The sequence below is a fragment of the Pyrgilauda ruficollis genome, unplaced genomic scaffold, assembly GCF_017590135.1.
Source record: "Pyrgilauda ruficollis isolate IOZ18807 unplaced genomic scaffold, ASM1759013v1 scaffold11, whole genome shotgun sequence".
Lineage (NCBI taxonomy): Eukaryota > Metazoa > Chordata > Aves > Passeriformes > Passeridae > Pyrgilauda > Pyrgilauda ruficollis.
This window is the reverse complement of record NW_024509210.1, coordinates 1,766,883-1,838,971: the sequence shown is the minus strand read 5'-3', so window position 1 is coordinate 1,838,971 and position 72,089 is coordinate 1,766,883. Positions and strand designations below refer to the sequence as shown.

General features: G+C 43.0%; 1 long non-coding RNA gene across 1 annotated transcript; it reads left to right on the top strand.

Moving 5' to 3' along the window:
* The first annotated feature begins 38,878 nt into the window (after nt 1–38,878).
* LOC121356618 lies at nt 38,879–56,323 on the top strand. The gene is made up of 4 exons (XR_005955601.1): nt 38,879–38,931; nt 40,110–40,236; nt 54,132–54,239; nt 56,300–56,323. It is a non-coding gene; the product is annotated as an uncharacterized LOC121356618 (long non-coding RNA).
* The last annotated feature ends 15,766 nt before the right edge of the window (nt 56,324–72,089 follow it).

Sequence of the window (72,089 nt, the reverse complement as noted above, 5' to 3'; positions counted from 1 at the left end):
TTGAAGAAAATTGGTAAAGTGACTAATCTGCAATTGTGGATTTGAGATAACAGTGTCAGCTACCATTGAATCTATATTCATAAATTAGATACCACTTCTTTGAACTTGTCCTATTCAAATTATTCAAGCAAAACTGTGGTTCTATACCTGATAATATTTTCCAAATTCTTGCAAATGTCTCTGTATAATTTACATAAACAAATGGATTTTCATTTTTTTTCCTCTATGCTTTTTTATAAAATACATAAGAGAAAGAATTTTCTTGGTAAACACTGTACTTGAGCAAGTAAGTAAAGGTTACACTTTAAATTCATATATCCTATGAAAAGAAAGGGAAGATATGTTTTTCTTACATGTCAAAACCCCCAAATACAAAGGAATAGTCCTGCTTTAATTTAGTCTAAATGAAATGGCAGCAAAAAAGTTACAGTGGGGAGAAAAGAAAAATTGTGCTACTAATGGATTGTGATTTGTGAAATGGAATTGGAGATGACAGGGGAATATCAGAGATCAAAAAAAAACTCTTAAAGACACCTCAGTAATGGCTGGCAAACCCAAGGTGGGAAGTTCTGGAGCCAGCTCCAAACAATCTGTGGGAGGGGGATGTGTTTCCATGGTGGCCTTGGGGTACCAGAGAACTGGAATAGAAACTGAAATTATATTTGTAATCCAGGTGAAAGAAGCAAGGGAATAGAAATAATTGTAAAATTTTTCTCTGGAGTGACATGTTTGTAGAAGGAATTGTTTGTAGAGGCAAGGGTCACACTGGAATTTTTCCCTACAGGAATTAAGGTCTCCAAGGTCTGTTCTGATGCCCATGGCAATCAGCAGAAGGATGCTTGCCATGAAACAGCAGAAGGAATCTCTGGAGGAGATTCCCACAACACCTAGGCTCACTTAAGTTGTCCTGCTCGTGTCAGGTTGACCTTATTTTGCTTGAAACAGAAGATGGGGAGTGTTGGACATGAAGGATGAGGAGTGTTGGACACTGAGGATGGGGAGTGTTGGACATGAAGGATGAGGAGTGATGGACAGGGAGGATGAGGAGTGATGGACGCTGGGGATGAGGGGTGATGGGCATTGGGAACAAGCCAGCCAACACTCAGCAGGGAGCTCAGGCTCTCAGGATGGCTGTGAAAGCCCTTGGCAGGAATGGAAAATGGGATTTATTTTTCTAACACACATCAAACATGTGCAAAATGAGTGATTCACTGGCTTACATTTGAAGTGAACAGGATCTGAGCATTTTGGGAAGCAACTTTCCCATCCTGCAGTTTTGTGATTGGGTTCTACAGAGTCCTCCATGCTTTTGTGATCCTGGGAAGTCCTGATGATAACACTAGAGAGAGATAGAATTTATACACTAGAGCAGGCTGCCCCATCCAGACAGTAATAAAATCCTGTGTTTGAAAACATACTCTTTGCTTAAATGGATGTATTTTCTACAGTGGACCCTCTCCTTATTCTGCCTTTAGAAATTTACACTGGGGAATCAGGACAAAATCCAGCTCCATCTTTCTCTTTCGAGTGGTTGTTAATGAGGATGTGGCAAACTCCTCTTTCAGAGCATCACATGCACATTTCATCTGTAATGTGGGAATGGCCGCATTTCCAGTTTGATTGAAAGGAATTTTGTCCATCCTCCCAGAAAATGGTCAAATACATTCCTTCCTTAAGCAGGTGAACAATTCATCTTCACACCTTGGGTGTTTGCAAAGTCCAACCTAAAAACTGCAAACACTTTTGTCTCATGTATGTTCTCCTCACATCCACAAGAATGAAGAGTTTTGAACTCTTAATGTTGACTTATTTTCATACACTGTTCTTGGCTTTTGAAGGGTGTCTGTAACAGATCACAGCTTTCTTTGCAAAGAGTATTTGGTCCAATGTCTGGCTTTGAAGAATTAATATACCAACATTATTTCAAAGCATCACTGTTGATTGATGTGAAAGGATTGTTGCTCATTGTTGAACTGTTGTATTTTTCTCTGTGTACACAGCATTGGGGTGATCAGCTTGTTGTTGAATGCACAACTGAAATGTGCCTTCTGTAGACAACTCAAAGAGTGAGTTTTTATAGTTGCAAGAAAAAAGTAAGGAGTTGAATTATGCACAGAAACAAAATGTTTCCCTGACTTCTTCCTGTCATTCATAATTGACTTTCTTTAATCTTCTGTGGTCATTTTACAAGCTTCATGATCTCTGTTTTTCTGAGTGCTATCAAAGTTCTGTATTCTTAGTTTAGGGACCAAAAGGTCTCTCACTTGCCTGTGATTTGCCTGGATCCCGCAGGAATGTAACTGCATTAAAGGTGTCAGTCTCTCTGGCAAATCTAATGGAAAGTCATCAGTGTGTTAGGAAATTAGTGTGGGAAAAGCAGGCTGAGAAGCTCTTCCACAGCTCCCAGAGTCTGTGTGTCTGCAGGGAGACAGCTGGGAGCTGGAGGGCACCAGGGCAGGTGATGCTTTTCCACTGAGGGTCTGTGCCCTGCAGTGACAGCAACATTGGTTCAGCTGCACTGAGGGACATCCCAGCCCCAAGAACCCGTGTCTGTCACAGCTGGGCATCTCTGGGAGCTCAGAGCCCCTGCCAGGGCCTAAAGGGGCTCCAGGAGAGCTGGGGAGGTACTTGGGACAAGGGATGGAGGGACAGGACACAGGGAATGGCTTCCACTGCCAGAGGGCAGGATAGATGGATGGGATATTGGGAAGGAATTGTTTCCTGGCAGGGTGGGCAGGCCCTGGCACAGGGTGCCCAGAGCAGCTGTGGCTGCCCCTGGATCCCTGGCAGTGCCCAGGGCCAGGCTGGACATTGGGGCTTGGAGCAGCCTGGGACAGTGGAAGGTGTCCCTGCCCATGGCAGGGGGGGCACTGGATGGGCTTTAAGGTCCCTTCAACCCAAAACCATTCCGTGTTTCTATGATTGCTCTTTCAGTTGCAGATGACAAGGAGCTCATGGCTTTTTTCTCTCTCTCTGTCTCTGTAATATTGTTGTGCCAGGAAATTTAGACTGCCTCAGGCTACGGACATCAGTGTGATCTGATTGTACTTGCAGGAGAAGGCACATTAAAATGAGCAGTTACATGAAATCAAAACAAACTTGGAAGAGCTAAAGGGTTTCACTTTTCAGACAACTTCCTGAGGAAGGTAAGGCAGAGCTGTGAGCAGCACTCAGCAATGTTTCCAATCTGGGCCTCAGTTCTTAGTAAACCCCTTTTCTGAGTGCTCCAGAACGTGAACTAAAGCCCAGAGAACATTAATTTCCTTACAGGTCTAGGCTCTAATTAAGGGCTTATGGAGAAGTAAAGAAAAGAGAGTTCAGGGGCTGTATCAGGACTGTCCTTTGAACGTGAGGGAAAGGTGATTTCCTGAGTAGCACCATCCCTACAGTGCTGGAATCCCCACTGGACGTGGCCCCAGCTGGGGCTCAGAGCTCCCCTGGAGGAATGGCCCAGGAGATGGCTTTGAGCCCAAGGTTTTGGTTTGCAGCCACATTTTTTATCTCCCTGATCTTCCTTCTTGGAGAGAATCTAGAGCTCCCAGGTTTTAATCCTGGCTATTTTGGCTGTGAACAAGGGTAGGTGTGGCTTTTGGAAGCCCAGTTTGACAATTTCTGCACTGCCCTGTGTGGCTGTCAGGGAAATTTTCCTTGAGCAAACCACAAGTGGTGCTGAGGAAGGAGGAAAAGCAAAGCCAGGGCTCCCCACCCTGCACAGACACCCCTCCCTGCCTCAGGAAAAGGGGAATCACACAAAGCTGTCTGCCTGTGCCAGATTCCATTTGTAAAAACCCGGCTCTGAGCAGTGACTTCAAGCTTGCACTGGATTCTTCTGACTCTCAGTCACTTTGACTGTGTTTTCAATAACACTCCAGCTTCCAGAGTTTGCTATCTGTCAGTCAGACCTGGGAAGGCTCTGATATCAGATGGGAACAAAGAATGCAGGGGAAATTAGGGTAAGAAGATTGTATCTGCTAATTATTTCAAAATTCAAAAATTATCCCTGGGCATCTTTAGAGAACTGGAGCTGCTAGAGATCTTGCCTGGTACTAAGCCTGAATTGGAGGAAGGCTTGCGAGTCACTGTGAAAATTAGCCAATTTTTAATTGAGAATCCTTTAATTGAATTAATTTACTTCAGTTCTCAAGGCTGATTTTGACAAAGCATTGCTAAGAAAACAAATAGTGTAGAAAATGATTTGGGGTTAATTACTTACGGGTTTCTAAAACCCCAAGTATTTTAGTGTATTAGGAAAGCACCAGATAACCTGAATGCCTTGGTATGAACTCTGCAATATTTTGTACTCAAATCTGGCTTTTACTTAAGTACAAAATAGGTAAAATTTTGACTGTATTGTTCTTCCATGTGTAGCCAAAATATTTTTTCTCCTGGTGGTGGCAGTGCTGGGTGAAAAATTCAGACTGAAAAGCAAGATCAGGAAAAACTTTCTAATTTATTTTGTAATTGTAACTGACCTCTCCATCAAATGGACACATTTTGTGTCCAAAACAGGGATCAGTTTTTCATAACACACATTGGGGAGATGCTACAAAATAAGAAATAAAATTAAGAATAAGTTTAGGACAAATGCATTTCTTCCAGGAACTCTGTTCTTTAGGCCTTTTGCCTGCAATAGAGTTCATATTCTACTTGATTTTCACCATATTGTGTAAAGGGAGCTTAGTAACATGTTTTTGTCAATGTCATTTGCACAGTTTTAAGCTTTTTGAAGTATTGAGAAATAGGTCACTTCCCCCGAATTCAGCAGTCAGTTTTCATGTTTAGTGGAGCTGAAGGTTAGGAAAAGTTTCAAAGCCTCTTTTGTTTTTCTTTTTTAAGCCATTATTCAACCTTGAAATGAAAACTCAGTCACTAAACTATGCTAAATAGCTCATTTCCCTCGTTTGCTGATGGAGCTAAATGGCCTTTTGGAGATATTTATGGAGATGACTTACCTTTTTCTTATGCACAACAGTCGCACTTTCTCATCCGTGTAATGGAAACAAGAGAGACTCAGGCTGAGGACTTTGCCTCTCTGAAATGGTTTTGCTGTTTTCCCAATAAATTTACACTCTGAATACAAGACTTCTACATTTTAGAATGAATCATGAGATAAACTTTTTTTTTTTTTTTCCCCTAAGGATTTGACTATGAAAATATTGAACTTCCTTGGAAAACTTTGGATTCCTGCGAGCAGAAGGATGTCAGCTGTGCTGGATGTGTCAGGATGGGGGTGAGGAAAGGCTCTGATTCCATGGGATTCTGCGTGCCCACTGGGCTGGGGGGCAGGGAGTGGAGAGGAGCCTGCTGGGCCATGCCGAGGGTGCTGTTTCTGGAAGCTCTGTTAACAGGAACTCGCCGAGATGGACAGATGGGGAGGTTCTGCACAGAGACAACTCGGTGATGTGCACCTTGCTCAGCCTTTCCCACCCCTGGAGGAGCAGGGAAGCGGGAGGGGAAGGGACACAAGTGGCATTGTGGCTGAGCTCCTGCCGAGCACAGGGACAGGGAATGGCCGGCAGTGCATCCTGCACACCTGGTGCTACCCTGGTGTTCCCTTGGTGTTCCCCTTGTTGTCTTCTTCTGTTCTCCTGCTGTTTCCCTGATATTCCCCTGCTGTTCTCCTGGTGTTCTCCTGGTTGTCTCCTGGTATTCCCCGGGCTGTCCCCTGCTGTTCCCCTGGTGTTCCCCTGGCTGTCCCCTGCCGTTCCCCTGGCTGTCTCCTGGTGTTCCCCTGGTGTTCCCCTGGCTGTCCCCTGCTGTTCTCCTGGTGTTCCCCTGGTTGTCTCCTGGTGTTCCCCTGGCTGTCTCCTGGTGTTCCCCTGGCTGTCCCCTGCTGTTCTCCTGGTGTTCCCCTGGTTGTCCCCTGCCGTTCCCCTGGCTGTCTCCTGGTGTTCCCCTGGTTGTCCCGCTGCCGTTCCCCTGGCGCTGCCATCGCGGCCGCGGGCGCACCTGGCCTGCGGCCGCGGGGCACCAGGGGGCGCTCCCGCACCGCCTCCGCGCCCGGCGGGGACGGGAGTGGGAATGGGGCAGGGAAAGGGATGGGGATGGGAGGGGAATAGGGGCGAGGAAAGGAGTGGGAATTGGAATGGGAGGAGTAATGGGAATGGGGAGGGGAATGAGAGTGGGAAGATGGAAAGGGATGCGGATGGGAATGGAGAAGGGTACAGGGATGGCGATGGGAATGAGGATGGGAACAGGGAGTGGATGCAGAAGGGAATGGGGAGGGTGATGGGCGTGGGAATGGAAAAGGGGACGGGCATGGGAATAGGGATGGAGCCGGGATGCACCACAAAGGGCCTTTCCAGCCTCTGCCTTAGATCCCGTTAAAGCACCTGCAAACGAGCCAGGAGTTTGCAAGGAAACCTGGCAAGCCCTGCAAAATCAGGGCTGTGTGCTCCGGGTGTTCCCGTCTGTGTGACTTTTATCCAATGCCACAGCTTGGGGATCTCCCTTACTCACAGAGATAAGCTAAATGCATCTTAAACTTACCAAAAGTTTAACATCCAGATGAGATATTCTATTTCTATAGAAATTCCTATAGAAAATGAGTGGGGGAAATGGCTTTTTCCTTTTTTTTTTTTTTTTTTTTTTTTCCCCTGAAGAAAATAGCTGCCTAATTCTGCCCCATGCACAAACATAATTTTAGTTATGAACAAAGCATTTGGAAACCTTCCTTTAGTTTTGAGACAATGCCTTAACCCATTTGCACATAATTTCTCTAAATCTGGAAACATTTCCAATCTCATGCCAAACTTTGGCTTATTCTATTCAAAGGTACTGTTCAGCAATAAAGCTTTAATTGGACTTTATTTACTAATTCACATACAGAGTGGGTAAACAAAACAAAGTCCATTTGGACTTTGAAGGGTGAAGGGTGAAATTGAAGGGTGTTTTAAGGAATTGCAAAATATGTGTTAATCTTTTATGTACAAATGCAAAAAAAGTGGTTTGCTGTTTCCAGAAGTCCTTTGGAAAATGGTTTGCTGGCACTTAGAACAAAAAGGAAGTTTATGTCTGACATGTATATAATGTGTTTAAATTATAATGTTTCTTCAGCTGTGGGAGGATAGAAAATTCTTTTGCTGAAATCTTTGTGATTTTGCTGGCTTTAGCAGCACTTGTAAACACTAAGGTGGCAAAGACTGGGGCTGTCTTTTGGGAATGTGCATCTTTTCCTTACACCTAAACCTGCCTCTCTCCATCTTCACAGCTGTGTTAACAAAGGAAAAAAAAAAAACAAAAGAAGATTTCTTGAAGAAAACTAATAAAAAGTAGCCTTGAGCAAAAATCTGGAGGAGGAAATCTTCCTTGGAGGCTTGGGGTGGATTTGGCAGGAGCGGCTCAGAGTCGCAGATGGCAATTATCCAGCAGAACCTTCCTTGCAGTCCTCAGGACTGACAAATGTCTGGCTGCACAGCCCAGAACAACACTCAGGAATGTTCTACCAACATCTGCTCCTGCTTCTGTGGCTGTGACAGGAGGCAGGGAAACAGAACGTGTGCCAGGGAGCCAGCGAATCTGACTGGGAGCTCCCTCACGTACGCAGGGCAAGAGGAGGGAAGGAAACCCAAGATGGAAACCAATTTCTGAAATCCAACTTAAAATGCAAATGATGACTAAAAATGTCTGAAATGTCCTTCCTCAACTCATGCTGTGGCTGGGCAGGAGGTCACTTTGTCCAGGAATGCTCCTTTTTCAGAACCATTGGCCACTTGAGGAGGAGCAGAGGCTGAGTTTCCAAGCTGACATTGCAACTGGTGACAGGAGTGAGCTCCAGGTATCAGAGACTTCCCAGCCAGCGGAATAAACCAGAGACAAAGCCTAACACCAAACATAACCATGCAATCTACTTCTGAGGAAAAATAATTAATAATTAAAGGCATCTTTTCATTATTTGAAGGGAAAAATACGCAAAATATAAATTCTTCCTAACGAGTAAATGAGTAATTTTGATCAAGGAAGTACAGACTGCATCTTTTAAAGGTAAGAAAAATGCTTTGAAGACATAATGTCAGTAAAAGAATATCTTTGGGAATCTTTTCAGGCTGCCATCATGTTTACACACCACTTGGCAGATTGTCACTTCCTTCTATTTATTTTCAGCTCCATCCTCTCCCATGTGTGGAATAATTGTTGACTCCAATTTGAAGAACACGCCTGTGCTGCACTCTCAGCTCAGCCATGGAGATGCCATCCCTTGCATACCAAGCTCAGCATTGTTTATTCTCTGGCTTTTAATGAGAACAATTCTGGGTGAAAGCATTTTGCTGATGATGAAGTGGTAAGAGTGAGCAATTGGGATATTTGGTTCCAGCTCTGCCTCTTTTTAATTTAGGTTTCACGCCTGTCACAGAGGAGCTGAAGGAACAGTCTGGGTGCTGAGCTGTGCTGGTACATGAGACACGAAGCAGTTCCCACGTGTGTGTGCCAAACAAGGTGTTCAGAGCTCCCAGTTCTGACATTTGGGTGCAGAGCCCAGTGCCCAGGGTGTCCTAGAAAGGGCTTTGCAAACCAGACAACTGGTTTGAAATGCTGAGACCAAACTCAGTATTCTGTGCTCCAGGTCTGAGCTGCAGTGCTCCAAAGGTCAGGTCTCATCTCACTGAGTTTTCCCTGCAATGACCCCACAGAGCTTCCCAGACCTTCAGGGCTTTGAAGGAGAGAAGAAGGAGCAGTGTGTGTGCAGCTCCCAAACCTTTGCATTTCTTCCCAGCTGGGAAGAAATTCCCTGTTCCCATGCAACAGGGAATTTTGATGTTAAGTTCATGAATCAAATCTCTTTCTCTTGTATGCCAATAATGGCAGTGTTGGAACACAGAGCAGGTCTGAAAAGCATTTTGTAGCTTCAGCTCTTTATGTTCAGTTCTCTCACATTCTGGTTTGAGTTTGCTGAAGTCTGGGCCAGGGTTTGGGTAGGAAAGCAAACCTTTTTCCCCTTACTGTAATTACCATAATCATGGAACGGTTTGGGTTGGAAGGGGTCTTAAACCTGTCCCATTCCACAGGGACATCTTCCACTGTCCCAGGCTGCTCCAAGCCCCGTCCAACCTGGCCTTGGACACTGCCAGGGATCCAGGGGCAGCCACAGCTGCTCTGGGCACCCTGTGGTGCCTCCCAGGGAACAATTCCTTCCCAATATCCCATCTAAATTTCCCCTCTGTCAGTCTGAAGCTGTTCCCCCTCTCCATGTACCCTGTCAACTCCTTCAGGCACTGGAATGCCACAATTGGGTCACGCCAAAGCTTCTCCTCTCCAGTCTGAACCATCCCAGCTCTCCCAACCTTTTCTCATGGGAGAGGTGCTCCATCCCTCCAAAGGCTTGACAGAATTCCAGACAAATGTCACCCATAGCTCTTCCCTTGTTGAGTGATGGAGTCACTGCATCAGAGAAGGCCACAGGGAGGATTGTCCCTTGGTGAGGCCGTGCTGGCTGTCCCAAATCACCTCTGTGTGTCCCAGTGCCTGTCCCAGGCTCCTCCCAGCACAGAGGGTAGGCTGTCAGGGCTGCAGACAGCTGAGATTTCCATACAGTGTTTCCAGTAAATGAGGAGGTGGTACAGGATATTCTTCCTGGCATCTCAGCTTGAGCTGGATCAGCTTGGTCAGAGCTGCTATTTGAACAAGTCAGGGACTTCCAAGGCCTGCTGGCTGTGAAAGGAATGGGGCTGTTTCTCTGGGATCATTCCTGCACCAGAGGCATCCTTTGAAAGGCAGCACTTACCTCAGTGCTCCCAGGGAAGCAGATGTAGCTCCAGAGCTGGCTATGGGCTCCTCCTCCGTGTGTGGACCTTTCCTGACAGGTTCTGCACCCCAAAGTTGGGAAGACTGAGCAACAGAGTGTTTGTAGGTTTTTTCCTGGATTTTCAGGTTTTATTTTCTGTTGGGTGCAAGCCTTGCAAAATTCCTGAGGGGAGGTTCCCAAAGCCAGCACAACCTTTAGCATTATGATAACCAGGAAGATTTTGGAAGCATTCTGGTTTTTTATCCATTTTTATAGGAGGAGCAGCAATATGGAATCAGATAAATGCCTGATTAAAATTTCTGGTGTTTTCCTCAGCTTTATTTCTGGAATAATTTTCATATTTGATGATTTTCTATGTGGTAACGTCAGTGTTGATCCTTGCAGGGGAGAGTGCTGTGGTCTGAGATTGGATTGAAGAAAGTTTTGGGTGGCAGAATAAGTCCAGGATGAAGAGGTTTCTGTGAAACACCTGGGAATGTATCATTTCTAATAATGAAGGGAGGGTGGGCAGGCCCTGGCACAGGGTGCCCAGAGCAGCTGTGGCTGCCCCTGGATCCCTGGCAGTGCCCAAGGCCAGGCTGGACAGGGCTTGGAGCAGCCTGGGATAGTGGAAGGTGTCCCTGCCATGGCAGGGGTGGGATGAGATCATCTTCAAAGTCCTTTCCAACCCAAACCATTCTGTGATGCTGTGATGACTCTTCTCTTTTTGTCTCATCTATTCTGATAATATTACCAGAAAACCTGTAATTTCTTCTAATTTTCCAAGGCTTTTGGAAGGCAGCTTGCCAGTTAGTATTTAGGAAAATTTGTCTTATAAGCAGAATATTTTTGTGTGGTTTCTGAACTCTGGGCTGCAATAGGATGGGACAGAGTCTCAGAGACAACTGTTCCAGTGCTGAGTGGTGTCTGGCTCTGCTGCTAAATTTGCCAAAAAGTTCATTGTGGGTCCCTTCCAACTTGAGATAGCCTATGATTATATGAAAACATTCTGATGTTTCAGCATGTTTTTTCACTTAAATTAGCCAAAAAGAAGCATTAAGAAAAAAAGGAAATACTTAGAAAAATTAAAGCAAATGAGAAGAGCTGATGGGTTGAAAGGCTGATAGATAAAATATCAGATGCTGACTGATAGAAGCTTCTGCTTTTGGGAGGAAAAATCAATTGAGGTGATTTTTTTTTTTTTTTTTGAGCATGTTGGCTGTGGGTTTATGCTGTGTTCTGGATTTAAGCTCTGCTTAAGAGGCAGTCAAGCACAGAAGACTCTGAAGATCTGAGGGGTTCTAACTGCAGAGAAGTGACATGATCTGCAGCAGAATGAATTTCCTGGTTTTACTTTGGGCCTGACCAGAAAGCCTTTTCATTTCATGAGGATGATGACTTCTATTGATTGGCAGGTGGGTAATATCTTGTTATCTTCTTAATTCATATCTATAATGCTGGTTAACATGGCACTGGTCTGTATGAACATGCAGGATGAACTCCCAAGCCACACATGGATTTGAACACTGATCTCAAGCCCCACTCCCCTCCAGAATATTGTTTTAAGGAAAGAAACGTGTGAAAATGTGGGTAAATAAAAGGCTTTCTGGAACATATGAAAAAAAGAGGGATCAGAAATCTAAATGACAGGCCTGGTATGTGCCTTTCTCAAATATCTTTATCTGGGTAAATCCAGGGTTATTTGTATTTTATGGCTGCCACTGAGGCTGTCTGCTTTGCTTTTTTTATGTTCCAGCCAGCAGTGCTGTTCCTCAGAATTTGTTGCTGTTGTCTTCTTGGACTGTTTAAGCCTCCTCAGCTTAGAAATGCATTATTTAGTCTGGTGGTTTGAGAGTGACAGTGTTCTCAGGAGGAGAGAGCATTAAGAGAAAGCAGGTATTCATCTTGATATTGCCAGTTGAGTAAAAATGCTTACGAGAACAAAGTGCTGAATCTGAAGGTACATCCTTGGCTGGAATTCATTCTTTTCTTGTGGCTTTCTCAATGTCTTGATTGTGGCCTTTTTTTTTTTTTTTTTTTAAATCTGAGATTTACTGTGTTTCTGAAAAGTGTGCAGACAGGATACACAGTTAGCCTGAAATGCCTTGGAACTTAGAAATAGAAGCATCTGGTTTCAGGCTGCTTGGTAGAGGAAGAATTATCAGCAAAATAAGAAATACAGTCAGGAAAAATCAAGACAGATAAGAATTACTTTGTTGAATGGATGGTCTGTGATGGAGTGAAATCAGATTTCTCTGTATTAAATAAAAGTAATGCTCTCCAAAAGTACTTCAGAGACAGCTCTGTCTCAAGAATTTCCTCCACTTCTATTTTTCACTGTCCTTTTTTTGTTGTTGTTGTTCTTTTGCATTCACTTTCCCCCTGTGAATGATTTCACTCAACAAGCAGGAAAAAAGTTTATCAAACAGGAGAAAGGCAGTTTTTGCTTGATGTAGTATCACTAGTTCTTCTTTATTTCTAAGACAAAAGTATGAAGTACTTTGCCCTCTGGTAAAATTTCAATCTCAGTTTCTGGAGCTCCTTGAAGACACCAAATCTTTATGTTTTTGATGGAAGAAGTTGAATTTCTCCATGACAGTCAGTGCCTTTCTCATCTTCCATTTCTTCAGCTCATGTCCTTTCTCATGCCTTAGCAACAATTTTCCTTGGAGAAATAGGACAAGGTTGTAATGCACACAAGCAGACCTGAGTCACAAACAATCTCTGGTGACCTTAATGTATCAAAATAAACAGATGTGGGGAGGGAAAAGGCAGCTCAGTGACAGAAACACCAGTGCAAGACATAATAGAAAAATATTTCATTGTCATTAAATTGTGCTGGGCACTGTGGAGGTGAAAGGAAAACCAGCACTGGATTCAGGGCAGACGGGGGGACTAGAGATGAGAAGATACCCAGCTGATTACCAGAACATTTTGTCTTTGGAGAATCCTCCCAGGTAGTATTCTTGGAAGAAATATTGGTTTTGAGGAGAAAAAAAGCAGATTTATGGCATGTCAACATTTAATAATATTTGTTTTTTGTTGTATTTGCTGAATTGTTCATACCAGAAGAATAAGAGACCTGTAAACCATGATGCTACATTTTAATACTGTGAATTGAGCTACCTTTTGAGCTCATTTTTCACTTAAAATGTTTTTAGCTTTCACTTTATGAAACCACGAACAACAAGATTAAAAGCTCAATATTCAAGTTTTCACTGCTGCCAGGAAGTCCAAACCTGAGCTCCTCCTGCACAGGACCACAACTGCCTGGGCAGCTCAGCAGCAGCCCCTCACCGAGCACACACCTTCTCCTTGCTGGCAGTTCTTTACACAACAATCACAGATTGGCAAGTCTTTTCCAGTTAAGGAGCTTAAGAAAAAGAAGAAAAAAAAAAGAAAAAGGAGTTGACATTATGGCTATTATGACCTCTGCAAATATTTTTCATTGGCTTTGGGGATTTGTGTTATTTCTCCCACCTGCCACATGCCTCCTGTTGAAAGATCATCTGGAGAATCCAGGCTAGCCAGGGTGCAATTTGAGATGCTGAGATTCTTTATGGCTTCAGCTACTGCTGTACAAATATCAAAACAAATAATCAAATCCATCCAACCTTTCAAAGCAGGTGGTGGAACTTCCACTAAATCCCTGAGACAAGGATTTGGGTCAGGGCAGGAGCTAAGCTAGAAGCTGGAGACAATTATTTTTCTTGTGTGAGAGCAGAGAAAAATCCATGGGATGGGCTACCCTGAAGGTAAAAGCTTGAAGAATTCCCTGAGCTCTTTGAAGCCCTGCATCTGGCTGGGATTCTGGGGGTGGTTCTGTGCTAAGGGGTCTCTTTTAGCTGATGCCAGCCTTTGCCAGCCGCCAGCCCTGAGGGGAGAGCCTGGAGCAGGGTCAGGGAACAAAGCTCAGCAGCACGGTGCCACCAGGTGACATTTCCTTGGCATGCTGGAGCGTGCCAGCTGTGCTGGGAATGCCAGGACTGCTGTGGGGAACAGCTCAGTCCTGCCTTTGGCAGTGCCCAGCAGGATGGGGTAAGAACAGAGCAAACATTTGGGGACATTTCCCTGGAATAGTCCCCTTATGACTGTTTGTGCCCCTGGGATTTTCCTGGGACATTGCCCACCCCACTTGTCCATTTATTTTGTCCAGTCCCCCTTTCACTGAGCTCACTTCTGTGGCTCAGCCACACATTGTGTGAGGAACCCACCTTTGATTTTTCTGAGCCTGTTATTTGCAGCTTTGCTGGATGCCACCTGCTTCTAGCATTGGAAGGTGCAGTAAAAAAGCCTAAAGCAAAATGAAAAAAAGCCCACCCTATTCCCCCTTTCCATTCCCATTCCTTTCATAACAGTACAGGTCTTGGTTGTCTGTCCCTGACATCTCTCACATCTTTCCATCCCTCTCTCACCTTTCTGATTTTTTAGCCATTGTTTGCACAGGAGCTGTTGCAGAATGTGATGATCTTTTTCAGTCTCCAGGTAAAAAACCTGAAAGTTTTGGTTCCCAGTCAGTTTCATCTGTCTTTCCTTATCCATGAAGGACTTCTGTGTAATATTCCAGAGATTCCAGCTGGGACTTCTGCATGTCCTGTCCATTGTTTCTTTGGGAATTAAGTTCTCATTACTTTTTAAAACTCGTTATTTTAAGCTTCACTGGATAGTATATTGAGCATATATCAAATATGCCCAATCTTCTTTCTTTTTTAATGTTTATGACAGGAATTTACTGAGACTATTCCATGGATTCATGACACTGGAAATAGAGTTAAGGCATGTCTTTCTTGCTGTCTCCTGTACACTACTTTAGAATGAATCACCCTGTGCCACAATAGCATATGACAGCTGTAAAGAATCACAGATCTTGCTCTGAGCCAGAATTTTTTTGGAAAAAAAAAAAAAAAAAGCCAAAACAAGACAGCACAATGTTATTTCAAGAGTTTCCTTTGCTGGCCTTTCTTTTCTGTACCCCTATAGACTTAGAAATGCCCACACTGGTTTATGATTTATCTGTATGTCTGCCCTGGCTCTGCACATTTTGTCCTGGGCAAGGCTTATTTAAAATGGAGGTATTTGGGGCTATAAAACCAAACAATTCATCTTAGGTATGTGATTGTCTCTTAATCTCAGTGGAAGTTGTTTCTGAAGCCAAAGGTAAAACACCAGACAGCCTCATTTCTCCTGCACTCAGCCCAGCAGAGGGAATGGAGAGCCTGATGTTGCCCAAAAAAGATAAAAAGTGGCAGAAGAGAGTCTGGAAGCACTGGGTGATCAAGATCACACAACAGTGAGATTTCTGCTGCTTTTTAAAGGCTCTCAGATATAAACTGTGAACTGTGTTGCTGTTACACACTGCCACCCACCCAAACAATGAGATATAAGGTACATAAATAGCACAGACTCATTCTAAGGGTTAATTCTCTTGGCTTTTTGCCTTCCATGCCTGAAAGCCTCTCTTGACATTTGGAAATGGTTGCAAATTCCCCAAATGTGATTCTGGTCCCAAAGAGCCAATTCTTCAGCCTTTGTTTACTGTGTTTTACAAGTTTCAGAAATTTAATCCCTCTTGAGGGATGGGATGGAAAGAGGAAATAATTAGAGATTCTTATGGGTTAGAGAGTTGGAGAATTTTAAGGTCTTCAAGTGTTACTGGCTGGAAACAAATACTGCCCAACATTTGCAACTCTGTTAGATCCACTTAGTATAAATTAGTAATTTGGTCAGAGAATATGTAAAAACACAGAGGAAATTGCTGGTGCCCTCCAACAGCACACAATCGTTTTGGGGGTGTGGTGGACACTTTTGGTCAGCTCTGCCCAAGTCACCAGCAGTTAAATTTTCATACACAATTTTTTTGAGAAAGAAAAAGAGCTCTTGCAATAGTTGTGCTTTCAGGTTGTACCTTTGAAAAGCACTAAGACCCTCAGTAAATAGTCACCATCCCTGGAAGGTGTTGTTCAGTCTTTGAAGATAACATTCCTCCAGAGGATCAGCCCAAAACAAAATCCACATCTGTTCAAACTGGTTGTGTTGAGTACCTGAAAATATCCAAAATCACCCACAGTAAAAGTGTGTGCGGCTTCTGGGCACCAGGAAGGGAAACTCCTCTTGTTTGTGTCTGTGTTTGTTTGAGTGTTTGCTCTTAATCAGCACTTGAAAGAAGAGATTGATTTACAAAATAGAATTTCAGATGTGGTAATTAAACAAACAAAAAGCTGAAATAAGGGTAAACAAAAGCAGTGGATCCTTTAAGGTACCAGTAGGATGAACAGGAAAATGAAAGAATACGATTAGGAGTAACAGAGAAGTGTTTTTAGGATCAGCAAATATCTAAGAGGCACTTCATTAAAGCTAAAATCTGTTGATCTGTTTCTCTGGGATCACTGTACAAAGAATGAACAGCAGTGTTTATGAGTTAAACTTAATTTCATTACCTTGAAATATTTCTTGCCATAGTGGTAAGATACATGCCCCAAATAAAAGTTGTTTTCTTCGGAAGGACTGAGGTCTATTTCCTTTCTTGGAAATTAAGTGATCCTGTGTCTTTTCAGGAGACACCTGAAACACTGTGAAATAGTTTAGGAATTTCCTGGAAAGGAAAAAAGAGTCTTCAGTGAAATTTAAATTTCTTCATGATATCAATCTGCCAAGAGATATCTGGGAAATACTCATCGGTATTTTTTAAAAGACTAAAATTTGTAAAGACCACAAGGATGTTTTACAACTTTTTATCAGTGATTTCTTCATGAAAATCAAGAAAGATATTTGATCTAGCAACAAATACTGAGTAATACTGATAGAGTGTATTTGCTCTTGGAAGTATAATCCTGTTTATTCACTCTTGTGCTGAGCCCTACAGCCTGTACAAAGTGGCACTGGATGGTTTCTCTTTCAAGATACATTTCCAGGCCAAGATTAGAAAAATCTTTGCTGTCCTCTGTTTGCATAAATCTGTAGTTCTTTTAAAATATCCTTTGCTGGGTCAGGTTAAATTGGTGTTTCAGGAGAGGAAGGCAATGTCAGCTCATCCTCTGCACTGCCCTGCAAGGACTGAGCACACTGATGTCCATCTTAGAGACCCATTTCTGTCACACTGCCTCCAGTGAGCTGCAGTAGCTCACACCCTGCTTCTGCTCCCCTTCCCCTCACCCATATCTCATTCTCCACTGCTTTCACATTTTGGAGTATCTTGAAAAGGCTTCTGGAAGGAAAGTGGGACAGAGCATGAGCATGAGAATCAAAGGAAAGGATTTGGGTTTGACTGGTTCCCAAACAGGTGTCAAAGAGTCAGTAATGGCAGGAGCCCACTCAGTGCAGTAAATATGTTTCAACTGAACTCTTCTACTCAGCAGGTTTAAGAATATTCTATAGTGAAATCAATAGTTCATAAAAGAGACAAGTCTGAGCTGAGGCAACCACTAAATTATTACTCACAGTCTTTTTCTGCTAAATTCACTTGCATAGTTTGGTTGTAAGATCTGGGAGTGCATTGGGGTTTTTTCCATCTGGATATAAGGAAAAGCCTTTCCCCAATCAGATCTTTAATCAGTGGAACAGGTTGCTAAGAAGGGTAGTGTGAACTGAACCTCATGCATGACCCTGCCATGAGCAGGAGGCTGGAGCTGAAACCTTCTGAAGTCCTTTCTGAGCTAAATAATCCTATGCTACTACTATGACTCCTCTTGAGCTTATCCACTGAGAGGGTTTTTTTCTTCCCTCTGATTATACAGAGATAAAATACACAACCTTCACTCCCCCCACCCCAGGTTTGTCAAAATGTGTTATTGCAGTCGTGTGTGCTCTGGTTACCAAACTGACACACTGCAACACACATTTCAGTGTGCTCCACATCAGGAGAGGCATATAGGATGAAATCATTGCTGTGAAGTGTTTGAGAACACAAAGAACAGGACTGGAGGGGCTCACCTGTCCCTACAAGGTTCCTCTCACGCCAGTTTACCCATCTGTCCTTTGCCAGCACTGTGCTTGGACTTCTTTTGCCTCCCCTCTGTGTACATTGAGCACAGCTGCAGTTGTTAGCAGCTGGCATTTTTGCTGGGCTAAACAAGAAATTCTTTTAGCCTGTTTTTATCTCTTCTTAGGGGAGAGCCTCTAATCACCCTCCTGCCTGCTCTGGTTCTGGTGCTCGCTGAGGTCTGGGGCACAGCTTTGCAGCTGTGTCATTTCCAGGTGCCTCCTGCTAGAATTTCACACCAGTTCCTGTAGTTAAGCAATAAATGCCTGGCTTCACATTTTACATCATTCTCTCTCTTTTTCCCTCTTTTCTCTTACATATTTTACAGGTTTGCCTCATGTCCCTATTACTGGCTGTAGTGGCACCAGGCACTCACCAAAGTCTGTCTCTCACTCCCCTCCACAGCTGGACATGGGAGGGAAAATGTAAGGAAGGGTTCATGGGTTGACATAAAGGCTGGGAGAGCTCACCCATCAAATATCATCAAGTCCAAAACAGGCTGGAATTAGAGATATTAATTGAATTTATTACTTACAAAATCAGAACAGGATCATGAGAAGTAAAATAAACCCTTAAAGCTACCTTCTCCCCATTCCCCCCTCCTTCCCAGCTCTGCCTCCTCCCACAGCAGAGCAGGGAGATGGGAATGGGGGTTCTGGGCAGTTCAGCCCCCTGTGGCTTCTCCTGCTGCACCCTGGGGTCCCTCTCACAGCAGAGTTCTCCAGGACCTTGTCCAACACAAGTCCATCCCACGGGCAGCAGCTCTGCTCCCACTGCTGCAGTCACTCTGCCGTGGGCTCAGTCCTTCAAGGACAGGCTGCTCCAGGGGGGCCCTCTGGCCATGGTCTCCATGGGGTCACAGCCTCTCCTCAGGCTCCCCCTGCTCCAGTGGGGGCGGCTCTGGGGGGGTCTCTGCATCCCCATGGATCTCCAGGGGCTGTGGGTGGATCTCTGCATCCCTGTGGATCCCCATGGGCTGGGGGTGGATCTCTGCATCCCTGTGGATCCCCATGGGCTGTTGTGGATCTCTGCATCCCTGTGGATCCCCGTGGGCTGCAGGGGCACAGCTGCTTCACCATGGTCTCACCACAGGCTGTAGAGGAATGTTGATCCCAGTGCCTGGAGCACCTCCTGCTCCTCCTCCTGCCTTGACCTGGGTGTGTGCAGGGCTGTTCCTCTCTTGTGTTCTCACCCTGCTCTCCTCTGCCTGCAATTACATCTGTGCAACAATTTTTTTCCCCTTTTCCTTCAATCTGTTATCCCAGAGGCAGCTCCACCATTTCTAAGTGACTCAGCCTTGGCTAGCCACACCTTTGGAGCTCCAGGGACTGGCTCTGCTGAACATAGAAAAAGCTTCTGGCAGGACCCCTGTGACCCCCTGGTACCAACCATGCAAACCCACACCCAGGCTATGTTTTGCTCTGGTGGTGGGCTGGTGGGCTGTGCCAGGATTCCTCTGCCATCCCAGCCCTGTGTCCCTGCTCTGTTGCCTCCAGGGTTTCCATTGCTCTTTTCCCACAGAACGTGTTTGTTGAGTTTGCAGGGGTCCCCAGGACGAGGTGAGAGATGACTGAATCTGACTCCATGTTCCTAGAAGGCTGATATATTATATTAATATTATGATACAGACAGAAGGCTTAACAAGAATGATAATAAAAGCTCGTGACTCCTCAGAGCCATGATTGCTTATATATACACACACATATATATATTTACTTTTTTTTACATATTTACATATATATACATAAATATGCATATATATATGTAAATATATATGTGTGTATGTATATATACACACACACATATATATTTCACAGTGTATATATATATGTGTGTTTGTAAATATATATATATATATATACTGTGAAATCCCTATTTTGTTGTCTAAACCTGGGGGGCCCTACCAGCAGCCCAGGAAATAACCAGACCCTGCTGATGTCACAGACTTTATTTTCTTTTTCCAGGATAAATCAGGAAAGCTTCTGCCTTGTCCTGCAGTGCCAGAGCCAGGTGCCAGCGTTCACACATTTCTGATTTCACAGGTAATTATGTACTGAGAAACAAGGGCTGGGGAAGGGGCTGGAGCCCCAGGAGGGGCTGAGGGAGCTGGAAAGGGGCTCAGCCTGGAGAAAAGGAGGCTCAGGGGGGACCTTGTGGCTCTGCACAACTCCCTGCCAGGAGGGGACAGCCAGGGGGGGTCGGGCTGTGCTGCCAGGGAACAGGGACAGGACAAGGGGAAAGGGCCTCAGGCTGGGCCAGGGGAGGCTCAGCTTGGACAGCAGCAGGAATTTCTGCATGGAAAGGCTGCTCAGGCCTTGGCAGGGGCTGCCCAGGGAGCTTTGCAGTGCCCATCCCTGGAGGTGTCCCAGGAAGGGCTGGAGGTGGCACTCAGTGCTCTGGGCTGGGGACAAGGTGGGCATTGGCACAGCTGGGACTTGGTGATCCTGGAGGGATTTTCCAGCCTCAGTGATTCTGGGATTCTGAAATGTTACAGCTCAGCATCTCCTGTATTTCTGCTCTTTCCCCCTGCCCTTGCATCCCCAGTATGATATCCATTGTTTTCCTGCTATCTCTTTCCACAGCCTATCCATTGTTTGTAGTTCTCTGTTCTGTTCTTGCAGTGCACTGTGTCGCTTTACAAAAATTATATATTTCTCTAGCCTTTTCTAATGCACTAAAGAAATCAAATCTAGCCTCCAGAGTTATTTCATCATCCATCCCCCTTTTACTTTGGTGTCTATGAATGATTTCTCTCTCTTTTCCCTCAACCTTTGGTGTTCATATTCTGCATATTCTTGCATCATGTGGGTTTTTCTTCCTTTAAAAAGAATTTTCTAAATATCACCCACATTATTATTGCCCTGCTTTTCCACTCTGCCTGCTTGGATTCCAGAGGGATGAGAGACTGGCTGCTGTTCAGAGCCTGCTAGCCAGCATCCTTTTCCCTTCCTGCACATCTGGGAAGGTTCCAGCAGGAACATCTCAGAGCTATCTGTTGACCTGTGATAGCTTGAAATCAGCTTGTCCCTCTCAAGGGACTTCAACAGTTTCACTGAAAGTCATCTGAATCCTTTTTCAGCCCATAAGATCATGTTTGCCCTTCAGTTTTCCTTGGTCAAAAGGTGTTTTTCATTCTTGAAGTGCTTGCTGTCCTCCACGCTCTTTTATAGCCGGTGTGTTTTGCCTTGAGCTGCATGTGAACTCCTCTGATCCTTTCTTCTGAGAGCCCTGTCAGGCAGCATCTCACACAGGAAAATGTGTGCACCTGCCTTCCCTCTCAGGAAAACACTGCTTGGTGGGACAGCATTCACAAAGCTGTGTAATATTAGTCTGTGTGTTTATGTGAAGGAGTTTTATCTACGTTTCTCCGTATTGCCCAGTGAAATGTGAGACCATGAAAGCAATGAAAGGGCATCAAGCACTCAAAAAAGTAACAACCCCTTCCAGTAGCTGTTTTCAGCTGTTTGTAAGTGTTGATGTTTTTTTACAGCTAAGTCCTAAAGCAGGATTTCACACGAGAGGTGTTTCTTTCCACTCTGACTTAGTTTGATACCTTATGCCACTTCAGATATGATTCAGCAAAATGTTTCATATTCTACCCTTAAATGTTCTGCATGTGCTCAAATTCTTTGTGGTGCTGAGTCCCTGAGGGACAGCTTCTACTCTTAGCCCAGGTCCAGAACTTATTCTTGTGGAGAATATTTTCACACTGCAGGACATTGTGGCTTCCCAAGGAGGAGCAGGATCAGGCTGGGAGATTCAGATTTCACTATGCAAAACTCCTTTTATGGTTCCCCTTTACCTCATCAAGTACCAGAAACCTGACATCTTGGCATGCACTGAATTTTCAAGGATCTGAAGAACAACAGCAATGTCTCTCTGGCACTTGGTGAGTTTGTTCCCATCTTTGTTCCCATAAGATGAATAAGAAGAGGATCTGATCCCCCAGGTTCCAGTGGGATTGCTGTGCACCCAGAAGGTTTGAGGAGGGAGGTGAAGGTGATCAGAGGTCAGGGCAGTTTCCAGACAAGAGCCCAGCCACAGCAGGACTCTGCAGTGCTGGAAGGTGACTCTCCCTGTCCACATCTTCTCCACTTCTTCCCAGGTTTCCATCTTCAGGTGTTCAAAGTGCAGACTGAAATTTGAGTCTGTGGAGCTGTAGCCAACACGGAAGACCCAAAACATTCACATTTAGGGGAAAAGAATCCAAATGAAGAGAGACTCAAAGAACTAATTTGGTTACCAGGAAAGCTTCAGTGGTGTGATTGCCTCTGGTGATGACAGCTGAGGTGCTTTCCTCTTTGACCCCCTGTGTCTGCAACCTGTGGCTTGCTAAGCATTTGCTAAGGGACATGGAATCCACTCTAACTTACCTACTATTTGGGTTGGGAACTGGTGATTCTTGGTATGATCTGCAGTTTCTGTGTGAGCTTGTTGTGTAGTGTGGTGTTACTTCACAAGAAAGTTATAACAAATATGATCAAAAGTGAAACAAAAGTCTTTCTGCCCTGCCTGCCCCATGAGAGACAGTGTCCAGGCTCACTGCTTTAACCTCTTCACAATTCTGTGTTTTATTTTGTTGGCCATTTCATCACTTTTTCATCAGTTTTGAGAATATAAAAGGAAGAATAAGAAAGACCATTCAGTAAAATTATAGAACATTGAAAGCTTCAAAGGAATATTGTTTACTGTTATCTTTGAGAGAAAATACAGGGCTGTAAAACTGCAATGCCTTTTTGTTGTGACAAAGGCTGTAAGAAGGGCAGGAAGGCTGGCATAAATCCAGCCTTTTGACAAGGACTGCAAGAGTGGCAAACAGAACAACTGAATCCACTGTTGTGCCAGCTTTTTGATTGTAATCAGCTGTTAACCCCCATAAACTTTTAGATTGCTTTTAGTTTCCTTCAAGTGGCAAAACAGTTGTTTTGTGACTGTTTTGAGGCAAGCCACAAGTGAGAAAATGCAATGTCTTATTTATTTCACTCCAGTCAAGGGTCCAATGAATTCATTAAGTTGAGACTGCAGGATGCCTGAACTTGTCCAGGTCAGTTATTTGCTCTTAGCTCACAGAAGGAGCGTTTCCCATCCCTCATTTCCTCCACCAGCTGAAGCTGTGTGATTATTTCAAGAGCCATCAAGCTCAGGCTGTCCATTTTTATGGCCTCACCAACAGCCATTCTTGGATTCTTCACAGGCCATGACAGCAGAGCCTTTGGTTATTGCTAGGGATGAGCATTATCCTGCAGGATTTGAAATGAAAGCCCAGCTGGAAGGGTGTTTGTGGAAGTGCTGCTTTCTGTTCCCTGCCCAAGGAAACTGATACTGATGAGTGTGGGGAATATGGGCACATGTGCTCTGACTTAGTGAGGCTGCTCTGAAGTGTGGATATTATCCTCCTTTCTCCATCTGACTGAGCTGTTTTAAATGTGCTCTCTTCAGGAGCTGTTTGGATTTCTGCTGTTTCTGAGGAATGCAAACAGGCACCTGGGAAGGGCCATGGCAGGTGTCTGGCAATCAGTCCCTGTGATTACACAGGAATCCTAACAAGGAGGTGCTTATCTTTTCAGCTGCTAGATTTAGATGAGATGAGCACTGATACAAAAGGAGTGATTCATGTCCACCCTCCTGTGTTTGTAAGAACCCAGTCTAGTGGTAGGTGTCCCATGGCAGGGGTTGGAGTGGGATGGGTCTTAAGGTCCCTTCCAGCCCAAACCAGGCTGGGATTCTGGAATGAGTCCTGCTTGCTGTAAATTCCAAATTCCATTTGGACAAAATCAATTTTGTCTGATACTTATGAGAATGAACTTGAGGACTCCCCTTAGTAAATCATAGAATCCCAGGATGGTTTGGGTGGGAAGGGACCCTAAAGCTCATCCATTCCCACCCCTGCCATGGGCAGGGACACCTTCCACCGTCCCAGGCTGCTCCAAGCCCCAGTGTCCAACCTGGCCTTGGGCACTGCCAGGGATCCAGGGGCAGCCACAGCTGCTCTGGGCACCCTGTGCCAGGGCCTGCCCACCCTGCCAGGGAACAATTCCTTCCCAATCTCCCATCCATCCCTGCCCTATGGCAGTGGGAAGCCATTCCCCCTTGTCCCATCTCTGCAGTTCTGGTGAAAAGTCCTTCTCTGTCTCCCCTGGAGGTGCCCTCAGACACTGAAATCTCTTGGACTGTAATGAGAAATACAGCTTGTTATTGTAATGCTTCATCTGGGAATCCTCAGCTCTCTAAAATTTTGGGTTGACATGTAACAAGTCTGTAGAGTTTGTTATTCAGTGGTGGAAGTAGCACAACAGGAGCCACAACTCTGAATCTTATGTGAAGAATTGTTTTAAAAATACCGAAGTAAGTAATGGCTTTTATTTCAGGGATTTTCAGAACCCAGATAAAGTAGCTATCAGATACAGACTGCAGGGTTTAGGGATGAGGTAATCACCTCTCTCCTGATCTTTCTGAATTGGTGTATCTAATATATTATCTTGCATATTAAATTTAATCTTTTCACTGGCTTTTTTCAGCTAGAATTTTTGAATTAAGAGTAATTTTTCCCTGCTGTTTTGTTTTCCTAATCTTTTTCTAATTCTCATTTGGTCTGAAAAGATATTTACATATCTAAAATTATGTTACTCATAAAGCCAATCAAGCTTTTAATGAAGATCTAAAATAAAGCTGGGTTAGAAGGGGAGTGAAATATTCTGAAATTCTGAAATATTCTGAATTTTTATCTAAATCTTGTCTTTCAGATTTTTATAAATAGTAAATATTATGCATTTGATCAATACCTAAAGATATTAGAAAACTGAAAAATCTTTTAAAATAACCATAAATATATTTAGTATAATTCAGTTATTTGCCTTAGAATTGAAAATCTAATAGCTGACAATATAATAAAAAGACTATACCATCTGTTAGCTGTATATAATTATATTAAAAACATCAGTCTGTACTTGATTCAACAATTTTCAAGAGCTTGTTAACCTTTCAAATTAGATTTGTACTATCAATTATACTTAACCAGGAACTTTTTATCCATGCTTTTATATTTCCTTAATTAGTTCCATAACTCATTTCAGGCATCTTTCTAATAATGTCACACAGTTATAGAGCCACAGCAGGACTTTCAGGGATGTCTGGTTCCGTCTTTTCCTTTTCCTTTCCCCACTACCACACTGTAACTGAGTGATGATGAGTGTTCCCACCTCCAGTTCCACTCTCACTTGAAATATTCCTATGAAATTCATCAAGGGCCAGACTTTGTGTCTGAGAGCAGTGGTGTGAATGGGCTCTGCAGGTCCCAGCCTCAGCCTGTCATCCTGAGAGAATGGGCTGCAGGTATTCCATAATTATCTCTTGGATTATCCCTGCGGCTTTTCAGAGAGGTGTGAGAAAGCCTTTTTTTGCCTCTGAAACTTTCAGAGGATTCTCTTCAGCCGGTTTGCTCTGGCCCTGATCCTCCTGAGGCCAGAGTTAAGCTCACACTGTGTTAAGAACAGCCCCAGCACTCCCTGACAATGAGGTGATGCTCCAGCCTGCTCAGCAGCACAGCAGGATTCACTTTCACCCCAAGGAAAGCATTGTTCTTAAGGACACATCTCCATAAAATTGCTCCTTTAGCAGCGAGGTAAAAGCTCCTCTCAAGACACTCTCATGATGTGGAAAAGGAGGAAGATGGCACAGTATCAGAAAATATTTTAAAAATCCTAATGTCTGTATAACAGAATAGAGAATGTAATTAAGACATAGTTCATCTGGATCCATATACTTAGGTAATAAAATTATTTTTCATATTGGGAACATTCTTTTTACTTTCCAGCCTCCTGGTTTCTTACACTTCAACTTATCACGATAATTTTCATTATTATTTCCAAATATACACAATAGGATATGCCCAATCTGTGTTAGAGTACTGCACTGCAACCAGAGAGCACAATTTTTCACAGACACACCCATCAAATTCACATTACCAGCCCTGAGGTAGGGATACCATTTATCATAGCTTAACCTTTCTCTGTGGTTCAGAGCTGTAGGGTGGGCAAGGACAAAGAAGACAAGTTCTTAAAATAGTCTTGACAGCTGCTTCTCCAGCCTGTCATTAGAGCCTTCCCCATGGACCACATGCTGAAGTCCAGCCTGAACCTAATTTCAGTCCATGAGCTCTTGCTTTATCAGCTATAAACAGGGAGAACAGATTATTTCTGTCTTCTTTATGGTCACCTCCCATGTATTTGGAAATTGTCTTGCTGCTCTGTAGGCTGAAGCTCCCGTTCCTCGCCACATTTTTGATCTGCCATGTTTTCTGTGTTTCATGTTCATCTCTTTCTCCGAGGATGGTGCAGAGGTCTCAGGCTGGATGTGTTCAGCAGCCCATGCTCTTGTTCCAGGTCTCTTCTGCATTTTCTGGGATTTTCTTCTCCCGTGTGGCACTGCTGATTCTTGCTCACTTTGTGCCCCACAGGAATTCCCCAGAGCCTACACCCTGACTGGTTATTCCTCAGGTGAGGTCAGGAGCCTGCTGCCTGCCCACAGGGCTTTAGAATTCGGATTTCTTGCTGCCTCTTTGCTAAAAGCTGTTGTGCAAGGAATTAATCCAAGTATGGATTAGTGCTGGCAACAGGCTGGATCCTGCAGAGCTCTGCCACAGTCCTCTCCGCTTTGGTATGGATCTGTTGGTAATGAATGGCCTGCAGGTTTTTGTGCAGGTTTCCCTTTTTAAAGAGGTTTTGGTTCTGTGTGTGCTCTTTTCATTCTCCTGGCCTTCCATTCCTCTCCTGGGAGCTCTCCAGGAAGATTGGGCTAGTCCAGCCAGCCTGGAAAGCATGCAGGAAAAAGCTTACCAACCTAGGGATGCTGCAACCCATTTTTTTCCTCACAGAGCCTCTAAGCTTATCCTCATCTTCCTGGTTTTCATTGTGTCCCGCTATCTCTACTGCTTCACAGTTTTAACAAAATAATAATAAAATTTTTTAAAAGGTGTTAAACACTCAAAATTTTGGGGAGAGGTGATCCTGTGGCAATTCCATGCAGTGGCCAGAGATTCCATTTCAGACATTTCAGCATGTCAGGCTAGCTGGGAGTGAGCCACGGAGAGCTGTTCCTGCCAGTCCTGGTATTTTCCATTCTCCTCTTGCCTACCTGTTCATGCAGGGAGATATTGGGGAAGCAGTCCCTGCTGCATCCTTCTGCATCACTGCCTGAACAGCTCTTACTTGGTGTCTGCACACTGAAATGAATTTAGGAGAATATGCTCAGAGGAAGAAACACATGAAATATTCCCAAGGACCCTTGAAAGGTCTACAGTGAAGTGGGGCAAAAATCCCCAAGAAATTCTCCTTTTCAATGGATCATGCCTCTCCCTGTAGCTGGTATTTCTCACACTGTATTTTTTTTTTTCCAAAAACCAAATAAATACTTGAAGATGGAATTTGTGGATGTGAAAAATCAGAAAAAGATGCAAATGCTGTTATGCTGAGGCCGGGGGAGCTCTGCATGGAAGTGAAAAGCTATGGTATGAAAACCATGGGTTGTACAAATGTATTGTTTCAGTGCAAATGGATTATATTTTAAATACAAAATAATGCTCTGACTTTTAGCAGCCCTAGAAATTGCACCATGTTTTAATATTACAGAAATTCATTGTTTTCTGATGCGTATTTAATGATGTATTTTAGAGCATTTAGTGAACAAAAACAGTCCTTGAAATTTGTCTTAGCTCTTCTTTTTTTTTTTCAATGACTTATTCCTGTCATTGATTTTACACCAGTGCTGTGTTTAATTCCTATGTTTAATTCCATAGGTATTAAATATAACTGTGCTTAAAGTAATTTAATTATGACTTGTGCTGAGCATGAAGATACTTAAGCACAATGGGAAAATATTACAAAAAATTAGTAATTTTTATTAACTTAATATTTGCTGCTCTGTAAGAAAGCTGGTGCTTCTGATCTAGATCTCTGTTTCTGAAAAAAGAAGTAAAGCATAGGTTTTGGAAGCTAATACATGCACACATGCCAAGTTCAAAAAGGAAGTGAGCATCCAGATTTATTTCCTATACTTAATGTTGTTAGCAAATGAGATGTAGATCTTATAGGAGTGAAATCCAGAGCTGGATTATTCATAGAGACATTTAAATAGCATCAAAATACAGATGGGTTTTGATTTTTGGCAATTAAATTATTAAATAACTTTTATTCTATTAAAAACTCCATCAACAGTAGGAAAAACCCATGTGTGGGTGAATGCTGGTTGTGAATTTTTCAGCTTGGGTGTTTGTAGAGCAGTGTAAGTTCTGCCAGAATTTAATTAAGATTAAGAACCTGTGATTCCTGCATCTCACCTTCTGGCCAGTTTTATACCTGAAATACAGGAAAAAATTCAGTAAAATTTCAGCTGAAATAGGTGAAAAAACTTACAAATAGCTGCAGAGTGTTCTGGGCTGCCTGTGACCTCATGGCTGATATTGCCCTTTGGATCTGATGTCCTGGATAGGTTTCCTTCTGAAACTGGTTAGTGCCAGACCTTTAAATGAATTTACAGAGTGGAACTTCTGAGCACTCAGGGATCACCAGCTGGAGGGTTGGGATGAATGAGCCCATTCCAGGAGAGAGCCCCTTCTCTCAGGGATACCTTGGAGCCCCTGGGTTCCCTCCTGGAGGATCTGGATGAGTTGGAAGCTCAGCAAGCTCTTCCCTGAAGGTCCCTCTGGAGCTCTTCATCTGCAGAGGGAGATCTCAGCTCATGTTTGCTCCATGCCCTTCAGGTGCCACCCTGCTGCCTCTGGACACAAAGAGGGACAAATTGAATGAGTAATAAACCCAGCTAATAATAAATAGAAGAAGTGGGGTGTAAAGGACAGGGTAGAATATTATTCAAAGTAGGTATCTCAACCTGTTTCCCTGAGTAACTGCACAAATAAACTGTTATTCATTTTGAAGGTTAAGCTCTAATAATACCTTTAAAACACTCAAGTAAAGTTCAAATGCAATCTACTATTTATGATAAAGTGTTCCCAGTGTTGGAGGCAACTCTTTCCCAAATTGATTATATTCCCTTTTGAGCAGAAGTAGGTTTCAAGCATCTAATTCAGGAGGAGTCATCCATCTTCCTTTCTGTTAGTCAGACAGCTCGATATTCCAGTTCCTCCACAAAGTCTAACTTGCCAATGGAAAGGATATTTCTTTTTCTTCAGCAATACAGGCTCTTTTGAGTCGTTCCAAGCCTGCTTAGCATTTGTGTTCTTTTTGACAGGCATTCATTTTTGGAACAAACTCGTATGTGCAGCAGAAAGAGAAAAGAAAAATGCCAAAAAGGGGCATTTTAAAGAGTTTTAAGGGTTACTAAAGAATTTATTTTTAAGATTCACAGATATTTTAGAGACAGTCTACAGCTAAAAAGCAATTACTGTAACCTGGGAACATACAGTGTTAGTTTGCATAATTTTAATTTATTGTTTGTGAGTACTTTTTTTTTCTCAGCGATAAAGAGATACAAATCCCAGTCATAAAACTTGTTGGGAACACATCCAGCTATTTTTGTTTTAATTGCTAAGAAAATGCTTTTATCTGGAGTTTTAAGAAATGTTGTTCTTTGACTCTGGGATAATGTTGTTCATGTTTGTTCATGACTCTGGGATAATGACACTTCATTCTCCAGAGCAAATCCAAGAGAAAAGTGAATGGGAGTTAACCAATGAATTTGAAATCACAAAATCATTTGGCTTTGTGACTGAATCTATCCCTGATGTCAGTCCTAACCCTGGCAGGACTTGGGCTTTGCCGTGAAGTTGTCAAGGGTTCATCGTTTTCCCTCCAAACCCAGCAGCCAAACAAGAAATGCTGTTTTCAGATTCCAAAGTGATGTAACTTTATTTTTCACAGCTAAAAATTGAACATTTAAATTCTTTGCTGTCACTGGGTATGAACAAAACTCATTCTGGCTGAAAAACAAAACATGTAGCCTTTCTTTAAATGAACAATCCCCTTTATTGGTACATGTTTGTTGGTAGAATTTGCCAAAAGATGAATGAACTTGTCAACATCAAGTTGCTCCTATTTGTTCCAGGATGCCCTGAGTTGTGCTGTGATCAGTCTTTCCCAGAGAAGCTGAAGAGATGACCTTTTAATTTTTGTTCAAGTACAGAATGCTGAATGAAAGTCACAGAATTTTGTACTCACCCTGAGTCTGCTGCTCCCAAGGCTTGAAACATGGCTTGGTGACATGAGCCAGCCAAGTGTGGCATCCAAGTAATGATGTTGTAATTAAGGCAGGGGTGGATCTTCCACTTTAGACATGGATTTTGGATTGACGATAGCGTTCTTCCAAAATCTCCTGTCAGGCTGCAAATATCTCGTGGTGTTCTGCCATTTCTAAGCATGAGTAAAGAAAGAAATTCTGGCCCATCAGGAATTTGTAATTGTATTTGATTGTGACCTCAATCATGATCCAAACCCAGCTGAGGAGGAGACTAAAAAACCTGAGATAAACAGAAACTGAGACAGAATTCAGCCTGGAGAAGAGAAGGGTGTGTGGAGACCCTGAAGCACCTCCCAGGATCTGAAGGGCTACAGGGAAGCTGGAGAAGGACTGCTCATTAGGAAATGGAGTGGCAGGACACAGGGAATGGCTTCCCACTGTCAGATGGGATATGGGGAAGGAATTGTTCCCTGGCAGGGTGGGCAGGCCCTGGCACAGGGTGCCCAGAGCAGCTGTGGCTGCCCCTGGATCCCTGGCAGTGCCCAAGGCCAGGTTGGACAGGGCTTGGAGCAGCCTGGGGTGGTGGAAGTTGTCCCTGCCCATGGTAAACCCTGGATGGGTTTAAGGCCATTCCGTGATTCAATGATCCCAAAATTCATCACAGATTTAATTCCTGGCTGACCAACCTTGTGTCATAATTTTATGAACAACTGTAATGGGCAGTCAGGGATTTCCTTTCCTGTATTTCTATGCTTTTCTGAGAAGAAAATTGTTGAAATGGAATGAATGACTGGAATAATTTAAATAGGATGTAGTTCAGTAGTACACAATTCAAGGATGTTCATTTAGGGAATAAAAACAATTTCAGGTGGAATCATGAGTGTTGGAGGGGGAGGAGCAGCATTAAAATGAAGGAGTTGTATTGCATGATGACTATGAATCACTCATGATATCAGAACCTAAAATATGTAAATGAATCCCAGGAGCTCTGTCAAACAGGACCAAAGATGTGAGGATGTGTGGTCAGACCTCATCAGCTTAATTGGTGATGTGACTGTAGGGTGAGAAAAGAGCCTTTCAAACAGAAAGATGGTGAAAATACCAAATTTTCCAGCTGGTGTTGACTCCATTAGGGCTGGATGTCCTAGTAAACCTTGTGACCATTTCTCTACACTGGGGCTCTGGGATCCCAGAACAGCCTCCTGAGGGATATTTTAAAGGACTCAACCACTTCAGAGTTCCTATCTTGCAAAAACTTTTTCCCTAACCTTGGTTTTACAAATATCAGCTTAAAAAATACACCTCATAAGTGTTGGTCTTTTTGATACACTTACTAAGAGCAGATGTGCCTTTTCAGTTGTACCACCTCCATTTGCTTGTGGCTGACAAATACCAGCACTCCACAACTAAAAAAAAAAAAAAAATTAGGGGAACATGAAGTCCTTCTGTCTGGCAGTGAAAGAATTATGCACAGCATGTTCAAAAATGTATATATATTTTTTTCCTAGACAGGACTTGTTGCTTGATGATGGAAAGTGCTTCATGGTGCTTGAAGCAGCAGAATTATCCCACCCTGCACCCCTGCAGTCAGAAAGACAAAACAGACCTAAAATTAAGATGTCACCAACAGAATTGTCTCATTTGCTTTAACAAACAACTTTTCATTTAATAGAGGAACAATGGTGCTGAAAACAAAATGAACTCTAAAGCTGCAGCCTGTTTAAGTGTGGCACTGAGCACAGGCATCCACTCAGTGACCCCGTGGAGGAGTTTTAGATTTTCAGAAGCAAAAAATTAGACTTCTTGCTTGATACAAGTGAATACAGAAGGGCTTTGTGTACCCCAGAAAGTCAAGCTGACCTTGCTGATTAAAAGTTAGAGACTAAAGCCAAGGGAATTTTACTGTATTGGAACATTTGGTGTTAATGATGTGGCAGCATAATTTGTGCTCATAAGACATCCATGGTGATACAGAATGGAAAGTAGATCATAATAGCCTGTGAGATTGAGAAATGGCTGCAAACTGAATATGCAAAGGATATAGAACAACTGGTGAAAAGCACATTGGGGAAGTTGTTATTTTCAACTTGTGATAATTTGGGAGATTGTGGCACTTTGGGGGTTTTGTGGTGGTTTTCCTGTTGTTGTTAGGGACAAAGAACTCTGCTCTTTGATTTGTTTCTCTCTTTGTATAAGCTAAAAATGCAATAACTATGGAATGATTGATTAGAGTAACTGGGATGAATGAATGGGAAGGGCTATATCTAATTTCACATCTACTGGATCATAGGTTGTTAAATGAAATTTCTCCTGACTCTCTATCTGAGGCCTTTGGAGGAAGTGATCTCTATTTAAAGGTAATTAAACCCAAACTTTTTTTTTCTGCTAGGTTTTAATCCCAGTGACTTTTTGTATTTACAAATTTCATGTGGAAGGATTTGTTTAGAAAATACGAGAGACCTTCCCAGAACTGACCACAAACCCTAATTTTATTTAAGTTGAGTTAACAAAATATGAAGTTGAATATCAGCTGTCAATATCACTAATACTGTTAGTGGAATTTTCCTAATAAGCCCACAAATGAGTATTCTAATCCTGTAAATTTGAATTAACTTTTGAAGGGATTTTGTGAAGTTAATAGGCGAGTTGACATTTCACTTCAAATAGAAGGTGCTGTAGGTTCTTGGAGTTATCACTTCTTTCATTTTAGGAACAGAGCAGATCTGTTTCCATTGATGTCTGCAGAGCAGCACTGGTCTGTAAAAGCTGGTGATGTTGCCTGGTTGAATCAGCCTTTAAAAAAGAAATTCCAGACTAACATTCCTCTACTCTTTTCTGTAAAACCCTTCATGAGGCTACAAGATCCATAGGACGGTACTAATTATGTCAGAACATAATTATGTTCTTTTGAGATGTTTTTCTTTCTAGATTTACGTTTCACCTCTAAGCAAACACAGAAGACTGTTACATATAATGCATGGTCATTTAAGCAGAAAATTGTCTTAGAATGGTTAATTATTTAATTATTGCATATGCTATATCCTTGAGGAAACACTGCTGAGGAGAAAAATCAGTGAAGCAAGCAGGAGCTTTTTTACTTGAACTCCATTCCTAAATAACACTGCTGACTGTTTCCCTTGAATTGAGAAATGAAAATGCAGATGAAAATGTTAGATGAAAACACATTCAAATGAAGATAAGATTCACATTTTAGAAGTTGGTACTTGGTTAGCTTGGTAACACAGGTAAATAAAACTTACATGCATTTAGAACTGTAGAAAGAGGAACCTCAAGCAAAGATCTGCTGCTCTGTGCAGAAGAGATGATGTTTGACTTTATTGACCTGTTCCTTCTGTGGAAGGGAACTCCAGCACCTCCATTACAACCTCTTCCAGGAATTCATGGGTCTGATATTATGTGATTTATTTCCCTTCCAGTGGAGCTAATGCCCTGGTCCCAGACAGCAAGCAGAACCAGCGCTGGGGTTTGATACCATGGGCACTCCCTGCCATCTCCTTGTCTCCTTCCTTCCAGGTAAAGCCCTCTGCAAGCTCAGCTGGACAGCGCCAGCACCCCTCAGCACTGCTCAGCACCAGCTGATGACTCCCCTGTGTCAGGGAATTCCTCTGAGGAGCTGCAGAGGGGAGAGGAGAGCAGGGGATTTACCTGATTTACCTGCTGTGTGCAGAGTGAGCCCTGCCAGGGGAGGCTCTGTGCCTCCAGCAGGGTTTGATAACAGAGAAGGATCTGCCTGGTGGCAGGGCACTGTGCTGGCTGCTGACAGGAGATGGGCTGGGGTAGGAGTGCTCCTTCCCCTGCACCTTTATTATCCTTCCTTGAGAGCTCTGCCAGGCTCCAGGTGAGTGTAAAGGACACCTTGCTGTCTGAGCAAGAGGGAGGCCAATGGCACTGCCACAGTGGTGACTTTGGAGAAAAGCAGGAACAGACATGCAAGCCAGACCTCAGAGAAGGTAGAAAATCAGTTTTGATGGGCCCAGGCTGTGTGCTTCAGCACAGAAAGGCTCTTGAGGTTGCTGAGAAGGGAGGGGGCCTGGATTAAAGACCCCATGATGCAAGGACACAGTGAATTGAGGGAAGATTTCCCAGCAAACTCCTTTTGCTGCTGTTCAGCGTTTCTCTGAGTTGTCTCTGCTTTTCAAGGAACACAATTGTCTTAGTTTGTAGCCTAATGAAACCTGGCACTGGAGTTAACAAAGCTGTGGTGGTACTTTGGGGATCTTACTTGAAGGATAATGTTTAATTCATTTCAAAGCTTTTGTCAGTTCAGGGTTGTGTTGTAGCTGATGTGCTTTTAGCACGTGTGCCTGGATTACCATCACAGCATCTTCTGGGGCTCTGCTCCTGAAAATGGAAGGCTGGGTAAAAATTGAGTGCTAAACCTGGTCTTCTGCTCAGTTGGTTATAAATCAAAGTGTCCTGTCTATAGTTTCACTGGAAAGGAACAAGTACCCAAAGCCACTACTTTAAAAACTGCTTTGAAACATGGACAGCAGCTAATCTTACAAAGCACTGCACACGTGTAATATTTGGGTGAGGGGAAAAGACCTTCAAAATGTATGACAGTATTTTTCCCTGTCCTTACCAAGGTTGGTCACCTGGTGCTCGCTCCTTGCACAGAGAGATGCTGCCCCAGCTGCAAATGTCCCAGAGAGGACTGAAGTTACCCTGGAACTGCAGTGGCTCTCACCAGCTAAGCCTGGAGCACTGCTTTCCCCCACCACAACGGGCTCTTCTTGCCCTTGGGACTTCTGTGTGTTATCATAGAATGGTTTGGGTTGGAAAGGACCTTAAAGATCAGCTGGTTCCACCCCTGACCTGGGCGCCTCCACTGGCATCACCTCACAGGAGTGGTCTTGTCTGCAGGTCATTGAAAGGGACCCTTTGGTTGCCCACCTTCAGACAGCAGTCCCTCTGTGAGTCACCCTGCACAGCAAACACCTGCAGCAACCACAGCCCAGTCCTGTGAGTAACACTCCAATCACTGCTGGTTGAAATGAAAATGCTTCTTACGGCAAACGCACAGACATCAGCTCATGCTCAGAGGAGCCTGAGGGATGACTAATAACGAAATACATGAAGTGATACAAAAAGCACCGAGTTCTGTTTTGTTTTGCTGACAAAAAAAAAAGGTAAAAGGCTCTTAAATGTATCTCTGGGGTGTGGTTACTGCAGTGTCTTCAATTGCAGCCTGGCCTTTCTCCAGGAGCATTTACTGTGACAGAGGCACCACTGGGACCATGGCTATCCCCAGGGGGCATGGACAGCCAAGAAATGGACTGTGTTTTGGTGCTATTAGTGCACTTTCTGAGATAAACAGCAGCGTGTTTTCATTTCTCATCTTGGCCTAGGGAGGAGCAGAGCAGCACTCACAGGTCTGCTCCTGTGCAGGACTCACAGGAGTGACCAGGTGCTTCAGGGTATCAAACCCCTCCTGTTTACACCTCCTCTGTATCTCAGACTTGAAATGCTTCCCAGAGCTGTGGGATAAGTACAGGACTTGTGAAAATGTGTTTAAATTAAAGGTGCTGTTTGGGCTGCCTCTGCCTGGGGGCTTCCATCAGAGACTCCCCTGTGGTGTGGGGACATCCCAGTGGGGCAGGGGGAAGGGGTGGGGAGGAAAGAACTAAAGAGTGGGGCTGTTGTGGGGTGCCCATCACCCCCATTCCCCACCCCTGCACCATTGGGATGGGAGAGGAGTCAGGGAGGGAGGAGTGAAGATGAGTCTGGGGCAGGTAAAGTGATTTGTTTCTCATCATTGATCTCTGTACCCATTAGAAATAAACCAATTTTCACCCAGCCAGGTCAGTTTTGCCCACGCCAGTGCTTGGTAAGAGGTCAGTAAATGTTCTCCATGCTTTTAACTTGACCCACAAGTTAATTTTGTCCCCACCTGCTGCTGATGGCCAAGGTCACTCACCAAGAACAACCTTACAGCTGGTAAAGGGAAAACCAAACGTACCCACAGCACTGCAGGGCAGGATGGATGGCATGGAGGCATTTAATCAATGCTTTCAAACCCCAGTGTCTGCTGCTGTTTGTGAAGGGAGTGGAAATGGCTCAGCAGCTAATGCTGTGGAATGATCATAAATTTCAGTGGTATGAATTGAATGAGAATGCTTAAATGTGGATTTTCATCTTGGTTGTTCACAGTAAAACCTGAGATGGTCATGGAGAATCCTGTCATGTGATTAATTAATTCAGAGAGAGAAAATTTGTGAAATAAACCCCAACAGTGCCATGTTCCTGTGCTGGGTACCCTACGGGTTGCGAATCAAAAGATTTGACAGATTATGGGCTGGGCTAATTGAGACAAGGTCTCAAGTGTTCTCAGTCTAAAACTAGGGACAGCCAGCATGGCTCAGGAATTAAATCTGAAAGCAAACACCTATGACAATCAATTAATTGCTAACAAAATTATTTCTTCAGTTACAGTGGGAGTGGATGATGGAGCCAAGGCAGATGCAACACTAGAGGAAGAGAGAAAAAAAACAACTCATCTGCCAAATATAGGCAAGACATGCCACAAAATGCATAGAAATGAGGGTGATTTTCCTGTGCTTGATCAAAGGTAAAAAACACGTGTTTAAAAAGCCTGATGTAATTTAGAAATCTTTTTGATGTGAATTTGAAGCTGTGGTTCGATAGCTTTTCCTCCACTCACAGGACACAGATGGCTATTCCATAGTAAATGGGGTGCAATTAGTGACTGTCCACAGCTGAAGATAGCAGTGAGCAGGAACTCTGAGGCTTTCTGGATCTTAACTGCATCTGGACCAATAGTCTCCTGTTTATTTTATTTTATGTTATTTAATTCCTGGGTGTATTTAATTGCTGATACCCAACTCACCACCAAGGAAGCAGGTCTTGCAATTGCTGTTGTGTTTTTTTATTTTATATTATTTTACTCCCATTTTTTTTAAATTGCTGATACCCAACTCCCCGCAAAGGAAGAAAGTCTTGCACTTGCTGTTGTATTTTTTATTTTAAATTATTTTATTCCAGTTTTTTTAATTGCTGATACCCATTTCCCCACAAAGGAAGCAGGTCTTGCACTCTCTGTTGTGTTTCTCTCACGTCTCTTTGGCAATGACCACTTGGGATTTTCTCTTGTCCTGTAGCCTGGGGAATGTTCTGTTTCCTAGGACCATCTGGAAAGTTCATCTGAAAAGCTTTAGTTATGTCAGGGCCTTGGGACCTGTGATCTGTTCTGGTCTCCCAAAGGAAATTTGGAGAACATTTTTCTCCCCATTGTGGGGATGTTCCAGGCACATTCTGCAGATCTTCCTGCACTGAATGTCTGCTACATGGTTTTAATGGCTCTTACAACCATTTGCAGTCATAACCATTCAGTTTATCATGGCTGTGCTAATACTCACCATGATTTAATCTATATAAATCAAGTAAATATCGATTTATTAAATTTTCAGGGTTGTTCCTTGTATGGAAAAGCCATTATGCAGTTAATATGTTCTAAGACTGGCAATTTGGCTTTATAAATTGCAGATTGTTTTTTGCCTCAGCTTTATGCTGGGCTCAGAGCAATGTGAGACTTTGCTACCCACCCCTGTATTGTTTTCTTTGCACATCTCACCAGCATGATTCGTGGTTTGGGGCCCAGAGATGCTCCTGGTTTATCTGATACCACAGTTTCTGTGTTGTGGGGCTGATTCACAGCCTTGCACAATGCAAGACACAGTTGTTTGTGTTGACTGACTCTCAGATAGCTGCCCTAACATATTTAGTTTGGACTTATCCATCTACCAGTCTGTGCAGGATATGGCATTTGCTCCCTTGAATTTAGTTATTCTTTGTCTGATTTATAACACAGACCTGTAATAGATTATCCCAGCACAGTTGGAGTGCACTGAACTACAGATTAAGAGCTGGAATGAGTGGGGAAGGCAGGGACTTCATAAACCAGATTTATGGAATCAAAACATTTTTTTTTTTAATTTTGATACTACAACAGAAGCTAACAAAAAGTTACCTGAAGAGCTAACTTTATGACATATTTCAGTAAACTCTTTCCTGAATCTGCGATCTCATATAATTAATCTGTGTTTTTTAATAAACACCCTGCAACTCCAGCAACTGCTGCAGAAAGCAAAGACTGTGCCATTGTGTTGAAGTCCAGTGCATTGGTGTGTTTATTAAATCTGTTGGTATTTTCTTCACTGAGACCTTTGTAAAATGCTTTTTTCATGTTGATGTAAGTCACTCTTTAGGCACTGGTCAAGTATTGCTGTGCAGTGTCTGTTCAGCTCTTAACCTGCATTCACAAACCAGGCACTGAGCTTCATCCTCTCCCTTAGTGGGCACAGTGACAGGCTGTGCATCGCCCTGGGGCACAGCAAAAAGGGGGAAAAAAGGAGCTAAATGGGGTGGGAGGAGGTATGGATCCATGCCAGCACTTAGAGCCCCAAAACTACAAGACAAAGCTTCACAGCTTACAAACCCAGGGGTAGCTGAAGGTCTGATCAGCACCTGGAGCACAGGGAATGACAAAATAAACCCTTCTGAGGGTTTGATCTCAAAGAGCAGAGTGGTTGGAGCTTGGTAAGAAGCACTGCTGCCCAAAGCTGGGTTTGAGGAGGGTGCTCAGCAGGAGAGTGGGATTCCTGCAGGAGACACAGATGGTGATGGGAAGCACAGCCTGACTTCATCCAACAGAGAGCACTTAGAGACAAAACCACATAAATAAAAAAAACCTCTTGCAAGACACCTTTGAAACAAAAAAGGGCAGACTTCAGATGAGCAAGATTGATGGGACAAGAGATTCTTCACATTGCATTTTGTCTCACAGGTTTCAGTGCAGTAATTTGCCAATTCATTATGGTGCTGCATGTCTTTTGCTAATTATTAAAATTATTGTCAGAAATAATTTGTAGTCTAGGTTTATAAAGAGGCTGTGGTGAGTTCAGGATGCACAAGCTCTCAGAGTTGAATTAATTTGTTTTTATTTAACTTTCAGAGTTGAATTAATTTGTGTCAGAAGTTGGATTCCAGAAAGCACTTATTAAAAGTGAGTCAGAAATAAATTCTGTTTGTTTTCCTCAAATACACATTACGTAAAAGAAATTTAATTTTAGTAAATTTATTAGTGTCTCTTTGCAGAAAAGCAAAGGATTGACAGTTGATCTAAATTGTTACAATTGTTTAAAAGGTCAAAAACTATAGCACTTAGAGACAAACCATTCTATTGAGCTAGAAAGCTTTTATTAACATGCCCACATATTGTGTATAACCAGGGAAACTAAAAGCCTGCATTTCCCAAGTTTGAGAAGCTGCTCCGTGATTTTGACTGAGTTTCCTGTCAGTACTTCCAGGAGCTGCTGTTTAAGGAAAGCTGTGGCAAAGGCCCTTTGCAGGGTTGTTTTTTTTTTTTTTTCTGTCATATTTAACCCAGCCACGTCTAAGAGAGCCAAGAAAATAAAGTCCAGACAGTTCTGTACAGCACCTCAGTGCAGGCAGTGATCTTATTTAATGCAGGTCACAGCTCCCATCCTCATGGTCACTGAAAGGCCAGAATAAATGCTGTTTCTCCATCTGAAATTCTCTTTTTCTAGTGACTTGCCATTGTTGCACTTAGAGAAATACACCTGAAGCTTAAAAAACATAGTAAGAGGATGAGATTTCTGGTCTCTCACCCTGGAGCTGACCTTGGACAGGCCCCATGAGGTGACAGAGCATGGCCTTAGATAAATCCCTAAATGCCTGTGTTGGTGTGCCCAGCAGCAGTGCTGCAGTGGCTCCCACAGAAGCACACAACAACAACCCCCCAGAAAATGCTCTTGTGGGATTTGAAACTGGCCAGGTGCTTTCCCCTTCCTTCAGGAACTGGTAAATGCTAATTTTCCTGTTTCCAAGTCCATTTCTGGTAGTGCTGGACCATGTGAGCTGTTTCAGCTGTGTTTGTGGAAACCTGGGTTTGCATCTCCCTTGTTTGTAGTCCTGTAAAACTCCAAAATTGTTATGAATTAAGGGGCATTTCCTCCCAGTGTGGGCATGGGAGCTGCCTGCTTCATATTTAAATGTTACTGCTTCTTTGGCATTTACTTTGACACGAAATGTTATAGATTTGTAAGTAAGTATGGGGTTTTTTTAAATAGCCTAGGAAGAAAAACAACTTTTGAAGGTACTTTATCTAATCCACAAAAAAAAAAAAAAATAGCTTTGAAATAAAAAATGTCTTGTTTACAGCATGAGGAGTCCATGTTCCAGATGTCTTCATCTGCTGTTCTTTGAAGTGTTTACCAAGAAGCTTTTTTGGATAAAGAAAAGGCCGTGGGGATTTCAGTGACAAAAGGGGCACTGCAGTCTGTTCCAGGTGGGGTGCACTGAGGGACTGGGAGCCTGCAGAGGGATCGCTGGTGGAATGCAAGGAAAAGAGGAGGTGGTTTCAACATATTAATAGTGTAGAGCTGAGTGGTGCAATAAAAAGGACAACAGCACCCAGAGCATGTCAGATGTCGTGGTTTAGAGCCTCAAAGGGAAAAGAGAACACACAAAAGAGCCACCACTGGTTAGCAGTGCACACAGTAAAGATTGGTGATTTGGGGGAGAGCTACATTTGATTCCAGCTTTCCCTCATTACTGTATTGAGCTCCCAGGCTTGGCTTTAACTTGACATTGTAGTCATTATAATCTCTTTTGTACAAGTGGCAATAGCCAGTTCAAATACTTCAGAGTGTGTATGAGTTGATGTATTTCTCTGTGCTTTATTTTATTTTAAAAACAAAACAGAAAAGAGCTTTACTTGACTTAAATGACTAATTTGTCCTGTACCAAGTTGTTTTTTCTAATTAAAAACTTTTCTTGGGGAAAAAAAAGCACAACAAAATTTTTGAACCAGCACTATGACTTTAATATTAAAGGGCTAAGTGGAAACTATAAACATAAAGATGAACAGTTTCTACCCAGTAGGGTACCTAATGTGAGAAATGAAAACATAACTGCCTAGAAGTAATTGGTATTATGAGAAGTATAGAATTTCAGTCATATACAATTATAGAATCACAGAATCATGGAATGGTTTGGTTTGAAAGGGCCTAAAAGCCCATCCAGTGCCACCCCAGGGACACCTTCCACTGTCCCAGGCTGCTCCAAACCCCAGTGTCCAGCCTGGCCTTGGGCACTGCCAGGGATCCAGGGGCAGCCACAGCTGCTCTGGGCACCCTGTGCCAGGGCCTGCCCACCCTGCCAGGGAACAATTCCTAATTCCCTATTTCATTTATAGAATCACAGAATCATGGAATGGTTTGGTTTGAAAGGGCCTAAAAGCCCATCCAGTGCCACCCCAGGGACACCTTCCACTGTCCCAGGCTGCTCCAAACCCCAGAGTCCAGCCTGGCCTTGGGCACTGCCAGGGATCCAGGGGCAGCCACAGCTGCTTTGGGCACCCTGTGCCAGGGCCTGCCCACCCTGCCAGGGAGCAATTCCTAATTCCCAATATCCAATCCATCCCTGCCCTCTGGCAGGGTGAAAATCTGGATAAATTCTTTCTGCCTTTGTTTGAGCCCTGTAGTGTTGCCATTGCCTGAAGTGCTGCTGGAGATGAACTCCCTCGGAACAGGTGCCTGGAATAACATAATTGGGTATGTTCAGAGTAACTTTACTGTGTGCACAACCCACATAAATCATGTTGAGCTGGCTCTGTGCTGCCTTTTACCTGCCTTTCCCTGCCTTTCCCTGGGATGAGCTGAGGGAGATCCTTGGGGGCAGAGCACAGGCTGGGAATGTGCTGGGGGGATGGCAGTGAATGGTTGGTTTGTAGGAAATGCTGTGGATGTTTGACTGGATCTGGAACACGTGGTTTTGGCAAAGTGCCCTGCAGAGCTGGCTCTAGGATCTCTCCAGGAGGTGAGTTTCCCTTCATTTCTGGATGTGGCTTTCTAGAGAGCACAGAAGTGCTTTTTTTCAGTGAAAATACTTCAAGTGCTGCACTATGGTCTGAGTCATGGCATAGTGTTGTAGTTAATTCCACTTTTTCCAGCTGTATAACTTGCTTTCATGCAACTTCATTGGTTATAATGAATGTTCTGTAATTATAAATGGTGTTTAGGCAACGCTTCCAGCAATATCCACTTTCCCTGCTTTGTGTCAAACTTACATAGCTCCCTCTGGCCATTGAATTAACCACAGAATTCTGTGAGAATTTTCAGAAATATTTTCCAGCTTCTAATAGAAAGATTGACATGTTTTGCATATTTTAATTTAAACAGTTTTTTAAACGCAGTGTCATTTAATTGTTTTCCCTTTGCAGTTCCAATTAAAAAAGAGAATGGGGATTCCTAAAGTAAAGAAGCTAATTTCTTTTTGCCTTCTAAGCATTTAGCTATGAGGAATGAAAGAAATACAGATTTGAAGGGTTTTCTGTGAGGAAAAAAAAAGAACAGTGAAATGCAGCAGCATGGCAATGATGCTAATTACAGAGGCAGCAGAGAAAGGAAATGTGTCAAATTAGTCTCAATTGCATGAATTTGATTTTGCTGTTTATGTAAAAGAGTGCAATAGTGGAAGGAGTACCCTGCAACAATATTCCCTTCAACCTGCCACTGGGAAACAAAGCTGGAGCTCTCCAGGAGTCCTGGATCGGGACTTCCCTCTCAGACACCCTGGATGGGTTTTGTGTGTGATTGACAGAAGGAGAGTTGTGGTTGTTTCTGGGGTTCCCAGGACAGAGGAGGAATGATTGAATCTGACTCCATGTTCTTAGAAAGCTAATTTATTATATTATGATATTATATTTTATTAAAAAATGCTAAACTAAAACTATACTAAAGATAGAGAAAGGATACATCAGAAGGCTTAACAAGAATGATAATGAAAACTCATGACTCCTCTCCAGAGGAGCTGGCTGTGATTGGCCATTAAGTTAAAACAAATCACATGTTGGATAAACAATCTCCAAAACCACATTCCAAAAGCAGCAAAACAGGAGAAGCTGAGGCTTCTCAGCTTCCCAGGAAAAAATCCTGGGCTTTGGGATTTTCCAGAAAATATGACAGTGGCAGAGAGTGACACAGAAATGCCTCCCACCAGCCCTTGTGCCCTCTGCACTTTGCTGCAGTGCTCTGTGCACACCTGGGCAATGTGCAGGTACCACGCTCAGGTCCTGCCAGAGCTCCCACCAAAATATGGCCAACAATGGATCATCTTCAAAAGGCTCAAAATCAGAAATTGTGCGGAATAAAAAATAAGTGTGGGCCATGTGTTTCAATGGAAGAGTGAATGATTCATGTCCAGTAATACTGGCAGCAAAATCTGGTTACTGAGGGGATGTTATGGATTTAATTTTATACTTATTAAGGTAGCAGCAACATGGCATTAGGTGCCTTATACGCCTGTAATTAACTTTTACGTTGCTTTGGGTTACTCATGTTCTAGCTTTCTATAATTTGTGCGGGATGTGGATGGTTCTGTTCCTCTGGAGGTGTTCTGATCAATGCAGGTAAAGCTGATGGTGACTGAGGAGGTCAGGTAGCTGAGCCCCCTTCCCCAGCAGAAGCAATTAGACCTCAGCCATGCCTGACAGTTAATTAGCTTGCCTGTTCTTCAAACCCTCCTGTGACAGAGATTCCACTCTTCCTTGGCAATTGATTTCTGTGCTGAGCCGCCTTGACAGACAGAAAGATTTTGCTAACATCTGAACAAAATTTTCCTTGCTGCAGTTTAACCCCTCCTGTCCTGTCTTGAGATGAATAGTTTTGTCCCCTTCCCCTGACAGCAATTTTCCGTAATGGAAAATTGTTGTCATGGAGGCTTCACAACATTTTAAATTTAAAAAATATCACAGAACCTTCAGTCTTCTCTCATGGGTCAAGTTTTTTAGCTCACTGAGTCATTCTGTTGCTTTTCTCTTGGTGTTTTGCAATGACTGGAGTTCCTGGCCTGCTGGGAAGCTTTAGTGAAGCCACAGCAGTTCCCAGCTGGTGGAATCCTGGACTCATGGAACAAACAGTTTGCTCTGGGCAGGACCTTAAAGCTCATCCAAATCCACCCCCTGCCATGTGCAGGGACACCTTCCACTGTCCCAGGCTGCTCCAAGCCCCAAAGTCCAACCTGGCCTTGGGCACTGCTAGGGATCCAGGGACAGCCACAGCTGCTCTGGGCACCCTGTGCCAGGGCCTGCCCACCCTGCCAGGGAGGACTTTCTCCGATATCTCACCTAAATATGACCGCCTCCAGGCTTTTCCTGCTTGTCTTGTCTCTACTTGCTCTTGTGAAAAGTTCCTCTCCAGATTTCTCCAGCTTGATGGGAAGTTCAGGGGCTGGCAGGAGCAGGGACAGGCACCTGCCAAGTGGGTGCTGGCTCAGGGGGCTGTTTGCTGGCAGGACAAGGCAGCAGAGACAGTTCACAATAATCCTGTGTATCCTGTAAAGCCATCATCCCTAGGGATGGTGATTTAGTAAGGCAGAGTGGGAGAAGAACAGAGGGTTATAAAAGGATCCACATCCACTGGAGAGGGTCTGAAGGAGGGACACAGGGATGGAGAAGGGTCTGGAAGGACCATAGAATGGCCCTTGTGAGGGTGATGCCTCAGGTTTCAGCTTTTATATTTTTCAGATTCTGTGCTGCTTTGGTGTGCAGTTCTGAGTTTCACATTAACGGATGGTGAGCTCTCTGCACAGAGCAGGGAGACAAAACAATTCCTGCTCTAGCTGGGGACCAAGGACAAATGATCCAAATCTCAGGCCCAAGAGCACAAACAACGTGGGCTGAAGAGAGAAAAACAAGGATAGGACTTCATAAACTAAAGCTGTAATTGGAGAAATAACTCCAATATGCAAATGGAGCAGAACTTGTCAAAGTGAGAGACCCCATGATCAGCTGTCTATTTTGTGACCATTTTGGTTCACCTTGGATGTAGCAGTCCAGCCATGGACAGCAGCTTCCCTTAGTGGGAAGGCCCACCTACCCCCTCAGCCAAACCACTCTGCAGCTAAGGATGAGCTGTGCTCTGAGAGGGGGGATAATTTTCCCTTAGAAAACCATGGGTCTGTCATTTCCATCAGTTCATGTGACAAGTACAAATCAATCCACATACTCTACATTTTTGAAATGTTCCTGGTTTATTATTTTCTGAAATTAAGGCATATTTTAAAAGCATTTGTTAGGACAAAATATTGGCAGTTGGAAAATGCCAGTCACAGGCTTTTTCATGCCTATGAAAAGCAGTGATGGTTAGGATTATTTCAGTAGAACCTTGATGCAGAGAGGCCACTTGGTTTTGTAGCACTGGTTGGGGTGGTGCCTGTTCCTCCTGGGCTCCTGTGTTGAGAAGCCAGGATCTTCCTTTGTTTCCTGAGGTTTTCCAGTGTCCTGCAGGAGGCCCTCTGAGGTCAGTGGTGATGAGTTCCAGTGGTGCTCTGTGCCCCATCTATTGCTCCTGCAGTGATCAGCTTCAGGCCATTTGTTTCATTTGGAATTGAACAATCCCTGCACACAGCAGGAACAAATGAGTAGCCTTGACAATCCCTTTCTGATGTCTTTAGTGGTTTCTTTAGAGTAGATTAAAACCAATTCAGTGACTGAGGGGAGGACTATCTTCTTTGCAGGGTTTATTTACAAAACGTATTTTCCTGACTTTACTATTACCCTTGAAAGCAGGAGAAATTCAGATTGGGACCATTGGAGCCCAGGTTGCTGCTCAGCTGTTCTCAGAAGTTTGCTGCAAACACAGCCACAGGCTGCTTGCCTCAGCATGCAGGCCAGGGAAGGCAGAATTTTGATGAAAGATGTTGGGTTTTGTGTTTTCCAGACCGATGCAGTTTTTCTAACAGGTCAGTCAGCATTTGAAGAGTCAGTGTGCAGTAAAGCTCCTCTCAGCTTCCCCAAAACCTGTGCTGGCAGTTGTGTGCTTTGTTGTAGATATACTCTTCTTAGGGAAATTAATAAAAGGTGGGCAGGGCAGTGGGAGAAAGGGGAAAATCAGAGCCAAAAAGCCTAAGTGAAATCCTCAGTGAAATAATAGGGCTAAGCATAGTCTCACCATACACATAATTTAGATATGCCAAAGACAAGGTTTATATTTTTAATTTTAATTAGTTCCCAGATTTATTAATCCTGCTTTATTCATCCATCTGATATGTAATAGTAACAAACACATGAACAGTCCATCTTTAACCTCTGGGCTCTTCAATCCATCCTCACCTATCCACATTTTCCTGCACCTCAGGATATTCCAGCATACCAAATCTGTTTTTCTGGATAAGTGCAGGAGCCCATGTGGCCTGTTTCTGCAGGAACTGAGCTCTCCCTTGCTTTTATTGTTCTGTGTAACAGTTTTAATGCTTTTTTAATGGAGTTTTCAGAGGGTGAGCACCGCCAGCCCTCGTCTGCTGGAATGGGAAGTGTCTGCTCTGTGGAAGCAGGGTAGAAAATTAAATGGGGATATTAATGTAGGGGAGGAAGCCTGTTGATGACACAATAATGGTTTCTGTTCTCAGGCATGACTGCTGCCAGTTTAGCAGTGATTTAGGCTGGAATTATTTTTTGTGATGCTCACACCAGTGGGGTGGTCTGCAGGAAGGACTTGGAACAAAGTCATTCCAGAAAAAAAACCTGTGAAGCAGTTTATAAATAACTAAAATCACTGCATAACTCATGAATCATTTGAATGATCCCTTTCATCTCACTGCATGTTTTCCCACTTGGTTTTCATTGATAAGAAAATCAATGCTTCTTCTGTGGACTTCTGACCTAGAATATTTCACAGGAAGACAGTTGTGTTTTCTGCTGGACCACACTTCAAAGGCCTGCTCAGATAATTTGTTTTCAGCTCACATGATGGACAAAACATTGTCAGGTGAGTTTTTTCTCACTCTGGGGTTTACAAACTGGGCATGCACATGAAAGTCAGCCAAAAGAAGTTACATAGTCCCTGTGGTAGATGTTTATCATCAAATATTGCCAGGTTCCACAGCAATCAGCTCCTTCTGGTGTGTCTTGATGTATCGAAATTTGCTTGGGCCAAAATCATAAAATCAGATTTCTAAATGCACATTGTTTCTATGTGCATTACCTTATAAATCAGTTTTATTTTGTTCTTGATGTCTTCCTGCTGCAAAACACAAAGAAAGCACTCAATAAATGAAATTGCATCTGTCTGATTCCAAAAATCTGAGTAATACTGGAGATCTTCAGCTTGAATATATCTATTTCTGCTAGAAAGGTTTTTCACGCCTTCTTTCCCCAATAAATTCTGACTGTTATTTTAGCACAGATAATACTCTCAAAATAGGATTGCTGGAAAAATCCAGTAGATCAGTATGACAAACCCAATGTACTTCAAGCAATCATTTTTTACCTAGCAAAAACAAATATCCAGTGCAGTGCATGTCATCCAAAAGGCAAGAGGAAGGAATTGTGTCTCATGAAGGAAAAAAGATCTACTCTCAGCAAGCCCATAAATTCCTTAATGGCATCACTTGCCTTTGTAAATTTGGACTTGGGGGATCATAAAACCCTGATCTGCGTAGAGTGAATTTTCTAATGAGAAGAACAGCATTCAAATTCTGAATATTTTCACCAGTGTGTGTAATAATATATCAGCTTGTAATGTTTAAATGACTTAGTAAGAAGTAAGAGGAGGAGGATTAGCTACTAAATGTATTCCAAGTAAATACCAGGAGAGAAAGAAAAAAAAAAAAAGATTGAATTTGGTGTTTTCCCACAGCAAATGTGCAGTGAGCTCTATCAGATTTACAAGTTACTCTTCTGTTCTGGGAGCAGAACTGTTAATCTTATGAAGGCAAGAGATTAGGTGACACAGAGGCATTTTCTGAGCAACTTCAGGCACACATCTGGGGACATTCTGCAGTGCTGTGTTTCTTTTTTTTCAGTAAATTTTTGTTCTGAAGCCAGTTTATATTTATTTCATACTTGTCATCATGTGTGTATATTAAGACCATAGTAAGCTGGGAATTCTTTAATCATAAAGGCTACAATTCCCTTTATTAGCATATTCTTCAGTGTCTTATTTATTGAAACTGAGTGGTTTTTGAAGGAAAAAAAAATTCTGTAGCATCTCAAAATTTGTCCAAAATCAGACTTTATGACCTTAATTTTCTTACAACATTTTTTTCTTAGTTTAGGAAGAAAAAAGTTGGTGTCATATAAATTCTCAGATGTCATTAGGCTAAATCCCCTTCAAACTGAAGGGTAAATATAAAAGAGGCAAACCAAAGGGCAGAATCCTAGTGTGCATGTTTCCCATTTCGAGATAAAGACCTTTTCTGGTGAAAATACACTCATTTCAGCTGGAATTGAAGGTCTCTGTTGTTTTGTTTTCCACTTATCTGCTCTTAGAGCACAGTGAGGCCGTGCAAGAATGAGTGATTTGGCCTCAGTTGGAGATGATAAAGGCAAAAAGAGCTCTTTTTATTATCCTATTAAATAATTTCTTTAACTGGGCTGTAGAGCTAATGCAGGACAGAAATTGATGGTAGGCAAAATTCATTACCCTCTGAGTGTGTTTTCTGAGAACTGTGTGGTCAGGGAGGGTAAACTGGGCCTGGATTCCTCTTGAAGAATATAATGAACCTTCTGATCTCAGTGTTGATTATGGAATATAAGAGCAGTTTAATTTATAAAATTCTAACCAAGTGATTTTTGAGTCCAGATGTGAAATTCTGAGGAGCACTGTCAGAAGAACTACTTGTAAAATATATATTAGTATTAAGTTGAAAAAGAAGGGGCAAAAAGAGGAACATGAGGTAATGCTCAAGAAATTCTGCTTGAAGTTTACTGATAAAACACGTGATAAACTTAGAAGTAATTATCTCCAAAACTCCTCTTGCATCTCTTCCACAGCTTGGCCACAGATATTTGCTCATGGTTATTCTCCCTGGGCAGTGGATTTCCTGTTTAGCTACAGCTTTGAATACAATCTTGAGATTGGTAAGACCTTGCTAAAAAGTTGTATTTTCCAGAATGCCATTTTTCCTGCCAGCAGTTCATTTATACACTCCTTGGACTGACAGCCTCCTGGGCAGCTCATGTGGTTTCAATGGTTTTGGTGTTAACATCTCCTGCATTTTGAGTGTTTGGGGTTAAGATTTAAATATGCAGAGCAAGTAACCCACAAACAATATTAATATGTGCAATAAAAATGTAAAGAAAACACTTCAAATGCCTTGACATTTGTGTAGGTACGTCATGGCTCTGATTCATTCTAGCAAAATTACCCATTGTGCCAATTTCTGCCAATATAATAATTATTCTCTCTTGAGATTTTTTTTTAACTTTTTTTTTGGGTATTTTGCTAGTTTGAGGGTCTGGGAAAGCCATTGGGTAAATTAGATTTGTACATGTCCTTCTAAAATCAAATTTTTGATTTAAGGGGGAAAAAACCCCAAACTGCTGTGTGCTCTGTTTCCCTGATTTCTGGCTGTTTCAAGAAAAATCATGTGCTTGGAATACATTATTTCTTTATTTTTTATACTTAACATTGCAGACAGACCAGCATCTGGCCTGTAAGTTGCACTTGCTAGCTCTTCTTTACAAAACTTGGTTTATACAAACTCCTCATTTCTGAGAAAGTTGCTGAAGTAGCTTTTCCAGAAGTGCTACACTGGCAGAAAATAACAGATCTCACATGGACAATGGGCAGAGAGCATCTCGAAAAAAATAAATACCTATTGAAATATTTTAAGCAAGTTGTGCCTGCACAAGTGAAGCAAGAGAAAATGTGGCTTTTAGCTTTTGAAAACATCCTCAGATTTCACTGCAAGTTCCATTTTTCAATTTAATAGCTATGTGACACACTTTTGGCACATCTCTCCTGCAATATAGAATGTCTTCCCATCTTTATTTTCTGGGAAATACGGCTCTCCACTGGAGTCATATTTAAGACAGATGCGATGGAACCTGGATTTGTATAGTTTTGCACAAATAAGGATTAAAAAAAAAAAAAACCAACAAAAAAAACCCCTGCCTAAAATTCCTTCTTTTAAACATCACTTGATGTGAGTTATTCTCTTTAAGAATGGAAGAAGTTTCTCTTTCAGAGGTGGAGTTTAAGGCAGTTTCTCCTGCAGAGAGAGGTTTGCATCCTGTGGAGGAAGCTCAGCAGCAGTGTCTGGGCACAGTTTGGAGGAGAGGCCTTGAATCCACAGCAGTGGGTCTGAATTTGGCTTTTTTATTTCTGTGTCTGTTTCTAGATGTCAGTTTTATATTTGCTAAGTTGCCTGCATGTCTGAGGGCTTCCACTGCCTCTGAATTGGCTTGTTCACCCTGAAATTCCCTGTCTTCCACTGCAGTGAATTGGCAAAGCACAGGGATAAATCTGTCAATGCAACTAAAAAAACAACAAGTGGCTGTTGGCTGCATTATCATTTTCAGTGCTGTAATCTTAATATTGTCCACACAGTAATGTTTTTTCCACTGGAGAAAATGAGAGAATCACAGAATAGTTTGGTTGGGAGGGATCTTGAAGTCCATCCCACCCCTGCCATGGGCAGGGACACCTTCCCCTCTCCCAGGTTGCCTCAGTGTCCAGCCTGGCCTTGGGCACTTCCAGGGATCCAGGAGCAGCCACAGCTGCTCTGGGGAACCTGTGCCAGGGCCTCACTATTCCAGAGTGATGGATGTACTATCACTGAATAGCGGGAACAGCAGCTGTAGCTGTGGGGAATCCAGGCCAGAATCAGGACCAGTTGTGCAGCAGCAGGACTCATCTGGGATGAGACCACACCTGTCCTTTAAAGAAAATTCTGTGTTTGTGTCTTAAGCTCTGGAAATTGTCATCTCATTAAATTTATCTTCTTCTTTTGGCTCTGTAGTCTCTATTTCAGATGCTGCTTTGCAATATCTGCTGGGTTAGACCAGAATCACAGAAATGTTAAGGCTGGAAAAGACCTTTAGTGTCATCCAGTCCAAACATCAGCCCAGCACCACCCTGTTCACCACTAAACCATGTCCTCATGTGTCTCATCCACTCATTTTTTGAACAATTCCAACATCCCAGTGGTGGGATGGTTGAACACTCCCACCACTGCCCTGGGCATCCTGTTCCATTACTTTACAACCATTTCCATGAAGAGATTTTTCCTAACATCTAATCTAAACCTCAGAACTCCTAGTTTTCTCACAGCCAAGGCAGCCAATGTAAAATATCTCCTCACACATCACACTGGGTGGGATCAGACCAGACAGGTTTAGATGGGAGTTGGGATAACACCATCTGTTAGAGAAGCTCCTATATGGCATTGTACATAGCAAGTGTTCATTGGGTATGTGCAGGATCTACTAAATCTGTTCACTAATATTTTTTGTATGTTTGAAGCTCTTGAGATCTTTTATTTTTAGCCAGGAATGAATGTGATTGCATTTTTTTTTTATGGCCTTTAAAAAAGTTGAGTAAACAACATATGTAATTACTCTGTAGGGAAATATGGCTTAATTAAATCATGAAGTCATTCTATTAGCATATGCACCTGCTGCTTATGTGGTTAATTTCTTCCAGAAATAACCAAATTAATGAATAGAAATTGTTCTATAGTTCAGCTACCTGGAACGTGTGCTTCAGTGGTTTGTCTTGTCCTCCTGCAGGTGATTCATTGTTGGCCTGCTCACACTGCAGGATGGAGCTCTGTTGGGGCCTGTGAAAGAACACAAGTTTGTCTTGCCTCTGAAAAATCCCCCAAAGCCAACACAGCGCATTATCTGTGGGGGAAACGTGCTCACCAGGCGGGGCACAAAAGAATATGCAGTTTCCTCATGCACTGTGCCATCATCAAAAAGAGCTCGTGGAAAGAGCTTGCAAATGCTTGGAAAAGTTGTGGTTGCTGTGTAGGACTAAGTTTTCTTATTATCTGGGGTGTGCCATGTATTCTGATTAGCTTAATTATAATGTCTCAGACAAAACACTCCTGGAAAATTGGGATGTGGTGGAATCACAGAATATACTGTGTTGGAAGCACCCACAAGATCATCAAGTCCAGCTCTTAAATGAATGACCCTTGCAGGGAGTGAACCCACAACCTTGGTGTAACCAATCCTGCTCTAAAATATGTCCCAGACTGTCACTGTCATATTTTCTGGAAAACTCCCTTGCCCAGGATTTCTCTCCTGGGAAGCTGAGAAGCCTCAGAGAAAAAGGAAAATAATATTATCTCGTTTGCTTCTCCTGTGTTTTGCTGCTTTGGAATGTGGTAGGTGATGGCTTCATTGGTTGCATGTGAATTGTTTTTACTTATTGGCCAATTATGTCCAGCTGTGTTGGACTCTCTGAGGAGAGTCACGAGTTTTTCATTATTATCTTTTAGCCTTTCTGTCTGTATCCTTTCTCTATTCTTTAGTATAGTATAGTTTTAGTATAGTTGAATATAATATAATAAAATAATAAATTAGCCTTCTGAGAACATGGAGTCAGGTTCATAATTCCTCCCTTTTCAGGGGACCCCAAAAATACCACACCAGAATGTGCCTAGATTGACCTGAAAAAGAATTAGACTTGTTAAATTGTAACGTGATGGGGTTTAATTCACATCACCTACTCTTGGATGGTTTTTTCCTTTGTAATTTTAAAATGAATATAAAATACACAGAAGAGAGAGGACAAGAGCTAATGGAGTTTTCCTTTCCTCCAAGCCATGTAGGGCTGGGGGTATTTGCTTTAACTGTGTCCTCAGAAGAGCCTCAAATAGAGTGTGAGAGGTGGGGTCAGCATGAAGTGATCCCTCTCGAGTGCTTATTTCCAGTTTCTGGCCAGCAGAACTGTGGAGGTTCTGATGCTGCATTTAGAGCACTGGATTTAATTGCTGTCAGTATTTCATCCTTCTCCAGTTAGGTGCACAAACTTTTCACAGAAAGCCCTGCTCTTTTTTTATTGCTTTATCTTTGGTTTTTATACCAAGGTGCTTGGAGTATTGTAGAGAGTTTGACTCAGTTGTTTCCTACAGATTTATACAAGAAAACAAGAGACAAAACCCAGCATGTGTGAGGTCCTGGTTTTGGTAAATACTGTTCATATAGTATTTATTGGGTTTGTGTATTTTCTAGGGATTTTATTTTGTATTTTCTGGGTTTGCAAAGCCACCAGTATTCCAAAGTCACCCTAAAAATTTACATTATCAATTTGCATTATTGCATTCCTTCTGTCACCTCTTCCATTTAGGAAATGGAGCTCTATCCTGTTGTGATTGCAGCAGTGACAGGCAGCGATGAAGAATAAATTGTTTACCTTCTGTGTGGGGTGTAATGTAGGTGTGTTGCAGACATCATTGGGGAATCTATCTAAGCAGCAAATGTAAAAGTGACTCATATCCCAGCAGCCACCCCAGAAGGAGATTAATTCTTTATTCCTGGCCTACACTAAAGGCCACAGAACATATTAGTTCCCTAATCATTCCAGGCTGTCTTTAACACGTCCTTGGGTTGTAAAACCCTACACAGCTTTGGTATGGATTCTTCAAATATTGGCTCGTTCCAAGTGTTCTGTTAAAACAACTGAAATTTTCTGATACAATGAAGATTTCCTTTTAATACCGGTCACAGGGACTGAGTAATTTCTGTGGATTCTTGATTCTTCTCTAGAGTCTGGCTTTCAGCATAGCTCAGGCAAAAGCACAGACCTGGCCTTTTAATAAGAGTGTTCTGAATCCTGATTTTCTTTTCCCCTCTTGACCTGATGTTCCAAAGTATATGGAGTAAAAGTTGGAATGCTGGCATGGATTTTTTCTTTGTGGAGCATGTGCTTTGCCATTGGGGTATAAGAAAATTCCAGAATGTCTGGAGATGTTTGTAGCTTGTGCAGGGTCGATGGGAGATATTAAAAAGGCAATCTAAGGGTTTGTGAATTGTGTATTCAAATCAATCAATTCCAAGATACTGCTTAAGCTCTCTGAAAAGCTATTTCAGGTTAGATTTTCTTCATGAGCAGCACACCAATTCCACTCAAATACATGTTAGCTGATAAAAAATTCAATCTGCAAGGGAGGAGGGAGCATTGAAAATGCCCTTCCATTAAAAATGGAAGACTTAGTTTTGAGAATGTTAAGAAATATATGCACTTTAGAAAATGAAGGTCCTAATTTTCCAGTGCATATATTTAACACAACCTCATCTATTTACCAATCAATTTATTGTGGACTGCTACAAAAGCCAGATTAAATGACCTGAGTCACGCTTATATGGCTCCATACCACAGAAAGTGTGAAGACAGTCTTCCTTTAGAGTTGTCATTGGGCATTGCATAACCCTCCTCATCTGTTTTTCAGACACCTTTCTTTTCTGCTCCACATTTCTGTATGAGAGAAAGAAATCTGAAACAGCTGCTGAAATTACTGGAATTATTTACTGCCTGCAGTGCAACCCTCACATTCCAGGTAACCCCTCAAGTCCACAAAAAAGTAGGACTTTACCCTGTGTCTGATCCCTCTTCCTCTGTCCCTCTTCAGCACCTGTGTTATGTTGGAGGGAGGAAGCCAAAAGTTTTAGGAGAGGTTCTCTGGAGAGCAGGAGATGGGCCTTCCTTGGGGACTGCCATAAAACTGTCACTTGTGCTGCCAAAATGGGTTAGAGCCTCTGAAGATTTGTCTGAAACTTGTGCCAGCTCAGGCTGCAGCCTGGACTAGAGGAAAAGGCAATGGGAAAGTGTGCAAATGAGATGATTGGAGGGAAAACATTGTCTTATTCAGAATAGTTGCTGCTAGCACATGATTCAAACCCCCCACATCACCTTGAGATGGACAAATAAATAGACGAATACCTTACTCCAAAAATGTTGTCCAAACTATACTTTTTCTAGTTAGGTTCAGCCTATCGTTTAGGAAAAAAATATTGTCTTCCCAGTGCCAGAGGGCAGGAATGGATGGGATATTGGGAATTAGGAATTGTTCCCTGGCAGGGTGGGCAGGCCCTGGCACAGGGTGCCCAGAGCAGCTGTGGCTGCCCCTGGATCCCTGGCAGTGCCCAAGGCCAGGTTGGACATTGGGGCTTGGAGCAGCCTGGGACAGTGGAAGGTGTCCCTGTCATGGCAGGGATGGGATTGGATGGGATTTAAGATCTCTTCCAACCCAAACCATTCCAGAATTCTATGGTATTTAACAACTGTTCTTGCCTTACACTGAGGACCCTCTAAGTCCAAGCTTTTAGGTACACAAGTGAGTTAGATTTTTCCCTTTTGAAAGGCTGAGGTATGTCATAGTTTCATTGTTGTGTGGGATTAATAAGGACAATAAAGTTTCTAGAAAAAGGAGTGAAATAAAATTTAGTATGCAAATTTGGAGTATTCCAACACTGAAGAACTATCATGAACAAAAGTAATTAAGGGAGCAAAGAGGGACAAGGCGGAATCTGTTTAGTGGGAAGAAAATAACTGCTAAACTTTTTAATAGTACACTTTACTCATCAGCAAAGTGCAGCTGAAGATGATGCTTTGCTGCCAAAATGGAATATGTCAGAAAAAGCTCTAACTAGATTTTAAATACCTGTGCAGGAGCTTTCCTGTGCTTTGTGTTCCTTTGTACTGGCCCTGGTGCCTAGTCTGGTGGGTCTGATGGGTCCTGGGTAATCCCAAACAGGTTTGTGCTGTGCTCTCCATTTTTCCATTCCTATTTCCAGTGCTTCCCATTGTTGGGCAGCGTGGATGAGCAGATGTGTATGGAGTCTCCCTCCCCAGCTGACATCTCATTGCTGGAGTTGTCACAGGTAGGCAATGTCAGCATTCAGCATCCTGCCTGCTGCTGACACCCCAGGGAAGGGCTGGTGATGGCCAGGCTGACATCTGCATGTTTGCTCACTGGCCAAGTCACTCATTTATCCAGAGGAAAAAGGGGAATTCTTTAAAGCTGCAAGTCATGCTGCAGCTTACAATTTTCTTTCTTGGCTACAATTTTCTTTCTAGTCTACGATTTTTCACCAAAAGGGCTTTAATGGAAAGTTTCACAAACTGGATTGTGTCCCTCTTTTTGCTGTACCCTCCACACATCTGAACCCTTTTCTGGAGGAAGAAAAATGATCCTGTCTGTCAGACACGGAAAATCTGCTTGGATATCCTGCAATAGAAGGGGATTGGAGTCTAACCATGCAGAAATAAGGCATGAAGCCTAAACTTCCATTTGGGTCTTCTGAAATTTCCTCAGAGGAAAGTCTGACTGAGCTTCAGCAGGTAGTGCATTCTGCCTCAGTTAGGAATCTTGGGATGTAAGTGACCTCCAGAAGTAGATTCCCTTCATTAGCTTTTGCAGGAGATTTAGTGATTGTCTTGGGGTAGATGTCTAAACCTTACCTGGTAGTGTTCAGTGAATTCAATCCACCTTTAAGCTCCCTGTAACTGAAATTTCTACCTGTACATGAAGACTACACTGCAGAGACTGTTTCTTAGTTTTTTCTGAGGTTCTCAGGCATTATGACCATGGCAGCTCATAGAAATATTTTCTTTCAGGTCAGGTAACTTGACAAATGCCTGGTGAAAGTGTTGCCTGTGATGGATACTCCCACAAGAAAACACAGGGACAAGTGAGGGTATTGTGTTCTGAAAGAACATGGCAGCAGAATGAGGTAAGAGATCATCACTTGTGATATGTGGTTGTCATAAATTACTAAACAGATCCATGCAGCTCTGCACATGTTAAATTCTGTTAAATGTCCTCTGATGGTGTTACTGTGACCACACTGGAAATGACTGTGTGTCAAAGGAGGGAATGTTCAAACAGACACTCAAATGCAGAGATCATTGCTGTCCAGAGGGAGGAAGGAGACTTTCACTATGCAAACACTGGGCATCCACACAGGGAAAAATCTTCCAGCAGGGACTCTCCCCATACCCTTGGTTTTGGCAGCTGGGATGCTCTGGGACAGTGCAAGGTGCCTGTGTCAAGGTGCTCAACCTACTGAGTCAAGAAATGTATTTTGATTTGTGTGATCTTGTTTCCTCTAAATGCACCTTTTCCTCCACCAGGAGGAGGCTGAATCATCAGCTTGGAGCCAAGAATTCACCCCCAAACACAGGGGATTTTGGTTGTACTCAACATTTACTGCCAGTTGTGAGGGCTCTCTGGGCAGTCCTTGCCTTCAGCCTTTGGGTCCTCAGCAGACTTGCCTTTTTAAAGTTCCTTTGCTGCATTTGATTTTATTCTTTGTCATTATGAAATGGCAGGTTCAATCTGTTCAATCTGAAATATTTTGGGTGGCACATTTATTCTTGTATTACAGACCAGTTTTCGTAATGCATTCTCTGCCTCATTGTATGTCTAGTTCTTACCTGTGACTTTGGACATTTGGGGGCATGGACCAATTCTGCACAGCCCTTTTCATCTGCAGCACACCTGAACAATGTGAAAATGTGTAATTTTTCTCCAGCTCCTACTTCTCGTTTCATTTCACTCTCTGTAAAAAACAGGGGAAGAGCAGCTTTTCCCTCTCTTTGCTTAAGAAAGCTGCCCAAGGCAAGGCTTTAGTGCTGAAACTGGCCTGACTGATATACAGCTTTAATGCTTTATAATTTTGGCAAGAATAAATTGTTGTCATACTCCAAATGGCATTAATTGGAGCTGTGCAATGCTGAAGCGTTTTGTTCTTTTTCCTCTCTGTGCTGTGCTCTGGAAGCTACAGTAGAAGGAAAGTTACCCTTAGTACTGTTTGGTCATGAGGGTGCTTTCCCTCCAGAGCAGAGATTGGATGGTTTGTCCTGGTATTTTCATCCTCTGGTGTGCATATCTCAGGTTTGGTGGTGCAGGGGATGTGCTGAACTAAAAGCTGGGAACCAGGCAGTTTCTGCCAGTGCTGTGACAGGTTTCGTAACACTGGGGACAAACTTGGCTGTGAATTTTTCTTTTCAAATCACACATCTCTATTAATTTGCCATGCAGGAAGCAGGGGGTATTTTATAGTCATTTATAGACTGAATTTTCCCATGCTGGAGACTGCTTTGTGGAATTTGCTGTTAAACTGCCTGGAATAGAAGGCCACTGCTGCTATTTGGGAAAGCTTTAAACTCCAGCCCACGGAATTACAAAAGTGCAGGTTTCCCTGTGGCTTTGTCAGCCTCTCATCCAAAGAGGGAGCCCAGCACATCTTGCCCCAGTGCCACTGGAAGCGAAAAGCAATGTACAAGCAGTAAAAGCAGCAGGATGTTATTCCTGGAGCAGAGATCCAAGCTCACCTCTGGTAATTGGTTTAAGTTTCTTCCAGTTATTTCAGCTGAGCAAGAGGCTGTGGGGAAGTGTGTTCTCTGCATGCAGAGAACTTCAAAACCTGCAACGAGGCTGAGCATTACATCTTAGTTCAGATAATTCACCCAACCTTCTCACCTTTTTTACTCAAACATAAGTATTTCAAACCTTCTGTCAATATTAGGTGACTCTGTACAGAATGTGCTGTCAAATTTTACCTTACTGTAGATATTCAAGGATCCCAGACATACCTGAAATTATTTGAAGTTAACAGATAACGATGATTCACCCATTAAGCCTTCATTCCTCTGAAGTTAATTCACAGAAAAAATATTCTTTCTCTTTGAAAAGGGAAAGCTCTGGTAGTGATTTATGGCACATTGACTTTGCAGGTGTGTAGAGCCAGTGTTATCCTTTATTGAGGTAAATGTTGGATTAGGGATACGTTTTTTCTTGGTGCTGGGAATCCCTGATTTGTTTTATGGGCTGTGATGTCGTTGCATACAAAGTGTTCTCCAAGGTGACGTGCTCTGTATGACAATGCTGTGAAACTGCTTCCCACTCCTGATCTTGCTGCATGTGTGAGGGAGGCAATTTGTCCCAGTGTGGTCTTTTCAGGGTCCTCAGGATGAAGGAGAAATGATGAATCTGACTCCATGATCTTTGAAAGCTAATTTATTATTTTATAATATTAAAGAATGCTATACTAAACTGTACTAAAGAATAAAGAAAGGATACAGACAGAAGGCTAGAAAGAATGATAATCAAAACTTGTGACTCCTTCCAGGCACAGCTGGACGGTGATTGGCCATTAAGTAAAACCAGTTCACATGAAACCAATCAAACAACCACCTGTTGGATAAACAATCTCCAAACCACATTCCAAAGCAGCAAAACACAGGAGCAGCAAATCAGATAATTATTGTTTTCCTTTTTCTCTGAGGCTTCTCAGCTTCCCAGGGCTGTGCTGTGAAGCACAAGTGACAGGAGATAAAGCCCTGCCCAGCCCGAGTGTCACTTCCAGCCAAGGAGCAATCTGTTAGGCAGAGGCTCCTGCCTGGAGCTGGGTCTGCCCTGCAGCTCCCAGGACTGAGGTTGCACCCTCCATGCCCCGTGCCAGCTGGGAAAGCCCTTGCAGCAGCACACAGACTCCTGGGGGGCATTGAAGGCTGGGCTCACACCAGTCTACAGCTTAGTCAAAGTTGGGAGAGGTTGATCAGGCTGTTTCCTCCCTCTCCTGTTATCCAGCATCACTTCACTGATGGGTGCAGTGTCAGGGATGTGTTTCTGCAGGTGCTTGCAGAGGCTCTGCTGCTGCCTCCTTCCTTTTTTTTATTCATTTTTTTAATATTCTGGTGTTGCCGCATTTCTCTTCACAGAGAAAAGCAAGGCACAACTTCCCAAGGATATTTTCTGGGAATTGCAGTGAGGAAACTCAGAGAAAGAATTCTCATCTTATTTACTGTGCTGTGTTTGTACAAAAGTAGAATGCAATATGGAGATTGTTTACCCAAATTGATGGTGCTTTGTTTCCTTGGCCTGCCAGGGCCAGGTGTGTGTGTGAGTCTGGACTGTCAGCAGAGAGTCACGAGATATTGTGCAGTTGTGTGCACAGCTGAGTGCTTGGCAGATTCAGTTTAGATGTAATATAGTATAGAATAATACAGTATAATAAAGTAAATAATTAGCCTTCTGATATCAATGGACTCCTCCCTCGTCAGGGCCTTCCCAGCAAAGCAATATACTGGGGTTTTCTGGCCATAAGAGTTTTTTGGAAGCAATCAATCATTTGATTATTTGAATTTCTCAAAGCATCTGCTGGACAGGTTTTCTTCCATACTCAGTTCTGGTATCTCAGCTGAATGTTGCTGTGTAAACAGGCCTGTTTTGAAGGCAAATACAGAAACTGATTTGGTTCCAGTTGGAAAAAATCCTCAGTGATGCCTTGGCTGGAGCACGTGGAGCCCTCTGATTACATTGGAGGGGTGTTTAAAGATGATGCTGATTTTCCTGCTGAGCTGGGTTCTTTGGAGGCTGTGGCCTGGAGGGTTCCATGGGGGAAGAGAGAAAGGCAGGACTGCCTTTCCTTCTTTGCATGGAGATCTTTGCTTCAGAGAGAGAGACAAACGTCTACAGGCTCCCCTGCAAAAGGGGCCACCTGCCCACTGTCACTGGGGGAGAAAACATGCAGCTGTTGAATGATTTCAAATTCATTGGACCCAATGGCTTTAATCACAGAGGATCTCTTCAAGTGGTGAAGCAATCCCCGATCCATCAGGAAGTGTCTTTGAAATCTTAACTAGGCTGATGGGGAGCCAGTCAACATTGCTAGTCTAGTGATTGACAAAAAAGGAGGGAATGGCTGAGCAGGAGAAAAATTACTGGCCTAAATTATTTTTGAGCAGCTCCAAGATAATTAACCTCTGACAGGTGATCAATAAGAGGCAGCATAGTTTTGTCAGAATTAAATTCAGTTTAAATCACAGCAATCAGATTTCTTCAGTGCTAATGCCAAAAGTGTTCTTAGAGGGAAAGCAAAGAGAGTTCTAAGCTTAGATTCCAGCAGAGAGGAAGCTTTTGGCAGCATTGCATTTGGCATTCCCATAAGGAGAACAGATCAATTAATATAAGCTGGATACAACTGTCTGTGGTTCTCTTCTAAAATGCAAGGCATCTCCATAATCCTGATTCCTTCAAGGCCTGGTCTCGGGACATTTCCTTGAATGCTGAAATAGCTATCAAGTTACACAGTTGCAGATAATACTGGTTTAAAGGGGATACAAGACTAAATTCTTGATTTTAGAAGAAAATACAGGCTGAAAGGGAAGGTGGCAAGTTTGAAAACTGCCTGACCCTAAATGGGAGTAGGATTCAGGGTCGGGAGCAATCATCTGCTCAGAGGGAAACCTAAGAAGCCACAGAAGCACAGAGGAGGATTTGGAGGGTGTAATGAGCCCTAAAGCAGCAGAGCCAGCTTTTCCCAGGAGAGCCAGGACTGAGGGGTGCTCAGCCAGGACAGCTCAGTCAGCACAGCGAGGTACACAACTCCCAATGCTGCTCTTGGGATTGGGAGGGCAGCAAAAACGGGACAAGGGGGAAAAACCAGAGGAGAACGAGGAGAAAGTTTGGAAGAGGGGATTGTTTCATCGGGAGCAGACTGACAAAAGCCATTCTAAGCCACCAAGGAGGTCACAGCTCACTGTAAATGGTGTCTCCCCCATTCTCAGTGTGCACAGCACATCAGATTCCTGAGCTAGGGTTTCAAACACACCAAAAAGCTTCCAGCAGAATTTTTAGCAAGAGGAGAGACAACATTCCCCAAGAGTCCTTTTGATTGAGGTCAGCCAGGTTTCAGAGCAAGGAAAGAGGTCAAGTGGCTTTTCAACTCCAAGGTTCCATCCCTTTCAGATGCAGGGACACTAATTTCCAGCTGTATTATGTGTACAGGGAAATAGCTTCTTCCAAAACCCATGTGATTGTGCCCTTTTGCCTCTCTTTTGTAAAAGGATAAATGTGGCTGTTACAGTGAACATTTTTGTTTCATTTTTTATGATACTGCCAGATGCATTGTTCTTTTTTCTCTTTTATGCTCTTTGAGATGTATTTTACAAGTTTTTTGATGGTATATTAAAATTTCTTAGTGTTTCTAAAAGCTGTGGGGTGCTTTAATAATTTTTCTTGGTTGCTTTATCTGTGAAAGTTTTCTTCTTCTCTGTTTACCTTATTTTTTTTTTCCTGTATCAACTTCCCGATACTTTTAGTGGCTGTGCATAGTGTTTTCACCTCCATGGGATTTCAAAAAAGAGAGGCAGCAGAGGAAAGCCAGTGCATGGTGCAGTTGAGCCATCTCTGTGACATTATGATTTCTCTTTTTTCATCTCCCTTTTCCCTCATGAACTACCTTTTAAAGATACTTCTTTTAAATGTCTTTAAATGGTTTTTAAAGCAGTGATGATCACCATTAACTAAAGATCTTGGCCCTCTTGGCTCGCCCCAAGGCTCTCCTCCACTCGAGTTGCAGTGGGATGTCTGTCCTAAAGAAGAGACACTGTGGAAATTTCTGGTGTGCTGAACAGGAAATGTGACAGATCTTCCCACCAAGAATGTTATTGTTCATACCAGAGCAGAATGGGAAGAACCATTGGTGAGCACAAACCATGAAAGCAGATGTTCAGACAAGCTGCCAAGTGGGTACAAAATGCTGCTCACACACATGCACTCTGAAATACTGTAAATATTATCCTAGAGAAAATGATGACAGATTTACATCTGCAGAGCCTCACACTGCTACTGTAATGCTTTAATAACAAAAGACTACAGTGCCCACGGTTTCCTTCCCACTGAAAATGGAGCAGACTGCAGCATATGCTTTCACTGATAGAAATTAAAAGTAGGCTGACATTCATAATTAACATTTCGTTCACAGTTTAAGTATTAAACACAAGAAATTTCCTATTGTTTCTCTGGGAAAGCTAACTGCTTTCTGGGGATAATGGCAGGAAAAGCAGCTTGCTGTGCCCTCCCAGGGACTCCAGGCCCTCTGTGGCTTCTGGGCTACCCTGCTGTGGGTTTCAGAGCGACCCAAACATCCTTATTTCACCAAGAAAATGCTAACAGTGGTGACTAGGCCAAGGATACAAAATGTCCTGCTTTTTAGACAAGTTTCAGATACTCCTGGGGGATATGGCAGGTTTTGTTGCTGGGGTTTGAGCCATGTGTGTGTTCTGTGTTTTATCTCCGTGAGTCTCATCACGCGAGTGAGGAGGCTGCAGAGTGAGGGACACAGACAGGATTTGGGTTATTTGGCTTGGAGTCCACAGACCATTGGTGTGCTTAGCTGAAATTGGGGGTTTTGGTAAAGAAACAACAGCACAGTCTGAAGCCACACAGTTTCTGTGTAGATAAATAGAGATACTGTGAAGGAGGGTCTCCTGATTCCCTGCATGTCTCAAAAACATCACACCAAAGATTTGTCATTTTAGTGCTCTGAAATCAGAGAATTTAGACAAGCAGGATTCTGCTTATAGCCAGTGAGAGTGGGATAGCTAGTGCATCACCCTCCCAAAAATCAGTATGGGATTCATTAGCAAAATACTCATTCACAATTAGTCAAAAACGGGAAAGAAAATACAGCTTGGTTTTGCAATTGCCACAGGAATGTGCTCTGAGGGTCTGTAAAGAGTGGTTTCAGTTTCCAGCACTGCTTGCCTCCTTTGGAGATCAGGGTGAGCTGTAGCAGGGAAATAAATGTTTGTGTTGGGATTGCTTTCAGGGCAAGCCTTCAGTGCTCAAATACTTTGTTTAGCACAACAAGTCATTCACTTACCCCTGCATTCATTCATTCATTCATGCATTTCTGAAAGGTTTTGCTGTTCTGTATGTACTGTGAGATCCCTTGGCTCACTTTCCAATTTATGAAGAGCTCTCAGGAGAGGTTTCAATGACAGCAAACACCACAAACTGCTCCTGGTGCTGCCCTACCTGCAGATGGAGCACTTTGGGACAGCCAAGGACAGAAGCAGCTGAAGTTTTATTCACAATGGACAAACCCCTCAAAAATGTTTTCCACATTCTCAGCAAATGACAACTGTGTTGTCTTTTAGATGCCATTTTGTGTTCTAATCAAAGAAAGGAGGTTATTTCTAGCATTTTCAGTATTAGCACCTCATCTGACTTGGTTTTTTTCCCTCTATACTCAGCTAAAAAACTGTTGAGCTTTATTATTCTTAAAAAATATTAGGTCTTGCAGCCCAGACTTACATGGGATATTTATATATGTGGCTTGGATGGCTGCCTATAATCCATATACTTCAAAGTGAATTTCCCAGAACTGGAGACAGTCTATGGCCTGCAGCATTATGGAAATTTCCTTTTTTTTTTCTTTGCCTATGAAGGGAGCTTTTAGAGCCAGCATCACTCCCATGGGTTCTTTGCCTCTGCCTCTATAAAGAGGATGTTTTCTTGGACAGTTCTGGAGGTCTCTTCTCACCTCTCTTGGACTGAGAAGCCAAGAGAAGTGTTACCTCTGGTAGTTTGTGTCAGAGGAGCCCAAGAGATTGTCTGGGTTGGAGCTGGGAGAGGTGCTGCTGGCCTGTCAGGTCAAGGGAGCTCACACAGATTTTTTCTGCACTTCATGGCTGTGTTGTCTGAATGTTCAGAGACACAGAAGATGTGCAAAACTGCGTTTCCAACCCTCTGATAGTCATCTAAATGTATATCATGTGTCCAAGTGTACATACAGTGTGCATTGCCTTCACTCTACAAACCGCAGCTGCAGCAAGAGACAAAGAGCCTTAGAAAATCACCATTAATGAGTTCCTGGTGCCTGGCTTTGTGTTTGGTGTGTGGAATACAGCCCTGAATGAATCAGGCATCGATTCCATTTTCTCTGATTTAGTTGAATATATCAGGCTGAGCTATAAATACTCCCTGTGAATTCCCCCAGTAGCATTATTTCTCCCTTCATTTACCAGTTGCTGTAACTATCCTGTTAAAGATTAGCCACTGCAGTGGGGGCTCTAATCAAGGTACCAGGCTCCTAATTGGGTGAGCTGGCTGTCACACAGTGCACTCATTACCACTCCTGTGCATCCCTGTGCTTCATCTTGGAGCACCTTTAACAGGACAAATGCAGAGTCCTTGTCCAGATAAACCCTAGCCAGGGCTGTGGACACTTGTCTGGGGAGCAGAAAGGCAATGTTTAAATCCTTGCTGCACAGCCTTAGGAGGGCCCTTGAAACAGGGCTCTCTTCATGACCCAGATGTCATTAGTCCTGTGGAGTTTCCATGTTCATCTGGCATTTCCAAATTTTATTGCTGTTATTAAAATTCATGGATGGAAATAAATCAAGGCTTGGGGAGGATTGACTAACCTGCTCTTTTTAATGTGGGTTTTTTAATGTTAACCTGGAATTCTTAACTACAGATGAGCTTTAAAAATTATTCATTCACATAGCAGTAGTTTGAAGGGATTCAAAGTACCTGCTTTCACATTACTTAAGGGGGAATATTCTATCAGCCCAAGTTCATTGAAAATTTGCTGGAGGTTCACCTGGAAGGTTCATGAACCTTGGCTGCTTTGTCTTGGTTTTCAATCCCAGCAGATTCTTGAATGCACTTGCAGCAGATAAAAGAATGCCCTGTTGTATTAACAGTATTAATTAACTTCCTCTGTAAACAAAAATGCTTGTAGGTGATCTCTAAATAGTTCAGCAGAGAATATTCATTAGGTGAAAAAACAGGAACCTAAAACTTGTGTTTGGAAGGTTTAAATACTTACAGATATTTGCATAAAGCCCCTACACAAATCCTACCCTGCAGAGCGTTATCCTTACACTATTCCAATTACAAATTCAATGCTGGATTTATTTTAGACATTATCTGCATCATCAGAGGGAATGGAGGTGACAGCAGATACACAGGTGAAGCAAAGTCTGGCAGTGAGGGGGACCAAGGTTGGGGACAAGGAACAGGGACAGGGCTTACAGAACAGGGACAGGGCTCAGGGAACAGGGATGGGGAACAGGGACAGGGCTCAGGGGACAGCCCTACAGGGGCAGCTGAGCAGCACAGCTGGCCTGGCTCACCCCCTGCCATCCCCTCTGCCCCCAAACTGGACAGAAGCCAAACTGGACAGAAATTTGGGCACACTGAGAGTAAAAGGCCAGTCAAGGCATGAAGAGCACCCCAGTTTTCTGGTGTGAACTGCAAACAGTATCAGCAGAAGGCAGTGGAAGAAAAGGAGTCAGAAAGCCATAATGTGTGACAGAAAACCATACCCATGACTGTCTTTCATTCAGGTGTTATGTCTGCCTGTAAACAATGGATTGCAGGCTTCTTTGTACAGAAAATTACCTTTTCTGCCTGAATAACTTGGGAAAAGATAAGGCTCTCTGCTGCCCTTCTTCTGTCCTTATATCTTGTAGTTCTCACTTGCTGGAGGAGCTGGACCAGACTGGGAGCATTTTCTCAAAAAGCTGTCAGGAGGTTAAAACTGGGCTTAATCAGAGGAAGGGAGCACTGTAATTTACATTCTTTGATGAAGGTATTGCACAAAATAATATTCACCCTGATTCTTTATCTAAAACTGTCAAAACTGCTTGATTTTGGTGTTTTGAATCTCTGAAATGGTTTTATTCTTCTAGTCTAGAAATGATAACACTGCAATTTAAAAGAGGACTGCAACTTTCCTGTATATAAAAAGACAAACCTTTGTTTTGAAGAATGCTTGTATCTCTAGTGTGTATCAAGAGATAAATGCTGATCACTTTTATAAATGTCAAAATACATTCGAGTCATTGTCAAATTCTAGTTTCAGTCTTCAAAGAATTTCTGAAGGAATTATTTGGATTATTTCTTGATCACAGAAAATTGATGTTTTTTTAAAGAGGTTTTATCAAACAGCAGTCTTTTTAAATTTTTTAATAAAGGTTTCTGTACAGATGCTGAGTGTAGCAAATTACAATGGATGAGGGACTGATTCCTGAATCAGGAGCTGGTTTAGCTCTGTGCTGTGTAGGGGAAGAAGCCTCTGGAGCAAACTGTCCATGTTCGTGCTGCACTGAATTCCACCCTGGCTCTCCCCTGGCAGTTCCAAGGTAATAATAATTATTATTTTAAGAGTTTCAGCTCAGTGTCTGTAACACTGCAAGATACTTGTTGGAGTTTTCAGAGCGTTCTTACAACACAGTGCCAAGAGCTCTCTCTGCCTGCGCTGTGCTTCTGCAGAACTGGAGAACTGTGCAGGGCAGGAGGAGTTCAACTTCCCTCATTCCTGCCCATGCCATCCTCTGGGAGTGATCTGTAAGTTTTATTTTACTTACTTTTATTTTACTTTGATCTGCCCAGGAATTGTGGAGAGGTTACAGAATCCCAAAGCAGCTGGGGTTGGAAGGGACCTCTGGAGGTCATCCAGTTCAAACCCCCTGCCAAGGCAGGGTCACCTGGAGCACGTGGCACAGGAATGGGTCCAGGAGGGTTTGGGTTGTCTCCACAGAGGGACACTCCAGGACCTCCCTGGGCAGCTGTTGTGGGGCTCTGCCACCCTCAAATAAAGAAGTTTGTCCTCATGTTGAGGTGGAACTTCTTGGTTTTAGTTTATGGACATTGCTCCCTGTCCTGTCTCTGGGGACCATTGAACAGAGTCTGGGATCATCCTCTTGGGGCCCGAATGACAGGTTGTTAAAATACAGGACAAGGGGAAAGGGCCTCAGGCTGGGCCAGGGGAGGCTGAGGTTGGATATTAGGAAATATTTCCTCAGCAAACGAGTAGCCAGGTGAGAGTCCCCATCCCTGAAAGTATTCAAAATATGTGTGGATGTGGCATTTGGGGACATTTTTAACAGTGAACATGGTGGTGGTAACTGGTTGATGGTTGGAGTGTAGGATCTTGGAGGTGTTTTCCAGCCCTAAAGATTCTGTGATTCTGTAAATCAACTGAAGGTGGAGGGCTGTGGTGTTGTGCTCACACCTGGAGTGGCAGGGACATATCCACTACCACTGAGAAAACTAAAGCTTTCCAGAAAGAATTCCTTCAGACAGAATCTGTGTGACCGCCTGCTGCTAGCACTGGACAAGTTGCTTTAATGTCATTGTCCCTTCCTGAACTTGGTGGGACATTTGTGTTTGGACGGTGCTGTCAGGTTTGAGGGAGGCTCAGCCCTGCCAGGGTGAAGCTCCGTGGCTCCTCATGGCTCACACACCAAGGCAAGTTTAGTTTAGTGGGTGTGCTGACTTTGAAACAAAAGCATTGGTGTCTGCACATCCCTTTTTGCATGTGCCAGCGCTAAAATCAAATCCAGAGGCATTTTTCAACATTTTGGCCCATAAACTTTTCAGTTTGTGCAAACCGCAGGGGATGGTGAGAGAGTCTAGATTAATTTTGAAGTCTTGGCATATGAGATTCAGCTTGCATAAATTTGAAGGTAATGTGTGCTTGCAACAACCATACAAACCTCTCGTGCTGCTGAGCTTTAAACTTTCCCCTTCCTCTGAGAAAAAGAAATTCTCGTTGTCGCTGGTAAGCCAGCAAAGTGAAAATCTCTCCAGATCACATCAACAGTAGGAAAAAGCAAAAATTACATCTTCAACTCATTAGGGAATGGAAAGCAATGCAGAGAAAGTTAAGATTTTATTGTCAGTGACAGTTATGAGCCTTTGTTTGGAATGTGAATTATTCCACACTAAAAAAAAATACAGAAATAATTCTGCAAAGATGCAGAGGACAGCAAGGCTAATGCTACGTTTCTGGACCACTCCTTTGCAAGAGCCATCTTAAATGGAAAGAAACAAAGAAAAAAACCCAGCCTGGATTACAGGAATCTGTCATAATTCAGTGTAATTGGTGGCAGGCAAAGAAAGTGAAATGGAAGGAGTATTTCATTAGAGCACACACAGCCAACTCGTGAAGCTGGAAGCCAGTCAGGGTGAGAGCTGAACATTGCAGCTGAGCGTGGTTGCTGGTTTTTGGCTAAGGCTGGTGGGGCTTTTGTGCCCAGCAGTGATAGGCACAGTCGTGTCTGTGTAGAGGGGATCACAGTGAACGCAGCTGAATGCAGGATGGAGTAGAATGAATTGAAGGTAAGATGCTTGCCACAAGAATCAGCAAATAAGTTTCCTCTACAGAAAGAAGGAAAAAAACTCCACAAATTGTTGTTACCACTGAATTATTACAACAGCTCCCCACTTTTATAATTTTGTCGCTTTTTCTATATCTCCATCCCCCAAAAACGAGTTTGTTTCTCAGAGAAGCTCCACATGAGTCATGTGGCTCCAAGTGTTTTGTCCTGTTAAAAATTCAGTTATTCCTTGGGCTGTGAGGAAACAATGACTGAGACAGTGTCATACTCATGGAGCTGCTTTATTTTGTTTTAACGTTACAAATATCTAAGGGCAAAAAGCAAAAATCATTTTACTGAATGTATTTATGGAGGACGGGCTTTTGCTTCTGTAGGACTTATGTGCTAGACTTTGCTGTTACTGTTTTCCTAATTGGAGCAGATTGGCTTTTATACCAATCTTGGTACAAAAGTACACATTGGTTTTTGAGGAACATTTCTTTCAGTTCATATGGGGAGATGATTTTTCCCTACTTCAGCTTGCTTCCTATTTCCATAGCAGCTGGGAATAAAGAGCAGTGAATTCACTTGCAAACTTCACACTGACTCTGAATCACACATCAGCAGTAAACCCAAACACAGAGGTGAAGCCAGCCTCTCTCCCCAAAATCCCAGGTGCTAACAGAGTAAAATATTGTTCACCAACCATCAGTGATTCTCCTAAATTTCTCCCACTAAAGCCATGGCAGGAGGAAACGTTTCCATGAAAACTTGCTGTTTGACCCCTAGATCTCTGCATGCTGCCCTGAGCAACTCTAATTCACTAAAAGAGATCAAACATGGAAAATGTGTAAATAAATAATACTGCTGTATTTGCATAATAGCATTGAGTGGGAATAATTGGGGAAAATTCCCAATAAGCAGGGAATTACATAGTCCATGAGGTTGGGAAGGACAAATCCAGCTCCTCCTGTACTGCCAAGGGCCCCTCTGAACCAGGTACCCAAGTGCCACCTGTACAAGTCTTTAAAATCCCCCCAGGGATTGTGACTTCTCCACTGCAGCCTGTTCCAGTGCTGGACAAACCTCTGGAGAAGGAGTTTTTCCTAATAGCCAAGAGGAATAACCATAGGATATAATGGAATGATGTGGGGGGAAAAAGCCAAAGGATTCTGTGAACTTTTATTCCAGATAAAGTTTTGGATTAATAATTGTGGATTAATAATCCTAAATTGTCTTTAATTTTGGGAGTACAAAACTGAACATACAGAGAATAAATATTTCAAGGGGAGCAGTGGGAAATAGAATTCAACTGATGTTGTGGCTGCACATGGAAACATGGAAAATAACATAAAACAAAATGAAGCAGTTTAGTTTTCAGTACCACCCATTAAAATATTTCTGTATTTCCTTGGAGTTTAAATTTTACTGAGCCATAATTACTGAGCAAATGCATATTTAAAATGAATTCAGTTCAGGGCAAGCTTTGGCTAACTTTTTAAGCTTGAGATAAAGTGAGCATCTGAGTGCTTACTGTGGTGCAAAGAAATTCATCATTTTGTTTGACTAAATGTCAATTCTTTTTATAGGATTGTAATGGTTTTAAATTGAAGTCACAAAATTACAAGAGAGTGATTAAAAGATTTGCTGTCATCAGACCAAAATTTAGAGAAATACTTTAAACTGAGGGCTGTATTTTCAGGTCAATGAACAGGGTAATGGTTGAACACTTTTCCATTTGAGTACAATTAGCATTTATGAATTATTAATTCAATCAATCCATTTGTTGCACATTAATTAGAAGAACTATGTGGAAACACATGTAATTCCTACTTCACATGATGTGAGGTCCACTGAGAAGTGGGCACTTGTCTAGGAAGATACTTCAGAAAGGAATGAAGCCCATGGAAAACTCTCTGGTTCAACCCCCAAATCAGAGAAATGGAGGAGCTGTAGGAGGAGCCTGGTGAATGCTTGTCCCATCAAATAACACCAAGTCTTTCTTTACCCATTTTTCCTCTCCAGCAGAGCAATTCTGGCCTCAGGCCTCGTAGCTTGTGTGATTTCTCTGTATTCTCATGGCTCAGGTCGTTGAAAGAGGAATGAGGCAGCACTGAAAATCGGGTGATGGCAGCAACGACTGCACATTCACATGGTCTGGGTGTCCTTCAGAGAGGCAGAGCAGAGTTCTTTCATACATAAATATCCAGGTAGCTATTTCCATTTTTTGCTCATTTGGAGTAGAGCCTCAGTGTCTCATTTGCTGTGGTAGAAAATGTTTTGGTGTCTTCTGTGTCACTCCAGGGAGTAGGAAACCCTCCCTGCACTCCTGTGGCCAAAAGGGGAGAGGGAATGGGCACCAGGAGTCCAGGAGCTGGAAGAGAGGGAGGGAGAGAGCTCTGTGTGCTGGACCAGGCACATCAGCATCTTCTCCAGGCTGACATCAGGGATTCTTCCTCCTGCACCAAGCTGGCAGCCTGTTTCTATGGTGATCTCCAAGACACTGATGGATTTGCTGTGCTTATGTAACACATTCCAAAAAACCCTCAGCATAACCACTGTGCTCTTTGTCAGTGGTTTGGGGTGTGGCCTGGACATTAGGACAGACAATGGGCTTCACCTGCTTACGTGTGAGCACGTGTTTGAGCAGAAGCAGAGGAGGGCCATGAGTCTGAGGTCAGCATCCCCCTCATCTGGTCACTGCTGCCTCTGGGCTGACCATCTGTGATGTGTCCTGATGAAGGCTGTGCTGCTGGAGATATTTGGGAGAGCACCAGCCATGCACATTTGCTCTCAGGGATGGGAGCCACCAAGTGCATGATCCCCGGGCTTTCCATTTCACCTGGCTCTCTGATTCCCTTTTTGCTTTCTGGATCCACAGAGCTGCACCCTAATCAAACTGATTACAGCTAATGTTCTCCCCAAGCCGTTGTCAAAGTATTCTTCCCCTTCCCCTTCCCCTTTCATTGTAGTTCAGGCTGTATTTGGGGCAGGTCCCTTTTTTCACCCACGCTCTCCTTTCTCCGCCTCCCTCCCTGCACACACACACACCATCTGCCATTCCTGGGTTTATTTGGTTCCATGGAAATGTCATCTCTCTTTCAGAGCAGATGGATTCAGGTGGTTCCTGCTGGAGTTAAATGCCAGAGAGGGACTCGTGCTGTGCAGCCCTGGGGGTGTGGCAGTGTCCTGACACGTGGCAGTCCATGCCACACACACCAGGACTACCAAAGGGGACACTTTGCAATGTCCCCTTGTCTCCTGTTGGCAACGAGCAGTGACAGAGGAAAAGCTCAGAGAATCCAAACCATCAGTAGCTGGGTTTGTGATCTAAACTGCAGGCTAAATGCTTGGATGTTTGGCTGTCTTGGAGGCTCTTTGCCTCCAAAATCCTTGCTTGCTCTGCATGTTGTCCCCAGAATCTACATCAGAAATATTTCTATTATCTATTGCACATATTTAAAATATGTATTATTAAAATATGAATTAATCAGTGCTGTCAATG